The sequence below is a fragment of the Mya arenaria genome, chromosome 6, assembly GCF_026914265.1.
Source record: "Mya arenaria isolate MELC-2E11 chromosome 6, ASM2691426v1".
NCBI classification, from domain to species: Eukaryota; Metazoa; Mollusca; class Bivalvia; order Myida; family Myidae; genus Mya; species Mya arenaria.
Genome location: NC_069127.1, coordinates 60,181,802 through 60,253,890, shown reverse-complemented (window position 1 = coordinate 60,253,890; position 72,089 = coordinate 60,181,802). Strand labels below are relative to the sequence as shown.

Here is a 72,089-nt window from a genome sequence, read left to right as displayed (position 1 = left end):
ATATATAATTTGATAATTTAATATAATTTAATTCATATATATATATATAACAGATCGCTTCTGCTATGATATGGGTACAAGGACAACCAAGTCGATACCGGATTAAAGTTGTTTTCTACAATATATAATAATACACACATCAATAACAGAGGTAATATTAAGACATATCTAAATATCATGAATTTCCTGATATCATCATAATTCATGACAGCAAGCCTAGCGGCCAAATGTTTTTTGCGCCAAACACTATAACGGGTAACATACAATGACTTTGTACAAACATTGCATACACAACGGAATAACAACGAGAACAGATGATCACAATGACATACAATCAATGCAAATACAGAACATCATCCGACATGAAAAAATACAACATTTACACATTAAACTCACCAATATGTGGTATTGAAAACTCCAGTCTGACTTTCACACTCCTCAGATCGTTAGTAAACCAATATAGCTGTAAAAGGTAATTTAAAAGAATGGTAAGTGTACAGAATAAGAAACGTGAGAAGAAACAGATTCTCGGAACTATACTGCTTTTCGAATAGCACCCTATCTCGGAAATACATTTATAAAAGCAGAACTAATATATGCAATGGCACAAATAATCACAGCGAGAACACATACATATATATATGACTAAATACCAAGATTACATACGTTAAAAACTTCCCAAAACTTAGATTAACTATTTCAAATGCATAACTCAAGAAATCATGCCATGTCTGCAAATCTTCGTGGAAATAACTGCGCAGAATATACAAGATCCAATCAGAACCAAGATAACATTAATCCTTGACCAATCAAATTGCTAGATTTTAAACATGCCAAGCCGGTTATTATAAAAAAGGTGTTCCAAATACGTTGCTTGTCAAAACGGCAGAAGACAGTCTGGTCATGTAATAAACGGTCTGGTCGCATATATGTATAACCTGAATTATATAAAGCGATACATTACATCAAATCAAGAATCAACGACAGCAAAATATCAGTTTGTTTTGACATAGCTTTACAAGTATAAGTGATAGAACATACATATTGTTAATATTAAAAACACATTTACCAAATTCAGTATCCAATAGTGCACGATAGGTGGAATGCCGAAGCAATAATAACTTCCTTTTTGGTAATTCACTTGTATTCAAAATGTCGTATAATCTTGAGAAAAGATTTCAATCAAAACTTGAATGTGACATTCTTCAGAAGCAAGCTACAGCTTCTTTCACATAGATAGATAAACCTAACGCTTCGGTTAACATTAACGTTCTATGGTAAACATAATATCCTGTCACCTTACACGGGATCTGACATTTATATAATCTACAAGTTAAAGTATAAACACTACATTTGGTTATTTATTTTACATGTTCATAATCAGCAAGCAATATCCATTGAAATGATATCAATATTATATACGGTCACCATACGTCTGCAATTTACAGTATAGCTAATGTAGCTGACTGAGAACTAACTTGTTTGTTTTCTTACATCGTGCTCGTATGATGCAATACCCTGGATACGCATCCAACACCAACGAACGATCGCTCAAATGAATCTCATTCTTGCCACCATGACAGTTGTGCTAATTTATAATAAATCAATGCTTGTCATTTTTGAACATGTTGTTCAGCCAGAACTTTTAGGTTACAATAATAACACAAAACCTGCCACTGTCAATACTTTGTTAAGGATAAATTCTTTCTATTTTCTGATTTACATGTATTGATTGGATTTAGCACCTCAACTACCGGTATCAAGCCATTATCAAAAAAAGTGTATATATTCATTTAGGAATAAAACTTGCGACGTCACAAGTGTAGTTTCTTGGAAGCCGTTGTGTACCAGGGCACCAAGTAAGAAGTGCAGTTTCTTAGAAGCTGTTCTATACCAAGGCACCATTTTAGAAGTGAAGTTTCTTAAAAGCCGTTGTATACCAGGACACCAGGTAAGAAGTGCAGTTTCTTAGAAGCTGTTCTATACCTGGACACCAAGTAAGAGTGCAGTTTCTTAAAAGCCGTTGTATACTAAGTTAGAAGTGCAGTTTCTTAGAAGCTGTTCTATACCAGGACACCAAGTAAGAAGTGCAGTTTCTTAAAAGCCGTTGTATACCAGGGCACCATGTAAGAAGTGCAGTTTCTTAGAAGCTGTTCTATACCAGGACACCAAGTAAGAAGTGCAGTTTCTTAAAAGCCGTTGTATACCAAGGCACCAAGGTAGAAGTTTAGTTTCTTAGAAGCTGTTGTTTTCCAGGGCACCAAGTAAGAAGTGCAGTTTCTTAGAAGCTGTTCTATACCAGGACACCAAGTAAGAAGTGCAGTTTCTTAAAAGCCGTTGTATACCAGGGCACCATGTAAGAAGTGCAGTTTCATAGAAGCTGTTCTATACCAGGACACCAAGTAAGAAGTGCAGTTTCTTAAAAGCCGTTGTATACCAAGGCACCAAGTTAGAAGTGCTGTTTCTTAGAAGCCGTTGTGTACCAGGGCACCCTGTAAGAAGTGCAGTTCCTTAGAAGCTGTTCTTTTCCAAGACACCATTTTAGAAGTGACGTTTCTTAAAAGCCGTTGTATACCAGGGCACCAAGGTAAAAGTGTAGTATCTTTGAAGCCGTTGTGTACTAGGGCAGAAAATTAAAAGTGCGGTTTCTTGGAACCGTTGTATACCAGGGCACCAAGTCAGAATTACAGTTTCATAAAAGTCGTTGAATACCAGGGCACCAAATTTAATATCACCAGGGCCTTTTCCGTGACCGGCCGCAATAAATCGTACAACACCAACCGAACCTACGCAGTACATTAATAAAATTAGGAAACGAATATCAATAATAATCATTCAATATCACGAGTCAATATTAAATATAAACGTGCGTTTTAAATTGTTGTACTTCATTATTTCAAGTGATATTGTCTTAAATACATCATTGTAGTATTGATCACTTGCGTACTTGCTCTCACTCGCATTCTTCTAGGAACCAGCTTAAGCCTCGTGTATAACAGCGTATGGTTTATAATATCCGTGAGTCAATCATGGCTTTCATCGATTAAGGGGACAAATTTTCCTTAATATTTTCGTTGAAGAAAAAAATATTTCGTTGACTATTTCGGAACATTAGTAATATTCTAAATATATTCAATTGCTCTTTCAAAAATAGTTTGAGGAAAATCTTAAATGTCATATAAAACTGCATACTTAATTAACTTCACCGAATGAAAATACAGTAATCTAAGTGGAGTTTTACATTAAACATAATACGCACATCCTGATGTAAATCCTGTGACAAATTAGATGTAATGATAAATCTCACCATGATAGATACTGACTGTTGAAAGCCAGTTAGAACATGCCAGGTGAGCCCCAACCCATTAAATCCCAAACATTTCTCAAATGGATTCTGTCATTGATACTGCTTACCCAAACGCCTTATACTTTTTACCACGATCGGATATGAATTTATACAAGCCTTAACGTATTTAGGATGGAAATAATAGAAGAAGATAATATGCCAGTACGTAGTATATGTAATTGACCGTTTTATAAGTTTGATTTGAAGACGGTCAGAAACGATGAGTTGGTCCTTGTTTAGTTAAATTGCGTAGAACAGCGTAAAGGACATCAATTAAACCTTCTTCAAAGTATATAGTGTCCGAAAGGAGTATGATTGTTAATCGCCTATCGGGGCATAGTGCACCCTGGTTAGAGCTACCCTTGTTTCTTTAACGTGTGTCAGTTCGTATCACTGTCATATTTAACGTCCCTTCCGGAAGACGGTAATGGTTTAAGTGATGGGACGGGATATCGAACCTGCGACCCCTGGGTTGATAGTCAAGTGTCTTACCAGTAGAACAAGAACCACTTTACGATTTTAGCAAGTCATTCTATCCTTTACTGGCATTATTGCAATTTTAAGCTGCACTCCCACAGATTGAACGCTTTGGCAACATTTTTTTTATATTCTGTCTTAGAACGAGCCATTTTTTGAGAAAATGCATGCCAACCAGTGATACACTGCTGACAAAAACAGATCACAAGTTTTTATATTCATGTTAAATAAATGATATTTTATGCATTTTTTCTTAAAGCGTAAGTAACGAATTAGCTATAAATCATTAATTTTTAAACAAAAATTTAAAAAACTGCGATCTGATCTTTCGTCAGCAGTCTTATATGACTACTGGTTTCCAGACATTGACGCAAAAACTGGCTCATTCCAAGACAAAAAATAAAAAAAGTTGTCAAAATGGTAAGTCTTTGAGAGTGCAGGGTTAACTATATTTTGCCACTAATTATATTTATCTAAGATTTGGTGCCCTAGTATACAACGGCTTCTGCATACCGATTCAAAATTTGAAAGATTTAAGTTTCATTAAGAATAAAGCTACGAGTAAACATTTAGACTCTCAAATTACTTCAGTTGGCTTGGACTACTAGTTTACATAATATCCCATAGTTAATGGCAGTATTTGAGATCTTGTATTTTGAATAGAGCAAACCGAGGATGTTCGCGCGTTATATTTTGATCATTTGTTACCCTTAAATTTCATTAAATGCGTCTTACAATAAACGGAATGTTAATTTTGTTGCTATTTTTACAAATATAGCTGAATAAATCTTCGTGTATACTTCCTACTACCCGATATAAAAAACTGTCGAAATAAATTATAACTTTCTATTAGAGTATATTTCAGCATTCAATCAATGGTCTGAAAACGCTTACAAGAGCTTGGTTTGATACATGTTTACTCACCGAACGAGACGTGATACAGGTCACCAGAAAAACGTTTAATCGTAATATTCCTTTTATTATATAGCTGCCTATTTCATAATTTCATAATTCCTTTTTATTTTTCGTTTTCAAGTTTATTTAACTTTACTGCCATCTGTCATATGCGCGTATGAATTCGAATGTGTTAAGTAGTTTTGTGTAAAGTTCGGAATAGCAAACAACTAGTTCACTGAAGCATGTGTGGAGTAGCTGTATAGATAGATTGGAAGTGTTCTCTTCTTCGTGCTTATTCTCATGGTTCTTTGAAGAACATGAAAACTATGTTCCTGAATATAAACATGCTTCTGGAGTGTGAGTAAAGTTAGTTAATTTAATGTATTTAAAAGTTGACAGGATTAACCGGCTGTTTTGGTCACGCTATTTTTAGAAACGCGGAAGTAGTTCCGAAATTACACACGGTACTCGCATGAAACGGAATCAGAAAACGACAGTATCATGATAAGGATTTTTCAATACGGCTTGCTTTATTTTCACTGTTGGATATGGAAATGGAATTTGATAGGCATATAATAAAGGAAATGATCAAACCAAAATGGTAGTATTCTTTAAATATTCTTAAACATTTATATGAGCTCTATGAAATTGACCCATATTTGGAAGCAAGGCGAAACAAGAAAAGGTAAGGTGTCTTATTTCTGTCATTTTGACGAGGCGTCAATCCTCGTAGTTCTTCAGATGGCCGTATTGTTGGAATCTTCGTCCTTCAGAAGCGTCCCACTTTTCCATCCAAAGCCTAACAAGTTAGCAGGGAGTTGTTTCCGGCTGCTCCGCATGCTGTTTCAGATTTAAGGGCCAGCTTTTACTATTCCGGTTAGATGGGAAATACCTGAAGGTATTTCAGAAATTTGCGAGGGCCAGACCCCGATTTTAACCCGGGTCCTCTCGCATGCAAGTCCATCGTCCTACCACTAAACCAACAATCAACCGCTTTAAACCACGTATCTTGCCATTTCAATCGTCGGGATCCAACACTGCACTGACCTTCAATAATTGTTAAGGTATCCGCCTTTGAGCTAAATACAGTGTCGGTATTTGTTTTCCGGTTCAAGAAGATGACATGGGCGTCCGCGGTCGAATATGTTTGATACACTAAGGAATACGACGAACAAGACAGCTAGTTCTCTGATATCTCTATTAACCTTAATGTTAGAGTTTGACTGGTGACCTTATATAATTTTGGTATCATTTAAAAGGAATTGGCTTGCTGATATCTAATATGCAAAATGAAAAATTGCATTATACCAAAAGTTATTACTGTTTATAACATAACTTACGGCGCAGGAGTGATATAACTCCATGCAATATTTTTCATATATAACTAGTGTAATGACTATGCATATTAGGTGTGATTTTTTTTCCAAAAGCACTGCCAAGATAGCGTCCTATGGGAAAGTCTTCGGCCATAGCAAATGGCTGTCTAATGTCCGTGCATCTATGTTGAACAGTTCTGTAACAGAGCATCCGTCTTGCATGTTAGTGTGTATTTGTGGGTGTCATTGTACGAGTAGCGTCAGTTTCGTTGCGTTGCTTTGTTTCTTTCTTTTTCGGAACATATTTTGTCACACTGTTGCTTCCTTATGATGGACTTTGAATACTTTCTACATCATCTATATTCACTGAATTTAGTAGTTGAACTAAATAATTTCACGTTCCTTGTACCCTGTACAGTTACTGATAATTGTTTATATTAGTGTCATCTACGCTGAATATATATACTTTCATTATTCTAGGATTCGTTTCATGTAATAAGGTGATGTTTCTTACTTATTATTTACAGTTTATACTATCTTGCTTCAGATCCATTCGACCTTCTGACCACTATTGCAAACGTTCGTTTGTACGACTGAGGTTAAGACAATTCTTAACAACTACATTGTATGCAAGGAAAGAAGTAATAAAGTAAGCTCTAGCTGTCTCCTTAACTTACGATGATACATGTTTATAATTTGTATGAAATAACTTCAAATAAGTTGTGTTTAAACGAACCACATTGTGTAAATTGAACTCGTATCACAGTTGGAACCAAGACCAGTGGCTTTTCGTTTGAATAGACATGCTCTCTATTCGGAATAGAAAAAAGGTGTACCATAAGACAGTGTGCCATTTGCGAATTGGCGGACTTAACCTCTTTATGTCACAAGCTAGTTAACGACTGTAGTCATTGCTCCGTTTTAGTTTGGCTAGCCAATGGAACGCACACTTTTACAAACGAACAACTACTTAAGGAATGTTATCCAACCCAACTGTTCAGTGACGGATGCATAGTCTAGTAGTAACACAATTGACTGCAAATCCAGGGGTCGCAGGTTCGACCCCCAGCCGCAACACTGAAACTACTTATCGGCTTCCGGGAGAGACGTTTTATTGGGGTCTCGTGTGACAGTGCTATACACTGGAGCACATTAAAGAAACCAGGGTTGCAATCTGTCTGTGCACCTAAAATGACTAAAAATCTTATCGGAACACTCGCCGAATGAGCCTTGCCCGAGTGTGAGTATAAATAAGCTTATACACGACCTATTGTTTGCCAGTGTGATACGTTACCGACCTCGGTAGATAAGTGAGGACGACGACGTGTTTCATTCCAGTTTTATATATGCATTTCATTTCTCCACAAGTGTTACAGATGGACCGTGATCCTGACCATAAAGCCTGGATGTCTCTTCGCCTGTCCCGAGTACTGAACGATATTGGCATAAACCGCCGAGTGGTGAGGAAAAGGCGGGAAACGTTCCTGCTCAGAGAGGCGATAGGCACTTTAAACGACAAAATAACGGGTGTAAACATAACGCACTTACATTTCGACAGCCAGTCAGAGGGATCTATAACTCTAGGGATGAATTCAGATGTTGATAGTCTTTTATGCTTGGATGACAACAACATCATTTCTGACTGGACAGACTGGAGGGCTGGGATTAAAAACTTCATGATGGTGAAGGAGGAGACCAATCCACCACAACACTACTGGCTACACTGGATCAGGTCAGACTCTCCAGAACCTGTCAGATATAACTGAGAGGGGAAGTGCGTACCACATGTTGATGGACGAGTGTTTATAAGCAATAAAAAGTGGCAAAATGCAGCTAAACAGAAATTTGGAAAGGACTTTGTATGTAGTGGTCCTTCAATAAGTATTTCAGAAGAATTTGACTTTGTTCCAGCTTACAGATGTAAAGTTCTCCCTCCGGAAGTTGACCAGTGGTTTCACCGTCCCAGGCGTGAACATTGGCCTACACCGGAAATGCTGCAGGCTGCATGGGAATGCTCTTGTTTTCTTGTTTCTGATGGACATTTCGAGAGCCAGAATGAAAGTATTGAATGACGATTATCATCGAGTCAAATAGAAAGGATTCTTGTTTTTAGTTTTACAACAGTGCAGTTAAAATGCTACATTGTCTTAAAAATGATCAAGAAATAAGGGCAAAAGTTTCAAAGCCCTACCAGCGACATGTTTGAAAAACGATCAGCATTATTTAGGACTATTAATATTGTTTTAGCAGGCGACTTAATACCACTGGTTAGTCGGACGTTCTTAAGAATGGCAAATAATGAGTTAAATCCTGTAATGTTTCTTCGATTATTTACTGTTTTATCTATTATACATGAGGATGATTACATAGTACATATATTAACTCATTATGAGCGACGGGCAATTTCATTGTTTAAGCCACTCATTTACTCCTTCTTAGCATCAGTTACTTCGTCATTTTACATACAACACACACAATTCATAAAAGAAATATTTCAACTATATGAGCGTTCTCCTGACACTGACGTGACGTCCAGCAGACTGAAACTGGCCTCCATGTTATACTGTCGGGGGGATCTTCGAAGGGCGGCGGATGTGCTGAATGACGTTGAACGTAGATATGACGATAATGTGCATGCTGTATGTGGGTGTGGGAGAGTGTGGCCAGATGTTGAGAGGCCAGCGTTATTAAAGGATAGTACAGTTAACGATTGGAGCTACGATGATGCTATAAGCAAAGTTGCTCTCTGCGTAAGATTTACCCGTCTAGAGGCTTTCTGTGTACCCTCTATTATTGTTTTTGAAATGCACAGGGCAATGAACGACGACGTTCAGCACAATAAAAGGGAATGAAGGTACATGGATGGACATGGCCGTTGTAGACTCTATGTTCTATGCATTACGGAACTTAAATAATAGTTTTAGTACCTCGGAGGAAATGATAAACCTGTACCACTTTGAGACTGCTCTCAACCTGCTGGGCCACTGCTGGGAGATGGAGGGGAACCCGGAAAGAGCGCTCAGAGCTTACAGGTTTTCAATTAGACTCAAACCGAGAAACAACGCCGCAAACTGGCATATTAGAAGACTGACAGGCAATATTTAGAAAATGTGATGAGTTGATATTTGCACACTTATGCAAGTTATTTCAAGTATTTGACCAGTTAACAATACCGTTTTGCTTATTGGTGTATGCTCTATGTATATTAACTGTCAGTTTAACAAATACATGTGCGATGAATAAAAATAAAGGGAACGGCTAGTTGTTGTTATTATAACACTGGAAACAAAGTACCATGCAATCATGAAACATATCATCAGTATTGTATTAGCCATCTCGATTTGACCGACTTGTTCATACTTGTATATGTAGTATGTAATTCAACAGGCAAATTCAAATACGATAAAGAGAACAGCAACTGTTTGAAACAATTACACGTAGAAAACGAAGTAAATACATGTAGGAAAACTATGATAAAAAAGATCATAAATTTACTAATGGCCAATTTGACGGCCATATATTGCTCTGTGTACTGCTGGATCTTTTTACGTCGTATATAATTGCTATGTCGCACGGCACTCTAAGTGGTATTGGTGGGAATCCAGTCTATATATTCCAATAGGACTTATAGTTTTTGGATAAACACTATTCTACGAAGTACATATCGAAATTTTCCATTTAATGTGTAAATATAGATATAAATAAGTTCCAGAAAGACAAATAAGTTGTACAGAAAATAAGAATTGAATGTTGCTATGCCTGATTCTCAAATAAAATGTTAAAACAAATCTGATATTAGTCAATTTGATTGTATAATTACAATGCTAGAATCACCAATATGCAGGGTCCCACAAAAATGATTCCAGAAACGGACAGGTTTTTTGTCTAAGCATAGCTTAAAGCTGCACTCTCACAGATTGAACGGTTTGACAATTTATTTTATTTTTTGTCTTGGAACGTGCGAATTAATGCAAAAATGTTTTATGTTCAAAAATTGATGTTTTATGCATTTTTTCTTAAACCGTTAGTAACGGTTTTAGACATAACACATTAATTTTATGAAATATGGACATCTGCGATCTGATCTTTTGTCATCAGTCTTTTATCATTGGTTAACAGATATTTACGCTGAAATGCTCATTCGAAGACAAAAATAAAAAAGTTAAAAAAATGGTAAATCTGTGACAGTGCAGCTTTAATGTCCACAGACGGGAATATTTAAAAATAGATTCCCAAAAACGGGCAGGTTTTGTTCTATTTATACTTCAATTTCATGAGCGAGCAGAGGTTTAGTTCTCTTGAAAATGTACAATTGCCTATGTTTTGTCATAAGAGTTTAATTCGAAAATAAAGATATAATTATTGCTCTTCGTTTCTGCTATTATTCTTGAGTACATTATAAAGGATCAATTTCATGTTTTACATCGAAACATAAGCTGCGCATGAAACGTCAATAGTCTACATATTTCCCTGTTGACCGCTTTTGACAGTATAGCTTAAAAGATATGTGTGCAGTTTAAAAGTGCATGCATTTTTAAATTGAGTTTAGTAAAGAGAACAGGTCTAAATTTTGCAAAGTGAACGAAAATGAACGGAGTAGTGTGTAAGCTCACACTTTTGGGAATGTATTAATCATATCAATTATTAAATAAATGTTCGGAATAAATAGATTTCCTTCAAGAAAGAAAAATTGTGGTTATGTTCTCAACAGAAACGGTTCCACGATTAAACAATAGAAGGGCCCTATTCGGGGCACATGGGGATGGAGGGGCGTCCCCCCCACTCCCTGAAACCGCAGTGATCTGATTTAATATTCATCTTTCTCAATTTATAACATTACAAAAACCACTGCAAGTAGGACATCTGAGGATGTTGTTGTGAAAAGTTTCTCTCTAGTTTTTCACTTTTTTCATAGGAACAAAATGGACTAATATGACAAGTTTAATACTAAAATGTTACTTGTGAAACAGAGTGTGTGATATGGATATTTCTTCTTAGAGAAATGTTATAAGTGAGGAGTTATTAGCAAATATACGAATTTCCTTTGTCATTTCCATACCTAAATAATTTCATACTCCATACCTGAGCAATTATCAACGCCAGGAGAAATACATTTACGGTGCATTATATTGGATTAATGATCGGCGATCAAGAATTATTACCGTTACTTTGGACATAACTCCTATAATTAATTAAACACAGGGAATACATCATGAGTGGAAAAGGTCAAGTTCAAAAACAGTAACTCAAACAGACCGTGAAAGGGAAAGTAAACGCAAAACCTCCAAACAAAAGGTCATTTTCAGTGGTCAGTAATGAGATTGTGGGAGACATTTCTGCAATAAATATCCACCTCGATGAGATTACTAGTGATATCTCAAAGCTACGAGCTGGTGTTAAGAAGAAAGATGATATTCAACAATTAGTTTCGGGTACAGTTACCACCATAATGAAAACTTTGAAAGTAAAAATGCAAAAATAAATAGCAGAAAAAGTGAAGGAAGAGAGTAAAGAATTGCACGACCTGATCAACACCATAAAATATGACAACAGGCAGCTGGAAGATAAACTTTCAAAAATTTCTCAAAGTTACCAAAAACAAACAACTGATCTTCAGCAAACAGTTTTGGCCAATGAAAATAGAACGAACGATGACCTTGTCAAATTATAATGAACAATATTCGAGTAAAACCAAACCAAAATCAAAATTATGGATGTTTACGAGGAGCGGGAAGAGACCGAGAGGCGCGATTGACGGAGAAGGTGGATGTTATCTTGAAGGCCCAGGGGGTGGAGCTCGGCAAAGCCGAAATACTCGAGGCCTGCTCTCATTAAAACTATCAAAAATAACGTTAAATCGCGCATTATGAGAAAGCAAAAACAGATGAAGACGGCTGGAGACAGAGTGACGGACGATGTGACGTGACTTAACACAGGACTGATTAACAGTCAGACTGAATGAACACAAACAGATAGAGAGTGCATGGATTTTTAATGGGTCAGTATTTGCACAAACGCAAAGGCAAGAACGAATTAAGTTTGACCTTTATGATAATGTAGCACAGGTCATCAGTGAGTATCGATAAAAGCGGGTAAAGAAGTGATTTATAAGTTGCTTTTCAAATATTGCTTTAAGAGCGTGATACAGCGGTTCATTTATGTTTATATTTCCGCACTCCTTGTAATGGTTCAAATTGCATATAACTATCTTAAAACAACTAATCCTTTAAGGACAATAAGTTCACTTTTTTACATACCTTGTAACGTTTTTATTTTATTTTGCACATCTGTCTTAAACCATTTAATCTCTAGGAAAAACACTCGCGCGTTTGGACTGCCCAGACAGCTGTTTTATCCTAACATATACCATATAAGATATTGAACATTTAAAATTTATTATGACAGATGTATGTCGGTAAAATGAAAACGTAACCACAATTATTTAAAACAAATCTACCAAAAGTAATTGTTACAAATATATATTTTTGGCTTGGTATAAAGTGCATAGCTTTCGGTAGCTGTTGTATCAAGTGATTTATATATGTATCTGTATATAAATCTGCTATTGTAGTCCATATAACGGGATCTTAGCCTTTAAAGTTTAAAGCTTTTTCTGGATTTCCATATGCTAATGCCTGCTAATTGTGTTTTTTTTCTTCTTGCTTACAAATTTATTGCCTTTTTTTTAAATTTACATATTTCAGTAGTACAGAATGACATTTTAGGGTGTTGCTATCTTATTTTTTTGTCTTTTGCTGAGACATTCATCTGAATTCGGAATGTGTATGAGAACGTTTACCTGAAGGCGTGTTAAGGTTTATTATTGCATACAATGTGAGTTTTCGGTCCGTTATCGTGGTGTGTTAAAACGCAAAAACCCGGGCGTTATCGGTAGAAGCGTGCATTATTCAGTAAATTCACGTGCCGTTAATGACCGGCTTTTTATTTTACATAAGCGCTATCAGGGCTCGCATCATAACATAGGCCGCTAAGCGACCTGGTTTCTGACCACAAAAAAGTTCAGCATATATAGTTGTTTACAAATATAAACAAATGCAATAAACCGCATTTAACTTACATATTTTCTTCCGAGATGTCTTTTCCTGGCAAGCTGATGTGTGTTTACTTGATATGTACTCCTCCGAATTTGAGTTAATTCTGTTGATTTTATTCAGAACAAACGACTTATATGGACATGATTCCGTTACGTCGTATGCAATGAACAAAGAAATTTCAAATATTTTTTCTCTGATGTTGAAGATGCTGTACATTTTATCAAGAACATGTTAACATTTTTTAGGTTTAAATTAGTAGGAATATATCGGAAATTAATCGATTTTCCAATAGGTAGTGTGTGTAAATAATCCAAGTAATCCAGTCAATTTAAAAAAAACACACTTTCCAAACGAATAACCACTGCAAAAAAGGCGTCGAAACAAAAATGCAACTGCCGAGTTATGTTGCGGCCCTAATCGAGCTTAATTTAAATCTTTTTCAATGACATCACTCGTGACGTCACAGAAGTACCTGTCATGGAGGTTTTTTGAATTAACTGTTTTTGCATTTTCTTGACATTTAACAGCTTTGTTTAAACACAAACGTTTCTCATGGTGTGTATGTTATGCAAAGGCCCTTAAATGGTTTACAACCCTCGTGCTACGCCCTTGGGGTGTTAACCATTTTGTGAGCCTTTGCAGATGGTAACGATCTCAAAAAGGTGTATTAAATCTATAATAATACAAGTATAACGATGTTAAAAATCGCCGTAGTAAATCGTTGTTTTTTCTATTCAAACTTTCTGTCCTTTCTAAATTTGTCAACTGCACGTCTCTATTGTTATGCATTTGAATAATTATATATTTAAGTAAAACGGTCAAGAAAAGAACTTTAAACTTGACAACAATATAATATCATATCTAGACCATACAGAAACACAAAACCTGGTAACTATTGTTTTCCTTTTTCTTCATTAGATAGCTGGGGCGTATCCAATGTTATAGATTGAAGATTATTATATTCCCAGGCATTAATCATTTGTTTATTTTTTTCTGTGTAGATTGTGTTTAAACATTTTTTAAAGTCTTAGTAAATTAAAAGTTTCTCATTAAAATAATTCCCGACTATTTTTATTTTTATTTTTTTTATTTAAGTATATTATTTAAAATAAAATAAAATCTAGTCATGATGGAAAAGTACTCCACCCATTCAGAACAGAAATCCTTTTTTGTCAGCCAGCTACTTAAATAATCAATTTCATGCTCTGGCTTATTTCTATAGAGATCAAAATTTGTCTTTATTACTGTACATGTAAATAATGAGGGTTTTGGGAGTTATGATTTTCTTCCCAACATATCCAAATAATTATTGACTAATGAATGAAAATAAATCCACTTGCCGAGCCCTATGGTCCTGTTGTTTATATCGGTGTCAGTGAATTTATTTTCAGCACTATACACAGTTCATTGCGTTTGAACAGCGCGTGGTTTCAAGAGCCCGCACTGCTATCCCTATATCCACGACTGTGCAAACCCAGATCGATGCCGATGTGCTGAGCGTCTCAGATCCTCTTCACTGACGCGGATGTTATATTTACACTAGCATACATGCTTAACTGCTTGTGTACGCAATGGCTTTTGTTTTGTGTACTTAAAAAAAAATCTCAGCTTAAAAATAATTAAAAGTTAATGCGTTTAATTTATCAAATTTCAGTGAATGTAGGTAGTAAGAAAATACGGGTCCTGCGACAGAACAGGTATTTTACTATCCTCAATCATGGCCATTTTCCTACTTCCAACCTCAGTCATGGTCATTTTCCTACTTTCAACCTCAATCATGGCCATTTTCCTACTTTGAACCTCAATCATGGTCATTTTTCTACTTTGAACCTAAAGTATGGTCATTTTCCTTCTTTTAACCTCAATCATGGTAATTTTCCTACTTTTATCCTGAATCATGGTAATTTTCCTACTTTCAACCTCAGCCACGGTCATTGTCCTACTTTCAACCTCAGTCATGGCCATTTTCCTACTTTCAACCTTAGTCATGGTTATTGTCCTACTTTGAACCTCAGTTATGATCATTTTCCTACTTTAAACCTCAGTCATGGCCATTTTCCTACTTTGAACCTCAGTCAAGGTCATTTTCCTACTTTAAACCTCAGTCATGGCCATTTTCCTCTTTTAAAGCCTCAGTCATTGTCATTTTCAACCTAAGTCATGGTCATTTTCCTACCTTCAACCTAAGTCATGGTCATTTTCCTCTTTTAAAGCCTCAGTCATTGTCATTTTCAACCTCAGTCATGGCCATTTTCCTCTTTTAAAGCCTCAGTCATTGTCATTTTCAACCTCAGTCATGGCCATTTTCCTACTTTGAACCTCAGTCAAGGTCATTTTCCTACTTTAAACCTCAGTCATGGCCATTTTCCTCTTTTAAAGCCTCAGTCATTGTCATTTTCAACCTAAGTCATGGCCATTTTCCTCTTTTAAAGCCTCAGTCATTGTCATTTTCAACCTCAGTCATGGCCATTTTCCTCTTTTAAAGCCTCAGTCATTGTCATTTTCAACCTCAGTCATGGTCATTTTCCTCTTTTAAAGCCTCAGTCATTGTCATTTTCAACCTCAGTCATGGCCATTTTCCTCTTTTAAAGCCTCAGTCATTGTCATTTTCAACCTCAGTCATGGCCATTTTCCTACTTTGAACCTCAGTCAAGGTCATTTTCCTACTTTAAACCTCAGTCATGGCCATTTTCCTCTTTTAAAGCCTCAGTCATTGTCATTTTCAACCTAAGTCATGGCCATTTTCCTCTTTTAAAGCCTCAGTCATTGTCATTTTCAACCTAAGTCATGGCCATTTTCCTCTTTTAAAGCCTCAGTCATTGTCATTTTCAACCTCAGTCATGGCCATTTTCCTCTTTTAAAGCCTCAGTCATTGTCATTTTCAACCTCAGTCATGGCCATTTTCCTCTTTTAAAGCCTCAGTCATTGTCATTTTCAACCTCAGTCATGGCCATTTTCCTCTTTTAAAGCCTCAGTCATTGTCATTTTCAACCTCAGTCATGGCCATTTTCCTCTTTTAAAGCCTCAGTCATTGTCATTTTCAACCTCAGTCATGGCCATTTTCTCTTTTAAAGCCTCAGTCATTGTCATTTTCCTACTTTCAACAACAATCATGGTCATATTCCTACTTTGTACAAAAATCATAGTCATTATTCTACTTTCAGCAACAATCATGGTCATTTCCCTACTTTGAACCTCAGTCATGGTCATTTTCCTACTTTCAATCTCAGTCATTGTCATTTTTCTTATTTTCAACCTCAGTCATAGTCATTTTCCTACTTTCAATATCAGTCATGGTCATTTTTCTTACTTTGAACCTCAGTCATGGTCATTTTTTTTTTACTTTCAACCTAAGTCATGGTCATTTTCCTACTTTCAATACCAGTCATGGTCATTTTTGTTACTTTGAACCTCAGTCATGGTCATTTTTTTACTTTCAACCTCAGTCATAGTCATTTTTCTTACTTTCAACCTCAGTCATGGTCATTTTCCTACTTTCAACCCCAGTCATGGTCATTTTCCTACTTTTAACCTCAGTAATGGTCATTTTCCTATTTTCAACTGCAGCCATGATCATTTTCCTACTTTCAATCTCAATCATATTCATTTTTCTTACTTTCAATATCAGTCAAGTTCATTTTTTTAACTTTAAACCTCAGTCATGGTCATTATCCTACTTTCAACGTCAGTCATGGTCATTTGTCTACTTACAATCTCAGTCATGGCCATTTTCTTACTTTGAACCTCAGTCATGGTCATTTTTCTTATTTTCAACCTCAGTCATGGTCATTTTTCTTCCTTTAAACCTCAGTCATGGTCATTTTCCTACTTTTAACCTCAATCATGGTCATTGTCTTACTTTCAACCTCAGTCATGGCCATTTTCCTACTTTAAACCTCAGTCATGGTCATTTTCCTAGTTTTAACATCAGTCATGGCCATCTTCCTACTTTAAAGCCTAAGTCATGGTCATTTTCCTACTTTCAACCTCATTCATTGTCACTTTCTTACTTTCAACAACAATCATGGCCATTGTCCCACTTTGTACCTCAGCCACGGTCATTTTCCTAGTTTTAACATCAGCCACGGTCATTGTCCTACTTTCAACCTCAGTCATGGCCATTTTCCTACTTTCAACCTTAGTCATGGTTATTGTCCTACATTCAACCTCAGTCAAGGTCATTTTCCTACTTTGAACCTCAGTCAGTGTCATTTTCTTACTAACAACCTCTGTCATGGCCATTTTCCTACTTTGAACCGCAGTCATGGCCATTGTCCTACTTTGAACCTCAGTCATGGTCACTGTCCTACTTGAAACCTCAGTCATGGTCATTTTCATACTTTGAACCTCAGTCAGTGTCATTTTCTTACTTACAACCTCAGTCATGGCCATTTTCCTACTTTGAACAGCAGTCATGGCCATTGTCCTACTTTCAACCTCAGTCATGGTCATTTTCCTACTTTCAACCTCAGTCATGGCCGTTTTCATACCATCCTCAGTCATGGCCATTTTCCTACCTACAACCTAAGTCATGGCCATTTTCCTACTTTGTACCTCAGTCATGGTCATTTTCCTACTTCCAACTTTAGTCATGGTCATTTAATTGCTTTCAAATTCTATCATGGTTCATGTTGAAAATTAAATAAAGGAAAACAAAGGAAAAATAAAAAAACGAAAATAAAAAAAACAAAATCACCATAGGGTCTTCGCTACAGTCCTTAGTCCCTCCCTAGACTCCGTACGTAATTTACCACCATTTTTTCTTTATTCAGGAATGTTCGGATAAGAGAGAGGCTTGTGCACGTAAAATGGTTTAAACTCTTAGAAAATTTACATTTACAAACAAGTACTTCAATGATTAGAGATCCTCGCAAGGTAGTCAACATTTTAATAACGATAGGATCTTCTTTGTGTGTGTTTTGATATTTCAACCCCCTATTCATTACAAAGCAAAGGTTTCGTCTAACAGAACGACTCCGATGGGTATTCATATTGTAGTTCCAACTTATTGTTATCGTTTTGTCTATTGTTTAACTATCCAAAGAGATCTAGAAGAACTTCTTTATTAAGCAATGTACATTCAAATCTTAATCTATATCTTTTGTTTTGACTAGACATTGACATCAAAAAATTGCATTATTGGTTAAGTTTATCACTGAGGGTGTATTTATGGATTTGGAATTGGTAAATATGTATTTCTTATATTTATATAAATATTTGCTTAATCGATCAATATGTTTTGAATGTTTAAAAAGTGTATCGATTATTAACAGATCTTGTAGTAGTAGGTAGTAATATACTAGCCTTTCAGAAATAAAACAGAATTGAACATTCTTATTTAATAACTAGTTCAACCGAGCGTCAATGTTCTAAAGAATACGACTAACACTACAATGTTATAGCAATACATATAGAATAATATTTTGTCTGTATGTTTTAAAGTAACTCACTCGAAAACCCAGTGAAGTTTTGTCATTTGCTCGAACATTGAGTCGAAGTATCGTGTTATTAATGCAATAGCAATGGAGTTTTTTGTGGCAGGATCTGTCGCCTGATATACTCTTTGTCAGATTCACTCACGCTTATTTCAGATGGTTAACTTAATTCCTTATAAAGGAATCAGTCAGAACACCGCACCCGAGTGCAAACGCCCGATCGTCATTAGACAATGACTATATATATGTGTTAAAACAACTTTGATACATTTTAGTCGATATTAAAAACCCGGAAATCATTTTTTCCTCTGATTACTAACCTGAGAACGGAGTATGACCTGAATCACTTTTAACATTCTCAACAATTTTTTATACATTGAGTCTTTTGCTAAATTATTCTTAAGTAGTAGTTATGTAACTACACCAAATAATTGTGATGTAGACTTTGTTATATCTGGCCATCTTTGAACATATTATATGGCACTTGTGTTTGTCTAAGGCAATTTGTTTTGCTTAATATATTAATAAAACCGATTCTAAAATGATATTACGATATTTTCTCTTTTCTTTTCAGACTGATATACCTATAAAAATGTGAAATTTTAAAATGCGTGTAACAGTACATAGACTATGCCCTGCTGAACTTTTTCAAGAATAACGAATTTACTTGTATTACTTTATTCATTTAAAGGAAAGTATTATCGGTTTAATACTAGTTCGTTCTGACAGTGCTATAGTTGTTTTGAGGAAATACTGTTTTGCCTATTTTGGAACCATCTGGGTTCTAGTCCCTTTAATGGTGCATAATTGCGTTATATTTACAGAAAAATGTAGGCTACATAAGCTTGAGTATAAAGCCATATTAAGTAGTCAACATTTAATGAACGATAGGATCTTCTTTATGTATGTTTTGATATTTTAACCACCTATTAATAACAAAGGAAAGGTTTCGTCTTACAGAACAACTTTGAAAGATTATTTTATTTTGTCGTTTCAACTGATTCGCATCAATATTTCGTTTATTCGTTTTTTTACAATTGATTAACTACCTAAAGAAATTTGAAAGATCTTTTCTATTGAGCAATTTTCATTCAAATATAAATCCGTATCTTTTGTAAAGACTTACGAATCAATTTTCAAGACATTGACATCTAAACATTGCATTATTCCTTCAGTGTACCACAGAGCGTGTATTTATGGATAACGAAATGGGTAATTATGCTTTACTTCTTATATGTATATATAAATATTTGCGTTTTCTATCAATATGTGTTAAACAATTAAAAAATATATCGAATATCATTAGATCTTGTAGTTGTTGTTAGTAATATACAAGCCTTTCAGAAATAAAACAGAATCGAACATTCTTTTTTTGATTACCAGTTAAACCGCAAGTCAATGTTCTAAAAAATACGACTAACACTATATAACAATATTTATATCATAATATTGTGTCTGTATATTATAATGAAACTAACTTAAAAACCTACCGACTAAGTGCTATTTGCTCGAACATTAAGTCGAAGTATCGTGTTATTATTGCAACAGCAATGAAATTTTTTGTGGAAGGATCAGTTGTCTGATATACTCTTTGTCAGATTCACTCACGCTAATTTCAGATGGTTACCTTAATTCCTTATAAAGGAATCAGTCAGAACACCGCAGCCGAGTGCAAACGCCCAATCGTCATTAGACAATGACAATATATATGTTAAAACAACTTTGATACATTTTAGTCGATATTAAAAACCTGGAAATCATTTTTTCCTCTGATAACTAACCTGAGAACGGATTATGACCTGAATCACTTTTAACATTCTCAACAATTTTTTATCCATTGAGTCTTTTACTAAATTATTCGTAAGTTAGGTAGTTATGTAACTACAGCAAATAATTGTGATGTAGACTGTGTTATTTCTGGCCATCTTTGAACATATTATATTGTTTGACTAAGGCAATTTGTTTTGCTTAATATATCAATAAAACCGATTCTAAAATGATATTACGATATTTGCTCTTCTCTTTTCAGATTGATATACCTATCAAAATGTGAAATTTCAAAATGCGTGTAACAGTACATGGACTATGCCCTGCTCAACTAATTCAAGAATAACGACTGCACAGCAACCAAGGTACGCGCAATATTTCTATGACGTGCGTGAATATACATACTTCAATATTATTACCCAAGCTAGAATTATTAACCGCATTCTTGGAATATTCTAACATGGTAATTTTTAAATGTTCACATGTAGTTAAAAAACGAAACGTGCGAGGTCTTGCTCACGATTTTTACGTGCATGTATTTTGATTTTCTAACGACAGAGATATATAATAGCATGAAACATGCAAATGGCCATATTATAGCTATCTGTATTGTTCTAGATCGATATAATACCGAACATATTTATTTTACAAATATTAATAATATCTGTCATGTGTTCCCGTTCCGGATAGAAAAATCCGACCCGAGGGCACCTGCGTTGCCTGGTAACTAGGCTTGCCGATTTACCGGCTACGCAGCGTACCCTTTGTCAATGTTGGATACGCCTATGTTTCCTTATTTTCCATGTTCAACCTGCTGGTTGTTAAAGTTGTTTACTTCCAAATACTACATGTTCAACATGCTAAATGTAGGACCATGGTATTTAGGGTATAGTTGTTTACTTCGAGTTGTTTACTTCCAAATACTACATGTTCAACATGCTAACAGTAGGACCATTGTATTTGGGGTATAGTTGTTTACGTCCCAACATTAAATGTTCCATCTGTTCGGTGTAGGATACTCATGTTTTAAGTACAGTTGTTTACGTTCCAATATTACATGTTCCATCTGTTCGCTTTAGTACTGTCGCATTTGGGGTATAGTTGTTAAATGCCCAATATTACATGTTAACGTTATATTTTGCAGTAGTCACTTCCATAAGGGTAATTCAATCTTGCATTTATAAATTATTAAATACAATATAGATGCCCTACAATCAGGAACATTTTATTTTGGTACAGAAAACAACTATACCCAACACACGATGATAAAAAAACACTAGCAGGGTGAACATGTCGTATTGGTTAATTAGGTTTCTAAGGGTGAATATACTCATTAAAAAGGTTTTTCTTTTATCGATGTTTTTTATGAACAGAATGGTGATAAATACGAAGACAGAATGCAGAATACTTAGCATAAACAATCTTATTTAATAAAATAAATGATACGTCAGGTAGTTCAATACCTGAATCCCTGCTTCACATTATGAGGTAGTGTAAGCTATCTGCATTTCACTTATAGTAACTACTATAGATATAAATAAAATCATTAACATTTAATAATAGAACTATAATAGTGTCTCATTTATTCCATTAAAGGTAACCATTACTAACGTTTTAAGAAGAATGCATAAAATATCAATTTCTGAACTTAAACATAAAAATCTGTGATCTGTTTTTTGTCAGCAGTCTTAAATAACTCGTTTCCATAGATTTTCGCAAAACTAGGCTCGTTCCAAGACAATTTTTTTTTAAAAATGTCAAAACGTTCCTAATGTGTGAGTGCAGCTTTAAAATGAAATCAAAAGACGTGCAAAAGTGTTTACAAACGTTACGTCATTTTTGATATGACATTGTCTAAATTGTGTCCAAGCCTTTTGCGCTCTATTGTTCGATTCGGAAGTGAGACCGGGCTAAATTTCAAAACAGTGAAAATTTTCAAATTCTTGTTTCAGTATTTGCAACAGGGTAAATTCATTTTTATATCACTGATAAATCTTTTAAGTTTACCGAAAAGCAATTAAGAAATTATCTCTCTTACAAAAATAAATAGCAACATGTATAACTATTTATCATTTAATATAACAAATATTGATTGAAACTCCTACTAAAACAGATCATCTTGAAAAAGACAAAATACGAACAAATGTGTTTTGGTTTGCAAGTAACCATCTTCATGTAAGAACAGCTATTTTGGAAAGGTTAGATCCCTCTTACAAAGATAAATAAATCTGACTGATGCATAATGATAACAAAAATATCATTGACATTCATTCGTGCTAGTGTTCATAATTCAATGTGATGTCGTAACGCAAAGTATTGCAGTACTTCAGTGGTAACGTAGTATACGATAATCTCTAACAAGCAAACAGTTCTAAACACTACAGATACAATAATGTACCTGCCCTTTAAATATTAATGTCTTTGTAAGACGAAGTAAGTAAATAACACGTCGTGTCAGGTTCGATTGTTTTACTCAAATATCATAAATTCAAAACAACGGAAGTGACGTCAACGTAAAATCATAACACCGCGACGTCACGTTACGTAAGTTCGCGCGTAATACTATACAAATACCATTCATGACACTCCGGGGCGGCGAATGATATTAGTCTGTTACACTGTCGGTGTCACACAGCACTTCTAGCGGTCTTTTAACTTTTACGTCTCAGCTCGTTCGCAAGTTTGTCGCTGATGATAGGAACAACAAGTCGCCATATAATTTTTGAGACTTGCCTAAGGACCCGAGGCGTCAAATGTATGTTTTCATTTTATCACTGAAAGTCTGTATGCTGTGCGGAGTATTCTTCGGGCCTGCATATACGTGCTGATGATCTCATGCGTCTGACCAAAACGTTCTTTCAGTAGATCGACGGCCTTAGCGTAGTTTCCATGTGTATGGGAAACCAGCAATATTTGGAGCAGCGCTTCCATATAACAATGATCGCAGATAGCTGATTTGTTTAACATCATACAGGATGTGGTTCGAATGCACTGATGACTCGTAGCAGTTCAAGAAAGTTTGCCATTCGGTTATGTCACCAGTAAAATTTGGCGGCGAAAGGTGAGGCAATTTGTGATAAAGCTGTGGCATCACTTCCGATGGCGCTGACGGTTCGTTCACCCGTATCGCCTCTGTATTGCGATTATTGTTTCCGTCACTCTTGGAAAAGTCTGTGTTTTCGGATGCATGCAGTGTCTGTCTAACGAGTCTCAGCATTTTCAATTCTATGTCGATAGAATATTCCTCACTGTCAACAAGCTCCGTCTCAAAGTCAGCAATGGATGCATGACTTACGATTTTCTTACTTAAGGTATTGACGGTTTCCGCCTTCTCCGCTAGAATTTCCAGCAGCTTGATGCGCTCGAAATTAGGTAAATCCTCCTCGAACTTCAAAAGTAGTTTTTCGACAACATTCCTTTGTCCATCTCGCATTGCCGTTAGCTTTGTTAGTTGCATGTTGGCTTTGTCTTGGCACCAAAATGTCTTTGTAAGACTGAGGTAAGTAAATAACACGTCGTTTCAGGCTCGATTCTTTTACTCAACGATCATATATACCAAACAACGGAAGTGACGTAGACGTAGAGTCATAACGCCGCGACGTCACGTTACGTAAGTTTGCGCGTAATACTACACAATAAAATTCATGACAATTTATATAAAAACTACACTTGAAAAAGCCAAAACAAGAACAGTTCTGGGTTTACTTTATATGAATTGAATAAATTACATCACTTTAATGACAAAGGCGACGATACAACAATTTACCCAACCATAACAAAGTTGCAATGGTCAAATATGATTCGATTTATATCAGCGTTCATTTTTTATTTGATCGAAATCGATATTAATAAAGCAATTCGTTAGTTAAATCATATAAGCGAGCGGCATGCGTCATGCAACGTTATAATATGATACCATTTTATAATACTAAACATCCAGATGGTAGGACCGAAACGTTCTAAGTTTAAACATAATAACATAGTGTTACTGCACTACAATACACATACAAATGACGTACGATTTAAGTATGCACAAATAAGCGCAGTGTTCTTTTATGAATATATTTCGACCAAAACAAACTAAGTATCAAAATGGTAGGCGTCGGGTACAAGTATACAATGCTAAAAAATAAAAATCATTCTGGTCAACAACGGGAATCTTAAAACACCCTGACTCAATTAAACCTAATGTATTGGCTAAATGTTTATGTACATGTGTATAGGATATTTAGTTAATAAATGATAATGCATGTGTGGCAGTAACAACACAAACCATCATACATACGATTACATATGAAGCAAATAAACAAGTGGCTTGCAAACAAATGAAGTAATGCAATATTCCTGATTGAAAAATGTAGCTGACAATTATCGCATAACAAGAATGACTGGAAGCGTAAGTATACACATCATCACAATATAATGAGTAATATTTGTCTTATTGAATAAGAAAAATATACATGAAATGAGATCAGTACTGAATCATGAGTGGAGTAATTATTTGCGAGCATTTAAATACACAAGATACACATGATAATATTGTAGCAGAAAGCACATGCAATGAGTGAAACTAGTTGCAATATGTCAATAATCTGTGGTAAATTGTTAAATTTAAGCTGACCTAAGAAGTTTATTTCATGGGTTATGAGAGTCGAAATCCATAAAACACTGAATAGTGAATATTTTCAGTTTGTAGAAATAATTTAATTGAAGTAAAGTATCATTTATTTACGTAAAGAAGTGCACATGGTTTTGGAAAATCCTATTTATTTCATCTAGTCTTGTGCTGTAAATTACTCAAATGTTTGCCTGAAAGCACTTTTAACTGTTGATGAATCTCGGGAATAAGTGCACAATCAGTTGTGAGTTATTTGTATTTATATTGATAAACGACACAGTGGTAACAATGGCAACTAGAGTATCTGTTCCTCATTGGACACTAGCATGGCAACAAAAATGAAAGAATATGAACAAAGTATGCAACATAAATACTGAGTAAAATATCGCAAATAAATATCGTTGTAGGCGTAGATTACAACAATACGCTACAATAGAATAAATAATTACTCAGGTATTAATAATCTATAAAATTTCTCAGTTAAAAACATGCTTGTCTTTGAAGTTTCAAACCCGTTTCGTAATGTTTGAGAAATGAGGAAATGGTACAGACAATAACTAAACTGTTCAGAACCTATTTCCAAGCACATAACACGAAGAATGTTGGTGTCATGCCAAGCTGTTCAGTTTTATTTTGACAAAAATATGACGTCAGAACTATTTCGTTTATAATGAAAGTGAACACTTCCTTCTGCTGTCAGTTCATCAACATTTGTTAATCGTTCTATGTAGATCGTCAGCATTGTGTCATCAGTCTACATAAACTCCACCTAGACATCCTTCTAGCCGACGTTAAAATCCTCAATGCTGTCTTGGTCTCGTTTGCAAGGAGAGCTTAGACTTTCTGCAAAGGTTCAAACGCACTATAAATAAATTTTAACCTTGAAATACTTCAATAGGCATATTAAGTAATTAGTGTTAACAATGAAATAGAAATACATGTTTGAGTTAAAAAAAATTGAATGGTGTTTTATCTGGCAATGTGTGTTCATAATTTTGAGTGAAAAAGTATTTTGATTTGTTGACAAGTTAATTAATTATCAACTATACCTACATGTTTATGAATTGTAAGTTAAATGGAAATAATTGAATAGTTTTTGAAACAGCAAGGATGCTTGGTGTTAATATTATGACCTTGCAGTGACAAACTGATGGATATAGCAGATACAATACCGTAACTCTGACAATGTTGAGGGGTAAGGTGTTAAGGTCCATTTATAGATTGCTAAGCTTAAATTACCAGTATATTGGTCCTTGTACTTGATTTTGATGATTTGTAGGTGTTGGCAACATCATTAGTATTGTACAACATAATAGTAATTTCGGCCTATTATCACTCTGCTTCGCATGAAGCGTTAGTGTGATTTTTGCTTGTGGACTCAATGGTTATCACCTAAAGGTCAGATCCTCATTGCTACATTTACAATAGGGGATGAGCTTCCTCCTACAGTATACGACTGGAATGAAAAGCAAAATAATCTTTCTAATTTACCGTACAGAATTACAATAAACAATTGGCAAGCGCTATAACAATGTAAAGTGATACTCTTATGAATGTAATGTACTCTCCTTGAAAGGGATAAAGGAACTAAGTAATCTGATATGGACAAGTTGGTATTTAGATGTCATTTACTTTAATTTATTCACATATAGAGGTGTTTTTAAAGGTTAATGCAAATGACAAATGTATGAAATATGAAGGAATCCATACATGGATGATTATTTTCCAGCAAATGGCATCATTGTTTTCTGTTGTGACTGAAAAGCCACCTTGAGGAGGGAAGGGGCAGCTGCAAATGAAGGGTGAACAATGGTCTGCATAAGGTGCATGTGCTGTTCAGGCACACCAAAAAGTCATCTGTTACAATGAGTTTGAATTATTTAGGAGAATGAGGAATTAGTCTTCCAAATAATGTATCTAGGTGGTAGAGAGCAAACTACTTTTACCTTTGCCAATATGGTAGTCTGGAAATGCACATGGCTCTTAAGAGCAAGCACCTGATGCTACACCTTGATTCAATTCGTTACAAGTGATGTTTTTATCCGGTCATTGAATACTCGAAACCAATTTATTAGTTCATGTTTTTTTTTCTCATCTGTATTGCTTCAAACTGATACGTGCTCTAATGAGGCTTATTTTTTAAATTGTGTAATCATTTATAAATGTTATTTAAAATTTGAGGTTATGGCCATAAAAACTAGTAGACTTAGGTTCCAGTGACCTCGGGTTCCAGTGAACTCGTGTTCAAGATATTTGATGGAGACATAGTCACAGAATTCAAAAAACAACAACAACACAAATACGTTTATACCCCAGGTATTAAACATCATTTTAATAAAATTCGTTCATCTGGTGAATTCCGACACAATTGGAGAAGTAGTATAATACTTAGTAAAACCTATTGATTAGTCTAGCGCGAAAACGACCGCGGTATATCTTGATTGGATATTATAAATAAATTATTTTCAATATTATTACAGAGATACTTGCAATTGCAATACTATATATTGGTTTCAAACCAGCTTCAGGACAGGTTATTCTGTAGTTTATAATGTGTTTACTGTACTATGCCAAAACCAAAATCATTTGACTAAATTAGGTGGTATATTCTACGTGGGTACATTCAGCTATTATATTCCTTAGTTAATTATAAAACTTTTCTACTAATAGAATAAACAAAATAAAGGGTAAACTTATTTATGCTGTTTACTCTAATCTCGAGGTCATGCACAATTAGATCATTTAACTAATGACGTATGCGACTGGTGACGATATTAGAACTCTTGTCTATAATACGAACGCGTTCAATTGCAATATGGGGACAAGGCAATGAGATCCCTTTTTTGATAACCTTCAAGACAATTGTAACCAGGACGATTTCATTTCAGAAAGAATTAATGATGTCATTTGTTTATCCTACGGGGAAGGTGTTGGGAGTTGTGCAGATACTGTTTAAAGTCTTCACAGACATTTTTAATCGTCAATTCAAAGTTTTCAAAATACTATGATATGCAGATAATATTTAAAAAAACGTCTGAAATCATGGTTCTAAGAAATGGAGGACCGCAATGTTTCTTGTTTGTGATTTTATGTTTTATGTCTTTGGCGTTTACCCAGTGCCATTAAACCGGGTTTATGATTAAACTTTTTCTGAGCATGTTTCTGCAGCTTTTTGCATAAATATTTAAAAAAAAATAAGATAATGTGTTCATGTTGGTGCTTCTATATTGCTGTTGTGTAGATTTATTTGCATACTTAAGTTTTGTATTGAGTATGCAAACATAAGCAATTAATCAATAGAAACAAAATATACAATTTACAGTAGAAGGAAGCATACATTTCCAAACATTGGTAATAACGTATAATCTATAACTTGTTTCCCTGGCGTTTTTTCAGGATGGCATTTATGTGTTATGTATTGAATGTTTATGTATACAACTAACATCTATTTCTTTCAGTTGCATATTTTGCGATGTCGGACATGTTTACTATTAGCGATGCCGACCGTTACAACAATATATTACAAATGTGGGTACGATGTTGTGTTAAGGTCACGAAAAGGCTTCTGCCAATGTTTGTGTCTTCACTTGGCTACACATGTGTGGATCAATTCCTTTCGACAGAAAAAGTTCAGATATTAAAGATGCCATCTGCTTCTCAGCAAAAAAACAGAGACATATTATATCCGCCATTTGGGACACAAACACAAATCGAGGAATGGGACATGTCCTTACTTAGTTGTGTTTTTACTCAAGTTCAAAGGAAGCTCTTATGCTATGAAATCGCAGATCCCATTGATCCAGTTCTTATGCAATATTAACTCGAAGTGCTCGCAACAACAGTTGGTCAACAATACGAAGACAAACTTTACCCTAGGTCCGGAAAACCAACAGAGGTGAACACGTGGAATATGTCCTTATGCTCTTGTCTTTTCTCGGTGTTGTGTCCAAAACCACACACATTAGATGTTAGATTGGCAGAGTCCTTGAATGTTTTGAGAGAGATGAGGAACACTCTTTGTCATTCAGAAAGGCTAGAGATGGAACAGGTAGTTTACGAAGAACACATGTCTGTTTTAATAGAATTCATTTCCTCTGGGCTGACATATATTGGAGATGTTGCTTTTGAAACTGAAATAAAGGAAGGTATGGATGACATTGAACATGGAAAAATGAGAAGTTATGTTGCGATTGATCATAAGCATCTTCAAGAGTCTTATGAAAGTGACAGAGAAATAAGTCAAAGGTTGGACGGCTTAGAAAAGGTAATGAACTGTTTGCAGTAAGAATAAAATAATTGTAAAATATCAATAAAATACTTTTAACTATCGAATCCAGGAATGGGTGCATACGCTTAAATCGTTCGGAATGCAATAGTTTATACTAAATTTAGCCAGATCGTTTATGGGGGAGGTCGCCCAAGCTCACACATCACATTAAGAACATATTAGTTCAGCTCCGGTGGGAGGAGGTGCACGGTTATAAGTTCTAGGTGTGCTCCTCTAACATCAAGGCCTTGATCAACCCCTGCTTCCAATTAATGTATGAGAAATATTCAATGTTTTTGGCGAGTGATAAAGGTGAATAGGTTTTATAATCTTCCTTATATAATGTCACACAGAACCGTTTCATGTTCGACCCTTGATTTAAAGGTTGTGAAATTGTTGTCCACATTTTAGATATTCAATTTAGGGAAGCAAAAATACATAAAAACATATTTAAAGATCGAAATGTAACAATATATACCTTATTTGCATTTAGATTTTTCCCTTTTAATTTCAGCTGTGCAACAACTCACGTTACAGCTACAGAACGATCAAGGTACACAGTTAACTGATATATAAAAGCAAACTTTATATATAAATTGATATTTCCTGAATAACGTACTTTATGAAAAACCTATTTTGAGATAATAACATGAAAAGAAACGTGAAAAAATGGGTACTTTGGGTTGTGGATGAAATATTGATAAATTAATTCATTTATTTAAGGCGAGATGACGCTTTCGTTGTTTTTAAGAAAACTGAAAGATGACCCCAAAAATATCCTCTATTCATCTTTTGTGGACGTGTTTACGCAGCTTGTAGAAAAAAATGCACCTGAAATTGTTGGAGAAATACATCCGGACATGAAAGATTTTATTATCCATGCCATTTTTGAGACTTGGAGGATTTTTGACAATCCTTGTGGTATGTATGCTCGTGAGGATTTTCAAAATACTACTCATGTTTTCGTAATGATCACTTTTATTATTTTGTTGTAAAAAGCGTTTTTAAATGAAATATCAACTGCTATTTTATTCTTTATCAAAAGTAATGAGACAAGTTTGTTAGACAACATTGTTATTACGTCAACATAAAAGTATCCAGTGAACTGACGTAAACAACAACGACTAAATTGTAGTTTTTTTTAAGAACGAGAACATTGTGTTGTAACTATTTTATAATCTGGCCCCAATTTCTCGAAACTTCTTAAGTCCCTTATAACAGGATTAAGCTAAACTCACTATTTTTGTTGTTCTATAATATGCGTTATATTTACTTCTTTAAGAGTTTTTATAAATTATATAAGGATTATCTGTATGCTAATTAGAAGAAACCATTTTTCATTTATCAAAATCCATTATTGGTATGTATTTTGGCTAATTGAAATAAGCGACTTAAGCCTGTTAAGCTTAAGAAGTTTCGAGAAATTGGGGCCAGATGTCCAATTAATTATGTCATGATGGTACAGCTCTGGCTACATTAGTTACACTGCCTGTTTGAGTTGACATGCTGGCCTTATTAAATACTGTGATATATTATTAGCGGGAGGAATAATTGAAGTTTCAAGACATCGCAGCATAATGTACAACGGTAAATTTCAATATTTCTTAATAAGACATATCAAAAAGAAGTAATACATTCTCATTATCGTTAGTCAGACATAAACATAAACAAGCCTCACATTAAAGTTTGATTACTCAAACGTCAGTCGTGCGGAACTTACGGCCCTTCGCATTATCAAGTTAAAAAACATTTGAGTTTTTTTCTACTCAAATTCGGTAAGAATTTCTTTCGAATGGGCAATTTTAAATCGTACAGTATAGTGCACGGAGTACGAATTACAACTAGTGGCCTTACCTAACAGCTTCTTGTGCAAATTCACAGTAACTTTGAGCATTAATACATTGCATTTTCATATTGTGAACAGCACAGGAGTTTGTTTCTCTTTGATCAATTGTTGCAAATTTATCTCCCTTTTTTGAAAAATTGACACATTTTGTCCAAAGCTCTTTTTGCTTGAGATGTCATCTTTAGCCTTAAACTTTTTCCATATACGTAACATCTAAACCATGGGAAGACACCAGTATTTAAATGCGGCTCAAATAGATTCCAATTATTTTACGCCTGCTGAATAGGTTAGGGAAAGAGTTAATATAATAATAATTGTTTTCGATTGATGGGCAATAACTTTAAAATGAACAATGCAGCATGACTGTCTTTTCAAACTTGAACCGGAGGGCATGACCGCAACAAAAGTGTTAAAATTTTGCTCAGATTGCATGCATATTGCTTAAAGAGTAAACAATGTGAACTTTTGAAACTTTTTCTATATAAAGGTCAATAACTCAAAAGTTAAAACTCCGATCCGGCTTGGTCAGGATGTTTTTCCCATGAACAATGTTTTGTAAATATTGAAATAGAACAGCTTTCGGCTTAGTGAAGTTGGTTTCTGCCCAGACATTGTCAAATCGTTCATCGTAAACCTTATCGGCCCTTAGTCATTGGCAGTAAGGTTGATAAAACGTAAGTCTAGGCTATAGAAGAACTATGTCCATGTTTTACAATTTCAAGGGCCATAAGTCGATATTGGTCGAAATAACTACAGATTATATAATCAATTTAAATCTACTTGTTTATTTGATTTTGTAGAGGGAAGGCATATTACAGGAGCCAAACGAGAGTGCCTGATGATACAACTCAACTTTGACAATGCCGTTTGGATGTGGAAGTTCATCAAATACTACATATCAGGGACTCTTGACTCTTTATTGGAACCAATCCAAACACTTTTAAGGACCTAAAAAGAATTTGAAAAGTTGGAAATGACAGTCGTCCTTCCGGATGTGTTTGCTGTTTTAAATCAATCAGGTACCTGTAGTATTTTGTAGCTTTAAGTGAACAATTGACTAATCTTCGTCCGTCGCAAGTCTGTTGCCGCTTGCTTTAACGACATGTGGCAAATTTCGATGAAACTTCGTATGAATAATCCTTAAGTCATCATTACTATCGCAATTGCTAATACAACGTTATTACATGCAGAACTTTGCATACAATTTTATAAAACTGGTTAACTCTTTGGTTTGATCAAAGTTAACCAAAAAGTAGGAAGCAAATACTTTTTTGCCTACAGTCCTTCGGACAACTTTCAGTCTAAAGTACATTTGGATATAAAACTGCGATCGCTCGAGGACGCCGGGGACGACGATGTTTCGATAGACCCGAATTTCAATGTTCAAGTCTGTTAAGAAATATCTTTCAGTGTATTTTAAGTTCGAAGTCGTGAAACCGACTGTTTACTAAGACACCGATTATGTGGTACGTTGTGGAAATCGCTCATAGGTTAAAAGGCTGTCGTAAACTAAATGTAAAATGAAAAATAAATAACATTAAATGAATAAATATAAAAGTTTATTTTAACAAAAAAAACATTTTCGTAAGAAGCTACATTTAAATATGACAGTACATATTATGGCATAAGTCAGATTAAAGTTTCGCAAAATCAAGGATTGTTGACGCATCTTGTCGGTTTTGCGAAGCTGTTCAATAGTAATGTGACGTAATGAGATCTAGCCATCGCCCCAGTAATGGGTCCTTCACTAGATTGCTCAGGTGTTTAAAAATTTGTAAGTTCTTATTTGCCATATTTCAAAACAAAGTAACAAGAAGGAATTATGTTCAGAGATTCCGATGTTGGATCGACATGGTAGTGTTTTATTCATATTTTTATTACTCATTTACATTTCTCAAATGGAAAAATGTTCGGGACCAAGCTCCGATCGCATGGACCGCCGGTTCTCGAACGACCATTTGTTTGAACGACCGCAGTTTTACTGTATATGAAAACAAGACATTTTGTCTTACAAACTTTCTTTTTGCACAAAATATATAAACGATGGAAACTTAAATTTGTATGCAAACCTAGTGTGTGAAACATAAGGTATATTCAGTGAGAATTCTATAAAATAACACCACTCAGAGTTGAAACAAATTTTCTTGACCAATTTTATTGTCGATTTAACTTTTCAGCCGACACATGGCACTTTTTGTTATTTTAATATTTATCTCCAATATGATTAATACATTGAAAGAAATGTATATAGTACACGTAATGCCAACTTAGGCCTTTTCGCTTCCTCGGACGGTAATCTGAATAAAAGCGGATATTTAATAGTTTAACTTAAATGATTTCAATTAAAGAAATAATGTAAATGTACGGAACAATGTTCATTTCTGGGGCATTAACGCGATCTTGAATGCCCTAGCCCAAACTGGCAAGCGCGCTTCATCGGAATTGGCAGTTTAACCTTAAGGCATTTCAGATCGTATAAAAGACAAAGAAAAGGGGTTGTAAGCTTATTTATACTCGCACTCGGGCCTTGCCCATTCGGCAAGTGCTCCGTTAAGATTGTTAGTCATTTTAGGGTTTTTTTTGGAGCATAGCGCACAGACAGAATGTAACTCTGGTAAGAGCTACCCTGGTTCTTTAACGTGCATTAGTGTATAGCACTTTCACACACCCTATTTAACGTCCCTCTCGGAAGACGATTAGTATTTGTTTTAGTGATGCGACGGGAAATCGATCCTGTGATCCCTGGAATGATAGTCAAGTGCGTTACCACTAGACCACGGATCCGCCACTGGCAAAGAAATTAATTTCCATAGCGCTTTATCGGATTTGCCAGTTTGACCTTAGATATTTTGGTTCAGTATATATCCACAGCTTGTATATTCGCTTGTCCTTTTAACGACTGATTGTTCAAATTTGTTCGGTTCATTGCATCTTCAAGCCACAGAGCCACAGAGCTTATCACCGAACAGCAATTCATCTTATACACCACAATGGCTAGAGTTAAGATATGTTTCATATAGCATTATCTTGTTGTCCTTAACCGAGTTTGCTTTAATTATGACTCAAAACTGACCCCGGTCATAGAGAGGCTTACGCCGCGGGTGACATTCTGCTCTCGGGATTACAATATCAATGTTACACATGCTGCCATGTGATATTTATATAGTATTTGTTCAAATAGGGAAACTTTTAGATCAAACTGGCCGGCTACAACTATTAATTGTTAGGTGTCTGCTGATGAGACAAATGATAATTTTCGTATTATTTACAAAGACATATAACAACAAAAAGTACGAATTTCTAAAATATTTTAAACACACATCAACACTTTTATGCATTGTTCGGTCATTTGTCTTGGAAAGATGCCTTTGCTGCAACATTTAAAAGTCAATGAATTTATTTCGTATAATAATAGCATTGCCTAACACTAATTATTTTTTAAACTCAAGTATGAAGAAAGTCGACTTATCATTTAATATCCATGTTTAATTTAGAATACAGCATACCGTAGGTAGATGTAAATAGAGAAAACATGATTATTTCAGTGCAAGATCGTTATATATTTTACCGAGTGAGCAACATTAGCAATTTTGCTTGTACGATTTAAAATTATTGCAATCGTACAATGAAACAAACAAATTTTCTATTTATTATATGCCTAAAAAAGGATTTGAATTAAAAACGCACAAAATGGTATGCGAACTTAACGTCATTTGGAAAACGACGTCGTTAAATTTGTGATGCAGCCCTATGCTCGCTGACATCTGATTTTAGAGCGGGGAGCGGGCTTAAACAGTGAAAAATATCAAATGTTATAATTCCATTATAATTGTTATTTCACTCCCAGATAGATCACCAAACCCGGTTCCAGAGAAGTAAAGCAAAACAACAGGTTCTTACTAGAGTTCTTTTGAAGCGCTATGCGTAGTTATAAACGCCTTAATGTTAAAAGTAAAGTAACATTTCAGTGTTATTTTGATTCTTAAAAAAACTTTAACCTGGCATATAAATAAATATTTATAAAGAATTATTGCCAATTGAGCCAATGCAAGTACTTTGATATTCACTGGCAGAAAGTCATATTGACCAAGGTGCAAAACAAGAATATCCGATCATGTTTATTGGTTAACTTATCAACATTTTTTATCATATGACAAATTATTTCAATTATGCGACCTTTTAAAACAGCCAAGTTGATTCCGGAAATGTAAAAAGATTGGTTTCCATTTTAATTCCAAAAAATCAAGATGGTGATGAATTAAACTAAAAACCAAACCGGCAAAACTTTCAATTGATTGGTTCCCGTTTTATTCACAAACAAATAGGTATATGAAGAGAAAACAAAGAACCAACAGGAAAAGACAAACATTGAATTTATTGATAGAATGAGGTTTAATGTTCAGTTAAAGATTATAAGAAATCCCATATGAATATGATATTTTTCGACGGCGATGGCTTTGGCATTCATTTGGATAACGTTCACAGGTTGTAACCAAGAAGATAATATGCCTTATTTTTAAACGAATAAACCTCCTCACCAATGCATATTACCTGGTTCTGTTTACAATGGCAAACAAGAGAAAAACAATCAGACAGAAAACTTGACGTTTTGGGAAAACTGTTTTCAAAGATCAACTTTGACCCGTTCATGAAAAGTACCCCCTTTTGACTGATTTCACATATCGAGATATAAAGACTCAATCGCACTTAAGTTAATGATACTGGATAATTGTAAATTAAGGTATCTGAATAAGGCTTCAATAAAAAAAGTTACAGTAGGTTCAGTCATTCAAGAATAACTTTGTAAATTGTCAAGCAATATGGATAAAATAATATGCAATTAAACTCATTACATTTTGCATACATATATGTATAGCTGATTTAAAACGTATTTCTAAAATTGCCAATATTTAAATGAAAAGGCGTAACGACACATTTTTGGCATTTTGTAGACATTTCAGCTGTACATTTTTTAACAAGACAGCAGAACATATTGTTTTTCTTACAAACATATCATATCACCAGACTGTTAAAAGTGAAATCATTAATATTTTGATACATATAATAAAAATGTCGTTATATTGTGTCCAAGGCGTTAACAAATATTTATTTCTCCAAAACCGGTTACTTCTAGTAAAACAATTTGGACCATGTATGCAGTTTGATATTAATTCCAGTATTTACCTCGCATGTCATCAACATTGACCTGATTACCTACATTCTTGTTTATGAGCATTGATACTTATGTGAGCGTTGTAGGGCCATGTTGGCCCTTTTGTTTCCAGAGGCACACAAAGTGGATTATTAACATTGTCAGTCGGAACGATTGTATCCTCACGATGCGGTCTAATTGGAATAATAATATCAGCATAACTTAGTATTTTATATTTTCAGGTGAACCTAAAGAGATTGACTCTAGCATTACAATGTGCGTATTGGAATTGTTGAGCCAAAAGTTGATTCCATCAGAAGACAAACAACAGGACGATAGTGTTCGCAAGAGTCTTCCATTGAAGTTGACGAATATTCAGCATGTTGTAGAAAATGCAGAGTAGGTCCATTTTGTTGTGTTCCGCTAATTTTTTGTATATATATTATGTCATGGGACAATATTTATATGAGTCTTCCGGCCGGTTTTCAATGCGAATGTTATCCGCGTCCTCCGTCAAAATACGTAAACAAAAACACAAGATATATCTCTGGGTCTTTTCAATGTGTCTGCATCAAGATTCGAATCGTACACCCTGGGTTTCGCGCAGTGTGCGAAACTTCGCTGCCCCGACCAAAAAGGAACTGCGCTTGGCTTGAAAAACATTTTTACAAAGCCAAAACATTTATTTAACGAGCAACTAGCATGCTTGAAAAGCATTTTTGTTCAACTTGAATGGTTTACACAATGGAAATAATGCAACTTAATGAATAAATAGAAATAAAGAACTACTTGTATTGGGAGTAAGGACTAGTTAAATACCAGATACTATTTCTACTTAGACTACGATTGCTCCTATCTTTTGAGGGCACATGGAATACCGTTAAAGTTTTAGATACGGATTTGTTATACAAATGCGGCTTACAAACGCATACGGTATGCATATGGAAAACAGTCGGGTGTATGCGTAATGAGAGACTATTTCAAAGGGACATGTTTTGTCCTCATTTCCCACGTCTTTTGGTAAGATTTTATTAACATAACCCTTAGATCAGAAATATTTCACATATGGTATCAAATTAATTAAATCAAAACTGAGTACTGTCCATGGAAAATCAAGTTGGTGTAAAATGTGAAATGTATTACTACGCCATCAATGATGTCATATATGTGTTTAAATTTATTCGTTTTAATCGCCTAAAAAGTATGACCCGGAAAGTTTGAAGATTGCATAAAATATAATATAAAATAATAATCAGTGGAACACATGACATTTTAATGAACATAGGAATATTTTATGCGCCTACTGTGCGTGCGTTTTACAGCAAACTCCATTCAGCTGTTACCTCCAAGGGACCAAACATGTCTCACGCGGAAAAATAAAATAAAAAAAGCACGAAATATGACTGAAATAAAAAGAAAATTTGTTGATTTCAATGCAATACCGTTAACAATGCACCTGAGGTAACAGAGAAATTATATTGTTATTGCCACAAAGGAAAGAAAATACGATGTTCCACTGAAATCACCAAATACTCTCAATGGAATTTCACTATAATGAGTTCATTGAAAAACTAAGTACTTACACCAAATTTGGAATATTTTTCTGAACCCTTTTACATATCATCAGATATTACTTGCAAATGATTTTAAAACGTTTGTGCAGCGTCCTTTAACCAGCGTTTTTGTCCTTTTTTCTCTATAAGGAGTCTACCAAAAAATATGGTCACTCACATTTTCGATTGTACTGTCTATGGTGTACATGTAACTTTACTTTCAAAATGGCATTATTGTGATGAAGTAAACGTTTTCTTAAGACCAATACAGAACATAGTTTATCTGTTTTCAGTATTCGAACCCGGAAAATGGAATTTGATGAATCTGTAAAGACTTTACCTGAAAGGAAAGAGCTATTATCTGTAGTGGATTTTCCTTCGCCTTCTGCGGAATTATATTTGGATGTATCTGGACAAAATATTTCGAAGGCTGTGTCGTTGCAACTTCGTGAACAATTTTTTGAGCAATATACTATTGACGAAGCTGTAAAAAAGGTTAAAACTGGGATACAGCAAGAAACGCCCACTGAGGAATATACTGTTGACGAACCAGGGGAGAAGCTTAAGGCCATATTGGATAAAGATGAAAAGCACATCGAAACGTTTACGATTGACGAATCTGGACAACATGTTAAAGCTGTGAAGCCTAGAGAGTCGATGGAGATGTATTCGACCAGTGCGTCTGAATCGAAGAAAAAACAACTCAGCTATTATTGTGAGCCATGTTTACAAGATAAAGGTAAAGTTCAACACGTGGTTAAATGCAAAGACTGCGATGAGATGCTTTGCTCTGATTGTGCCCGAGTTCATAGAAATTCGAAGATGTCTAGAGATCACATTATGATAGGTAAGATATATCATATTCGATATTTCGCGATTGTTAGCGAAGATTGATACCCTTACAATTAGTTTGAGTGGTTTAAAGTACACCAATAACATATAATGGTCCAGCATGCTTGAATAAATGAAATTTCTTCATACGCAAACAAAAAATCTGAAGGTTATGTCCAAGGTCACCGTACCTACCAATCCTTGATAAACATACCTAGTGTTTTATATATAGTATGTATGCACTGTGCTGCTGGTGGAGTTTTGTGGTGTTCTTCCATGTTTCTTGTTTGTGATTATATGTTATATGTCTTTGGCGTTAATCCAGTGCCATTAAACCGGGTTTATGTTTAAACATTTTGCTACTGAGCTTGTTTCTGTAGCTTTTCGCATAAATAATGTTACTAGAGATCAATCTTCCCAAATCACTCTTAAAATCATTAAAATCATAAAGCGCTGTTGGGAAACGCCTGTAATTTTCGTCGTTGTAAAAATCATTAAAATCCCCGTTATCTATGTTTTGGGTGATCCTGTTGATTGAAATCGTAAGATCCGATGAGTGTTCATTTAATATTGCAAGCACTCCAATACAGCTCATAAATAGTTCAGAGTTTGAAACTGACGGTGATATATAGTATAACATCCGTTCAAAGTCCTGAGATGTACCAAAAACTAACGAAAAATATAACCAAAAAAGTGATCAGTTTTTGGCAACTGTACTTGCTGGCACCGAAAACAATTCTTGATGTTGCGGGCAGGGCCGTTTCGGTTATTGGTTTTGTCTTGTAGTTCCAAGACATTGCTGTAGCCTGTAATGGTATTGATATCAGCTTGCTTTTCATAAATATGAATTTCTGCGAAAACCAATAAGTCTTACGAGGTGCAGATTAAATCTTTTTTCAATATCTTGCACTTATCTTGCACTAAGAAGCATACATTTTAACGTCTTGCATGTAAGTTGTTGGAATTTGATATCAAGTTCACTATCTTTCCACGAGTGTCATTTACAAGATCCCCTTGAGCATCTACATTTCTGACAATCATCACTCTGGAATTTGCATAAACCCTAGTGCAATTATTAAAAATAGAGTTGTTTTGTAGAGGTGCTGGTTTTCTTTTTATTCTATTAAGCGTCTCATTCCATAAAGTTCTTGCTACTGTGCTAATCTAGATGAGCATTTGCTGCAAATACAATCAATTTAACGCATGTCTATTGTAGTGTGGATCTGTATAGTCGATGGCCCTGTCTTGCAGTATTGTGATGTCTAAAGGTGTATTGCGCCTTTCTTATTCGATTAAAGAGTGCAGCGAAATCTGAGCAATCGTTTTGTCGCACGATCCTCTCTTGTTTAAAGATGTTGAACGAACTTTGCTTTGAAGATCCAGGCGACGCATAATGCTAGCAGGGAGCTCATACTTTTCAATAGGGCGCAACTGAGAGAGATTCACAAAAGCGAAAACTGTGACACTATCAAATGGGCCAGCTGATTGCAAATCATCTGTTGAAATCTTCGATCTACGTAGTTGAACACTAATTAAAGGAATTTCAACTTTGAAGTCTAATCTGAAGTAAAATAATTGAACTTAAAGCGATTGCAGTAAGATTCTTGAATTATTTAACTGGCGAAAATAGCGCCTTGGCCCTTTATCTGTTGATCTTAAAATCGATACCGGTCTACAATAGGGATTTATAGGTCCCACCAAGTTTGAGAACCGTAGGTTCAAGCATTTTCGATATTGATCGTACTGAGTACAAAATCACTGTCGTCATAATTATGTCAGTACGTAACAAGTAGTTATTAATCAGACAACGTTTGGTTTATCGACAGACTGACCGACATTCAAAGGGGTTAGGGTTGGACATATCAAAATATAAAATATATTGTGAAAATGCGTCGCCCAACCTTTGGATTGAATGAAATAGTACTTTTACCAGAAATGTTTTTGCCACATACATATTCTATTGTAACCTCGTTCCTGAAACACATAGGTGTAGCTTTACCGCCATATTCACGGTATTCGTCCAATCAAGCTTCCTCTGATTTTTGGCCATTTCAAAAGGGTCTGCCGTTTGCAAGTATCTGTTCAGGGTGCCAAACTCTGACTAAGCCAAAGCTTTCCATAAGTGGAATAAAATCCTAAACGTGTATAAATACGAAGAGGAGTATTTCAAGGGAATGTGTTAGAGATGATCACGATAATCATTTTGTTATATTTCACGAATGTTTGTAAAAGGACTCTCAATTTGACATGTAAGCTCATTTGGTATCGTGCATAAGTACTAAACAGAAGGTCGTTGGTTCAAGGCCCAAACCTGACGCATTTCTCCATGACATTGTTACTGTCATAACATGCGACATAGTATATCGTGCGCACGAGATGACGCTTTCGTTGTTTTTAAGAAAACTGAAAGATGACCCCAAAAATATCCTCTATTCATCTTTTGTGGACGTGTTTACGCAGCTTGTAGAAAAAAATGCACCTGAAATTGTTGGAGAAATACATCCGGACATGAAAGATTTTATTATCCATGCCATTTTTGAGACTTGGAGGATTTTTGACAATCCTTGTGGTATGTATGCTCGTGAGGATTTTCAAAATACTACTCATGTTTTCGTAATGATCACTTTTATTATTTTGTTGTAAAAAGCGTTTTTAAATGAAATATCAACTGCTATTTTATTCTTTATCAAAAGTAATGAGACAAGTTTGTTAGACAACATTGTTATTACGTCAACATAAAAGTATCCAGTGAACTGACGTAAACAACAACGACTAAATTGTAGTTTTTTTTAAGAACGAGAACATTGTGTTGTAACTATTTTATAATCTGGCCCCAATTTCTCGAAACTTCTTAAGTCCCTTATAACAGGATTAAGCTAAACTCACTATTTTTGTTGTTCTATAATATGCGTTATATTTACTTCTTTAAGAGTTTTTATAAATTATATAAGGATTATCTGTATGCTAATTAGAAGAAACCATTTTTCATTTATCAAAATCCATTATTGGTATGTATTTTGGCTAATTGAAATAAGCGACTTAAGCCTGTTAAGCTTAAGAAGTTTCGAGAAATTGGGGCCAGATGTCCAATTAATTATGTCATGATGGTACAGCTCTGGCTACATTAGTTACACTGCCTGTTTGAGTTGACATGCTGGCCTTATTAAATACTGTGATATATTATTAGCGGGAGGAATAATTGAAGTTTCAAGACATCGCAGCATAATGTACAACGGTAAATTTCAATATTTCTTAATAAGACATATCAAAAAGAAGTAATACATTCTCATTATCGTTAGTCAGACATAAACATAAACAAGCCTCACATTAAAGTTTGATTACTCAAACGTCAGTCGTGCGGAACTTACGGCCCTTCGCATTATCAAGTTAAAAAACATTTGAGTTTTTTTCTACTCAAATTCGGTAAGAATTTCTTTCGAATGGGCAATTTTAAATCGTACAGTATAGTGCACGGAGTACGAATTACAACTAGTGGCCTTACCTAACAGCTTCTTGTGCAAATTCACAGTAACTTTGAGCATTAATACATTGCATTTTCATATTGTGAACAGCACAGGAGTTTGTTTCTCTTTGATCAATTGTTGCAAATTTATCTCCCTTTTTTGAAAAATTGACACATTTTGTCCAAAGCTCTTTTTGCTTGAGATGTCATCTTTAGCCTTAAACTTTTTCCATATACGTAACATCTAAACCATGGGAAGACACCAGTATTTAAATGCGGCTCAAATAGATTCCAATTATTTTACGCCTGCTGAATAGGTTAGGGAAAGAGTTAATATAATAATAATTGTTTTCGATTGATGGGCAATAACTTTAAAATGAACAATGCAGCATGACTGTCTTTTCAAACTTGAACCGGAGGGCATGACCGCAACAAAAGTGTTAAAATTTTGCTCAGATTGCATGCATATTGCTTAAAGAGTAAACAATGTGAACTTTTGAAACTTTTTCTATATAAAGGTCAATAACTCAAAAGTTAAAACACCGATCCGGCTTGGTCAGGATGTTTTTCCCATGAACAATGTTTTGTAAATATTGAAATAGAACAGCTTTCGGCTTAGTGAAGTTGGTTTCTGCCCAGACATTGTCAAATCGTTCATCGTAAACCTTATCGGCCCTTAGTCATTGGCAGTAAGGTTGATAAAACGTAAGTCTAGGCTATAGAAGAACTATGTCCATGTTTTACAATTTCAAGGGCCATAAGTCGATATTGGTCGAAATAACTACAGATTATATAATCAATTTAAATCTACTTGTTTATTTGATTTTGTAGAGGGAAGGCATATTACAGGAGCCAAACGAGAGTGCCTGATGATACAACTCAACTTTGACAATGCCGTTTGGATGTGGAAGTTCATCAAATACTACATATCAGGGACTCTTGACTCTTTATTGGAACCAATCCAAACACTTTTAAGGACCTAAAAAGAATTTGAAAAGTTGGAAATGACAGTCGTCCTTCCGGATGTGTTTGCTGTTTTAAATCAATCAGGTACCTGTAGTATTTTGTAGCTTTAAGTGAACAATTGACTAATCTTCGTCCGTCGCAAGTCTGTTGCCGCTTGCTTTAACGACATGTGGCAAATTTCGATGAAACTTCGTATGAATAATCCTTAAGTCATCATTACTATCGCAATTGCTAATACAACGTTATTACATGCAGAACTTTGCATACAATTTTATAAAACTGGTTAACTCTTTGGTTTGATCAAAGTTAACCAAAAAGTAGGAAGCAAATACTTTTTTGCCTACAGTCCTTCGGACAACTTTCAGTCTAAAGTACATTTGGATATAAAACTGCGATCGCTCGAGGACGCCGGGGACGACGATGTTTCGATAGACCCGAATTTCAATGTTCAAGTCTGTTAAGAAATATCTTTCAGTGTATTTTAAGTTCGAAGTCGTGAAACCGACTGTTTACTAAGACACCGATTATGTGGTACGTTGTGGAAATCGCTCATAGGTTAAAAGGCTGTCGTAAACTAAATGTAAAATGAAAAATAAATAACATTAAATGAATAAATATAAAAGTTTATTTTAACAAAAAAAACATTTTCGTAAGAAGCTACATTTAAATATGACAGTACATATTATGGCATAAGTCAGATTAAAGTTTCGCAAAATCAAGGATTGTTGACGCATCTTGTCGGTTTTGCGAAGCTGTTCAATAGTAATGTGACGTAATGAGATCTAGCCATCGCCCCAGTAATGGGTCCTTCACTAGATTGCTCAGGTGTTTAAAAATTTGTAAGTTCTTATTTGCCATATTTCAAAACAAAGTAACAAGAAGGAATTATGTTCAGAGATTCCGATGTTGGATCGACATGGTAGTGTTTTATTCATATTTTTATTACTCATTTACATTTCTCAAATGGAAAAATGTTCGGGACCAAGCTCCGATCGCATGGACCGCCGGTTCTCGAACGACCATTTGTTTGAACGACCGCAGTTTTACTGTATATGAAAACAAGACATTTTGTCTTACAAACTTTCTTTTTGCACAAAATATATAAACGATGGAAACTTAAATTTGTATGCAAACCTAGTGTGTGAAACATAAGGTATATTCAGTGAGAATTCTATAAAATAACACCACTCAGAGTTGAAACAAATTTTCTTGACCAATTTTATTGTCGATTTAACTTTTCAGCCGACACATGGCACTTTTTGTTATTTTAATATTTATCTCCAATATGATTAATACATTGAAAGAAATGTATATAGTACACGTAATGCCAACTTAGGCCTTTTCGCTTCCTCGGACGGTAATCTGAATAAAAGCGGATATTTAATAGTTTAACTTAAATGATTTCAATTAAAGAAATAATGTAAATGTACGGAACAATGTTCATTTCTGGGGCATTAACGCGATCTTGAATGCCCTAGCCCAAACTGGCAAGCGCGCTTCATCGGAATTGGCAGTTTAACCTTAAGGCATTTCAGATCGTATAAAAGACAAAGAAAAGGGGTTGTAAGCTTATTTATACTCGCACTCGGGCCTTGCCCATTCGGCAAGTGCTCCGTTAAGATTGTTAGTCATTTTAGGGTTTTTTTGGAGCATAGCGCACAGACAGAATGTAACTCTGGTAAGAGCTACCCTGGTTCTTTAACGTGCATTAGTGTATAGCACTTTCACACACCCTATTTAACGTCCCTCTCGGAAGACGATTAGTATTTGTTTTAGTGATGCGACGGGAAATCGATCCTGTGATCCCTGGAATGATAGTCAAGTGCGTTACCACTAGACCACGGATCCGCCACTGGCAAAGAAATTAATTTCCATAGCGCTTTATCGGATTTGCCAGTTTGACCTTAGATATTTTGGTTCAGTATATATCCACAGCTTGTATATTCGCTTGTCCTTTTAACGACTGATTGTTCAAATTTGTTCGGTTCATTGCATCTTCAAGCCACAGAGCCACAGAGCTTATCACCGAACAGCAATTCATCTTATACACCACAATGGCTAGAGTTAAGATATGTTTCATATAGCATTATCTTGTTGTCCTTAACCGAGTTTGCTTTAATTATGACTCAAAACTGACCCCGGTCATAGAGAGGCTTACGCCGCGGGTGACATTCTGCTCTCGGGATTACAATATCAATGTTACACATGCTGCCATGTGATATTTATATAGTATTTGTTCAAATAGGGAAACTTTTAGATCAAACTGGCCGGCTACAACTATTAATTGTTAGGTGTCTGCTGATGAGACAAATGATAATTTTCGTATTATTTACAAAGACATATAACAACAAAAAGTACGAATTTCTAAAATATTTTAAACACACATCAACACTTTTATGCATTGTTCGGTCATTTGTCTTGGAAAGATGCCTTTGCTGCAACATTTAAAAGTCAATGAATTTATTTCGTATAATAATAGCATTGCCTAACACTAATTATTTTTTAAACTCAAGTATGAAGAAAGTCGACTTATCATTTAATATCCATGTTTAATTTAGAATACAGCATACCGTAGGTAGATGTAAATAGAGAAAACATGATTATTTCAGTGCAAGATCGTTATATATTTTACCGAGTGAGCAACATTAGCAATTTTGCTTGTACGATTTAAAATTATTGCAATCGTACAATGAAACAAACAAATTTTCTATTTATTATATGCCTAAAAAAGGATTTGAATTAAAAACGCACAAAATGGTATGCGAACTTAACGTCATTTGGAAAACGACGTCGTTAAATTTGTGATGCAGCCCTATGCTCGCTGACATCTGATTTTAGAGCGGGGAGCGGGCTTAAACAGTGAAAAATATCAAATGTTATAATTCCATTATAATTGTTATTTCACTCCCAGATAGATCACCAAACCCGGTTCCAGAGAAGTAAAGCAAAACAACAGGTTCTTACTAGAGTTCTTTTGAAGCGCTATGCGTAGTTATAAACGCCTTAATGTTAAAAGTAAAGTAACATTTCAGTGTTATTTTGATTCTTAAAAAAACTTTAACCTGGCATATAAATAAATATTTATAAAGAATTATTGCCAATTGAGCCAATGCAAGTACTTTGATATTCACTGGCAGAAAGTCATATTGACCAAGGTGCAAAACAAGAATATCCGATCATGTTTATTGGTTAACTTATCAACATTTTTTATCATATGACAAATTATTTCAATTATGCGACCTTTTAAAACAGCCAAGTTGATTCCGGAAATGTAAAAAGATTGGTTTCCATTTTAATTCCAAAAAATCAAGATGGTGATGAATTAAACTAAAAACCAAACCGGCAAAACTTTCAATTGATTGGTTCCCGTTTTATTCACAAACAAATAGGTATATGAAGAGAAAACAAAGAACCAACAGGAAAAGACAAACATTGAATTTATTGATAGAATGAGGTTTAATGTTCAGTTAAAGATTATAAGAAATCCCATATGAATATGATATTTTTCGACGGCGATGGCTTTGGCATTCATTTGGATAACGTTCACAGGTTGTAACCAAGAAGATAATATGCCTTATTTTTAAACGAATAAACCTCCTCACCAATGCATATTACCTGGTTCTGTTTACAATGGCAAACAAGAGAAAAACAATCAGACAGAAAACTTGACGTTTTGGGAAAACTGTTTTCAAAGATCAACTTTGACCCGTTCATGAAAAGTACCCCCTTTTGACTGATTTCACATATCGAGATATAAAGACTCAATCGCACTTAAGTTAATGATACTGGATAATTGTAAATTAAGGTATCTGAATAAGGCTTCAATAAAAAAAGTTACAGTAGGTTCAGTCATTCAAGAATAACTTTGTAAATTGTCAAGCAATATGGATAAAATAATATGCAATTAAACTCATTACATTTTGCATACATATATGTATAGCTGATTTAAAACGTATTTCTAAAATTGCCAATATTTAAATGAAAAGGCGTAACGACACATTTTTGGCATTTTGTAGACATTTCAGCTGTACATTTTTTAACAAGACAGCAGAACATATTGTTTTTCTTACAAACATATCATATCACCAGACTGTTAAAAGTGAAATCATTAATATTTTGATACATATAATAAAAATGTCGTTATATTGTGTCCAAGGCGTTAACAAATATTTATTTCTCCAAAACCGGTTACTTCTAGTAAAACAATTTGGACCATGTATGCAGTTTGATATTAATTCCAGTATTTACCTCGCATGTCATCAACATTGACCTGATTACCTACATTCTTGTTTATGAGCATTGATACTTATGTGAGCGTTGTAGGGCCATGTTGGCCCTTTTGTTTCCAGAGGCACACAAAGTGGATTATTAACATTGTCAGTCGGAACGATTGTATCCTCACGATGCGGTCTAATTGGAATAATAATATCAGCATAACTTAGTATTTTATATTTTCAGGTGAACCTAAAGAGATTGACTCTAGCATTACAATGTGCGTATTGGAATTGTTGAGCCAAAAGTTGATTCCATCAGAAGACAAACAACAGGACGATAGTGTTCGCAAGAGTCTTCCATTGAAGTTGACGAATATTCAGCATGTTGTAGAAAATGCAGAGTAGGTCCATTTTGTTGTGTTCCGCTAATTTTTTGTATATATATTATGTCATGGGACAATATTTATATGAGTCTTCCGGCCGGTTTTCAATGCGAATGTTATCCGCGTCCTCCGTCAAAATACGTAAACAAAAACACAAGATATATCTCTGGGTCTTTTCAATGTGTCTGCATCAAGATTCGAATCGTACACCCTGGGTTTCGCGCAGTGTGCGAAACTTCGCTGCCCCGACCAAAAAGGAACTGCGCTTGGCTTGAAAAACATTTTTACAAAGCCAAAACATTTATTTAACGAGCAACTAGCATGCTTGAAAAGCATTTTTGTTCAACTTGAATGGTTTACACAATGGAAATAATGCAACTTAATGAATAAATAGAAATAAAGAACTACTTGTATTGGGAGTAAGGACTAGTTAAATACCAGATACTATTTCTACTTAGACTACGATTGCTCCTATCTTTTGAGGGCACATGGAATACCGTTAAAGTTTTAGATACGGATTTGTTATACAAATGCGGCTTACAAACGCATACGGTATGCATATGGAAAACAGTCGGGTGTATGCGTAATGAGAGACTATTTCAAAGGGACATGTTTTGTCCTCATTTCCCACGTCTTTTGGTAAGATTTTATTAACATAACCCTTAGATCAGAAATATTTCACATATGGTATCAAATTAATTAAATCAAAACTGAGTACTGTCCATGGAAAATCAAGTTGGTGTAAAATGTGAAATGTATTACTACGCCATCAATGATGTCATATATGTGTTTAAATTTATTCGTTTTAATCGCCTAAAAAGTATGACCCGGAAAGTTTGAAGATTGCATAAAATATAATATAAAATAATAATCAGTGGAACACATGACATTTTAATGAACATAGGAATATTTTATGCGCCTACTGTGCGTGCGTTTTACAGCAAACTCCATTCAGCTGTTACCTCCAAGGGACCAAACATGTCTCACGCGGAAAAATAAAATAAAAAAAGCACGAAATATGACTGAAATAAAAAGAAAATTTGTTGATTTCAATGCAATACCGTTAACAATGCACCTGAGGTAACAGAGAAATTATATTGTTATTGCCACAAAGGAAAGAAAATACGATGTTCCACTGAAATCACCAAATACTCTCAATGGAATTTCACTATAATGAGTTCATTGAAAAACTAAGTACTTACACCAAATTTGGAATATTTTTCTGAACCCTTTTACATATCATCAGATATTACTTGCAAATGATTTTAAAACGTTTGTGCAGCGTCCTTTAACCAGCGTTTTTGTCCTTTTTTCTCTATAAGGAGTCTACCAAAAAATATGGTCACTCACATTTTCGATTGTACTGTCTATGGTGTACATGTAACTTTACTTTCAAAATGGCATTATTGTGATGAAGTAAACGTTTTCTTAAGACCAATACAGAACATAGTTTATCTGTTTTCAGTATTCGAACCCGGAAAATGGAATTTGATGAATCTGTAAAGACTTTACCTGAAAGGAAAGAGCTATTATCTGTAGTGGATTTTCCTTCGCCTTCTGCGGAATTATATTTGGATGTATCTGGACAAAATATTTCGAAGGCTGTGTCGTTGCAACTTCGTGAACAATTTTTTGAGCAATATACTATTGACGAAGCTGTAAAAAAGGTTAAAACTGGGATACAGCAAGAAACGCCCACTGAGGAATATACTGTTGACGAACCAGGGGAGAAGCTTAAGGCCATATTGGATAAAGATGAAAAGCACATCGAAACGTTTACGATTGACGAATCTGGACAACATGTTAAAGCTGTGAAGCCTAGAGAGTCGATGGAGATGTATTCGACCAGTGCGTCTGAATCGAAGAAAAAACAACTCAGCTATTATTGTGAGCCATGTTTACAAGATAAAGGTAAAGTTCAACACGTGGTTAAATGCAAAGACTGCGATGAGATGCTTTGCTCTGATTGTGCCCGAGTTCATAGAAATTCGAAGATGTCTAGAGATCACATTATGATAGGTAAGATATATCATATTCGATATTTCGCGATTGTTAGCGAAGATTGATACCCTTACAATTAGTTTGAGTGGTTTAAAGTACACCAATAACATATAATGGTCCAGCATGCTTGAATAAATGAAATTTCTTCATACGCAAACAAAAAATCTGAAGGTTATGTCCAAGGTCACCGTACCTACCAATCCTTGATAAACATACCTAGTGTTTTATATATAGTATGTATGCACTGTGCTGCTTGTGGAGTTTTGTCCTGTTCTTCCATGTTTCTTGTTTGTTTGATTTTATGCTATATGTCTTTGGCGTTAATTCAGTGCCATGAAACCAGGTTTTGTCTAAATATTTTGCTACTGAGTTTGTTTCTGTAGCTTTTCGCATAAATAATGTTACTAGAGATCAATCTTCCCAAATCACTCTTAAAATCATTAAAATCATAAAGCGCTGTTGGGAAACGCCTGTAATTTTCGTCGTTGTAAAAATCATTAAAATCCCCGTTATCTATGTTTTGGGTGATCCTGTTGATTGAAATCGTAAGATCCGATGAGTGTTCATTTAATATTGCAAGCACTCCAATACAGCTCATAAATAGTTCAGAGTTTGAAACTGACGGTGATATATAGTATAACATCCGTTCAAAGTCCTGAGATGTACCAAAAACTAACGAAAAATATAACCAAAAAAGTGATCAGTTTTTGGCAACTGTACTTGCTGGCACCGAAAACAATTCTTGATGTTGCGGGCAGGGCCGTTTCGGTTATTGGTTTTGTCTTGTAGTTCCAAGACATTGCTGTAGCCTGTAATGGTATTGATATCAGCTTGCTTTTCATAAATATGAATTTCTGCGAAAACCAATAAGTCTTACGAGGTGCAGATTAAATCTTTTTTCAATATCTTGCACTTATCTTGCACTAAGAAGCATACATTTTAACGTCTTGCATGTAAGTTGTTGGAATTTGATATCAAGTTCACTATCTTTCCACGAGTGTCATTTACAAGATCCCCTTGAGCATCTACATTTCTGACAATCATCACTCTGGAATTTGCATAAACCCTAGTGCAATTATTAAAAATAGAGTTGTTTTGTAGAGGTGCTGGTTTTCTTTTTATTCTATTAAGCGTCTCATTCCATAAAGTTCTTGCTACTGTGCTAATCTAGATGAGCATTTGCTGCAAATACAATCAATTTAACGCATGTCTATTGTAGTGTGGATCTGTATAGTCGATGGCCCTGTCTTGCAGTATTGTGATGTCTAAAGGTGTATTGCGCCTTTCTTATTCGATTAAAGAGTGCAGCGAAATCTGAGCAATCGTTTTGTCGCACGATCCTCTCTTGTTTAAAGATGTTGAACGAACTTTGCTTTGAAGATCCAGGCGACGCATAATGCTAGCAGGGAGCTCATACTTTTCAATAGGGCGCAACTGAGAGAGATTCACAAAAGCGAAAACTGTGACACTATCAAATGGGCCAGCTGATTGCAAATCATCTGTTGAAATCTTCGATCTACGTAGTTGAACACTAATTAAAGGAATTTCAACTTTGAAGTCTAATCTGAAGTAAAATAATTGAACTTAAAGCGATTGCAGTAAGATTCTTGAATTATTTAACTGGCGAAAATAGCGCCTTGGCCCTTTATCTGTTGATCTTAAAATCGATACCGGTCTACAATAGGGATTTATAGGTCCCACCAAGTTTGAGAACCGTAGGTTCAAGCATTTTCGATATTGATCGTACTGAGTACAAAATCACTGTCGTCATAATTATGTCAGTACGTAACAAGTAGTTATTAATCAGACAACGTTTGGTTTATCGACAGACTGACCGACATTCAAAGGGGTTAGGGTTGGACATATCAAAATATAAAATATATTGTGAAAATGCGTCGCCCAACCTTTGGATTGAATGAAATAGTACTTTTACCAGAAATGTTTTTGCCACATACATATTCTATTGTAACCTCGTTCCTGAAACACATAGGTGTAGCTTTACCGCCATATTCACGGTATTCGTCCAATCAAGCTTCCTCTGATTTTTGGCCATTTCAAAAGGGTCTGCCGTTTGCAAGTATCTGTTCAGGGTGCCAAACTCTGACTAAGCCAAAGCTTTCCATAAGTGGAATAAAATCCTAAACGTGTATAAATACGAAGAGGAGTATTTCAAGGGAATGTGTTAGAGATGATCACGATAATCATTTTGTTATATTTCACGAATGTTTGTAAAAGGACTCTCAATTTGACATGTAAGCTCATTTGGTATCGTGCATAAGTACTAAACAGAAGGTCGTTGGTTCAAGGCCCAAACCTGACGCATTTCTCCATGACATTGTTACTGTCATAACATGCGACATAGTATATCGTGCGCACGACCTAGTAACTCATGCGCACGACTTAGTTTGTCCTGCGCACGACTTAGTATCTTATCCGCACGAGATTAATAAAAACATACACATGTCACCTCTGTGCCACCGTAAGAATGACATCAACTATAGATAGTTTATGTTCTTAATAATAGTTCAATGTATGTGAAATGCACTTAATCAACAAAGTCAAGTCTGTCCAATCGATAACTTGCCTTAATTCAAAAATCAAACAATCCAAACCTGCCATAAAATTCAAGTTTATTTCACATTGAATATCATTCAAGAAATAATTGTATTATTTGTTTTAATAGTCAAAACATGGTGAAATACAATCAAGTAAGTTTTATGCTACATTTTTTAAGCACGCTGGTAGATGCCTTACGACTTTAATTTATAGTGTTTTTATTGTGTTTTTTCCACACTTAAATATATATTCTGAAATTTAAACAGTTAATATACTTTTCTTTATCTAGCACTACATATCTCGAACATTTAAGGGGGCATCTACTTTCAATCTTTAAAAAGATATATGTATTATTATGTATAGTGCATTTGACTTTATTGACCAAAACAAGACGAAAACCTTAAACGTGAAATATTAGCCATTAAAAATTGGTTTTTTTATTAATAGCTACTTGGCCACAAATTACCTAGTAAAAAGGACAAAAACAATTTTTTTGTACACTTATCAAATATTTTTTTACCTCTGATTTTTTTATACACTTGGATTTGGAAGTAATTGATCTTTTCTTTAATAGAGCAACAACCCGATGATCTAATCAGCATGAAGTTCACACCAGCCACAACCATCAATGTCAAGTCTCCATCTGACGCCTCTCCCGTCTGCCTGACAGACATGATCCTGTTTCATGGAGACAGGCTGATACTGGTTGATCCTGACAATAAAAAAGTGAAAATGGTTGACCTGAGGACTAACAACCTCATGTGCCAGGTCAGTATGCTAAGTGGACCACGGAGTATTTGTCTTCTCCCCGGGGACAGGGTGGCTGTATGTTCAGTAAATGGAAGTATTCAGTTCCTGAATGCACTGGGACAATTGTTCCTTGAAGAAAGCATCAAGGTGGGTACTGGAAGTCAATATATTTGTTACCATAATGAAAGGTTAATAGTAGCTTACTTAAGTGGAAAAGTTGTTATAATGGACATGAGTGGAAAAGTCAAGAAAGACAGTAATGACAGTGGGAAGTCGATCTTTAGCATTTCATTATGTCTGACAGTGGTCAGTGAAGCCCCGGACGCAGTGATATTTGTGTCCGAATCTGAGAAGAACACCATCACCAAGCTGGACATGGACCTTAACATCCTACAGACATTCCAGGATCCTGCACTGAGAGGACCAGCAGGCATGACTGCAGTGGGAAGCAAGCTGCTTATCTGTGGTTCTGAAAGTAACAACATCATGTGCCTACACCTGCCGAATAGTCAGATGATCCAGCTGCTTGGGGAGAAGGATGATTTACAGTATCCATTGGGTGTCTGCTTCAGTGAGCAGCAAAACAGGCTATATGTCAAAAGTGGTTGTAAAAGTGTACGTGTGTATAGGCCATCAAGGATAGTTTAAATAAGAAAGGGAGTGTGTTGAAGAGTGTGTCATGCAAAAAAAAATCCAGGTCACATGACCTACTCGGGTATATTACATTGTATATGCTAGTGTTTTACAGATATAATAAGTTTAATAGTAAAGTATTTCCTTTCAAATCATTATAATTCAAGAAACAACTGTTTATAAATATTTATTTTAATCAACCCTTTGTGGTTGTATAGGTAAACAGAACACATTTTAATTGAAGGGCTGAAAAAGATTTGTTGTGGGTAGTTGAAATGACTGAAAATATAACCTAAAACTACAGAGTTATTTCGCATTAATATGTCATTAAAACCTGAGTACAATATTGTACTCTAATGACCAATTGTTTTTTGTTTTTTTCGATATGCCCACCACAAATCGTTCATATAAGCTTTTGTAAAAATATGTTGGTCTCATTCAGTATTTCAACAATTGTAAAGACAAACGCTTCTTCACGTTAATTCTCGTTGATGGTAATTTTGTCAATGAGTGAAAAATAGTAATCATTATGGAATAGACAAAATAATTAGTCTAATATCGTGATTTCGTATTACTTCTTTAAAGTGTTAATATGACTGTAAATACATGTTTGTTAAAGTAAGTGGGTAAATACACGTCTAGTACAAGGATGATTTATAAGCGGATTTAAACGATGAATACACTAATATTTTCAATGTTTATTTTGTAACAAGACAGTATATTTTTGGGAGAAACTAGTCTTTAATAATCGAAATTACTTAAACTCAATTTGAAATGATCTTCTTTAAAATATTACCAAAGTTCAAACCAATAATCTTCAACATCTCCTGCATAAAATAAAATTTTAAATTATGCCAATCTGCATTCCAAAATGAATACATTTGAACATTAAGATGTTTACATTTGAAGATTACTTATAGAATGATATATGGTTGACCATGGCTTTTGGTTGATAATTACCCCAGTGGAAGGAATAATTGCCCGAGGGCTTTAGCCATGGTCAACCATGTATTATCCTGTATAATACATATGTTTTGTCATTTGTCAATAATTTCAAATAGATTTAAAAACATGATTTTGTGGAATAATGAAGGATATGTCATATGATTAGCATGTAGTCTGAAAGTCTTAAAAATGAGATATAACAAAATGGTTTGAATGGCATTAGCTGCGAAAAAAACGAGTGAGTGGAAATCAAAATAGCAAACCTTTTCGTACGTGTTTTCAGAATAAGCCTGCATTTTTTCCATTCTTCAAATATTTCCTGTTTTACATCGGCTGATTGTGGTGTTCATTTCAATAGGTCAGCACAGCTAGGATCGATCAAGCCTAGGAGCAGTTTCATAAAAATCTCGGCTTGAATGACCCTAGCCATTTCGCTGGAATAATTAACATTTCTCAGCGAATAAAGTAAAACAAAACGTTTTAACAAAACATTTCCTTGTCTCACTGCTGTATGAATATTACCGAATGTAAACATCTGGTACGGTTTCGGGTAGTACTCGTTACTGAAACATGGAAGGTGGTATTATTGGTAAAACTAATTTCACTATTATTGCATAGTTCCATTTTAATCCCTTTACAACTTTTAATGTTTAAATGTTTGCCTACCAAGTATACGGCGGCCATTTTTATGTTCGTGAAAATGACGTCAGTGTTCACGTTCTCGTCTTCGTCAGGCAATTATGCCATAATCGCCTTGACGTGCCGTGATAATCTCACGGGCGGAAACGATAATCATTATTGCGGGAACGAATTTCTGTAGTAAAATGTTACTATTTATAGTAACATGTGTATTATGATCATGTAATGATCATGTAAAAAGATACACACAAAGAGAAATCGTTGTGTGTTTTTGTATAAGTATATGTATGTTGATTGTTTTATTCGTTTTACATCTCTGGTGATGGAAAAGCCTTAATTTGTGTGATAAAGATTACAGCTTGGTGTTTTCTACATAAGAATATAAAAAAGCGCCAAGAATGAACATTTATGAAATGTCAACGTTTCTGCCAGTGAAACATGCCACTGCGTGTGTTGTATGGTTTGATTGATTTAGTCAGAAATGATATTGACTACATGTACCTTTATCTCTAATTCTGGTTAGTTTATTACATTTATTAAACCCCTAGTGGCGAACATTTTTATTTCCAAATATCATCAGAGAGTGGTGTACACCGGCCAATACTTGATAAACTAATTCACCCACAAATCATAATATTATTATTTCTCAAATAACAGTAGCTAATTTTGAATGTGTTGTATTCAGTTTGAATGATTTGGTCACTTATATTTGCTAAGTTGAATTAAATGTAAATGTTTTGGTATGAATAATTTAGTTAACAATATTAGCATAGTTAATAAAGTTTGAATGATTAAGTCACACATATTTTCTATATTATATTTAGCTAGAATGCTTTTGGTACTTATATTTGCTATGTTCTATTACAGTGTTTACTTATACTTTCTGTGTTGTATTTTGAATGATTTTGGCTGCTAAGTTGAATTAAGCCTGAATGATTTGGTCAAAAATATTTGCAATGTTATATTTAGTTTGAATAATGTTATATAAAATTTGAATGATTTCGTCAAAGATATTTGCAATGTTAAATGAAGTTTGAATGATTTGGGCCACAAAGTACGCAATCCTAGATAAAGTGACACACATAATTTGCTATATAATATATCGTTTGAATGATTTACTCACTGATATTTGCAATGCTATATTTAGCTGGAATGATTTAGTCACTGATATTTGCTATATTATTCTTAGATTGACTGATTTGGTCATCCATGTTATGATTTTGTCACTCATATTTGTTATTCTGCTGCTGTTTTTTTCCCTGATGAAAATGTTGATGGCAATCTTTGTACTATGGAGATGAAATAGTGAAGAATTATTGTATCTGTATACTTTTTCAAATCATTTATAGTTGGAAATTACTTTAGTAAACATAGTTTAAATTCAGTTTCTAATTTTATTGTTTGTCCAAAGCATATCAAGATATCTAAGGGTTATCTACATGACTGTATTAGAATTTTCAACAGTCTTGTATACATCCCCAAACGAGGTTTTATCATCAAATCCATTGTGATTAAACACTAAGTGTGACCTTGACCTTTGAGGTAGGGACACGGGTCTTGCACGCGACACGTCGTCTTGGTATGTGGAACACATGTGGCAAGTTATTTTAAAATCTGTCCATACAAGAGAAAGTTACAGCCCAGACACGACAACCTATACTCTATGTCCTTGTATGCAGCACTCCATTGTGAATAAACACGAAGTGTGACCTTGACCTTTGAGGTAGGGACACGGGTCTTGCACGCGACACGTCGTCTTGGTATGTGGAACACATTTGGCAAGTTATTTTAAAATCTGTCCATACAACGGAAAGTTACAGCCCGGACACGACAACCTATACTCTATGTCCTTATATGCAGCACTGCATTGCGATTAAACACTAAGTGTGACCTTGACCTTTGAGGTAGGGACACGGGTCTTGCACGCGACACGTTGTCTTGGTATGTTGAACACATGTGGCAAGTTATTTTAAAATCTGTCCATACAAGGGAAAGTTACAGCCCGGACACGACAACCTATACTCTATGTCCTTATATGCAGCACTCCATTGTGAATAAACACTAAGTGTGACCTTGACCTTTGAGGTAGGGACACGGGTCTTGCATTCGACACGTCGTCGTATGTGGAACACATGTGGCAAGTTATTTTAAAATCTGTCCATACAAGAGAAAGTTAAAGCCCAGACACGACAACCTATACTCTATGTCCTTATATGCAGCACTCCATTGTGAATAAACACTAAGTGTGACCTTGACCTTTGAGGTAGGGACACGAGTCTTGCACGCGACACGTCGTCTTGATATGTTGAACACATTTGGCAAGTTATTTTAAAATCTGTCCATACAACGGAAAGTTACAGCCCGGACACGACAACCTATACTCTATGTCCTTATATCCAGCACTGCATTGCGATTAAACACTAAGTGTGACCTTGACCTTTGAGGTAGGGACACGGGTCTTGCACGCGACACGTTGTCTTGGTATGTTGAACACATGTGGCAAGTTATTTTAAAATCTGTCCATACAAGGGAAAGTTACAGCCCGGACACGACAACCTATACTCTATGTCCTTATATGCAGCACTCCATTGTGAATAAACACTAAGTGTGACCTTGACCTTTGAGGTAGGGACACGGGTCTTGCATTCGACACGTCGTCGTATGTGGAACACATGTGGCAAGTTATTTTAAAATCTGTCCATACAAGAGAAAGTTACAGCCCAGACACGACAACCTATACTCTATGTCCTTATATGCAGCACTCCATTGTGAATAAACACTAAGTGTGACCTTGACCTTTGAGGTAGGGACACGAGTCTTGCACGCGACACGTCGTCTTGATATGTTGAACACATGTGGCAAGTAATTTTAAAATCTGTCCATACAAGGGAAAGTTACAACGCCGGACGGACGGACGGACGGACGGACGGTGCGATTTTAATATCCCCACCTTCGGGTGCATAAAAAACATAGAGACTTGTCTTTTGAAACCTTTTAAAACAAATATGATTGCATTTGAGCTGTGTGGTCTAAACAATGGTCAATCTCAAGATAAATACAATTATGAAAAACAAGTATCCAAGTTGTCCAAGAATTTGTCAAGGAGACCAGTATGACCATAGTTTATGAAGACAGTGCCAAAATGGTCTCTAGAGTACAACAGGGCTTTTTTAACCTTACAACTTAGTTTTTCAATAAAAGATGATCCAGTGCACACAAAGGTACTTCATTTCAACACACACAATTCATCAATAACTGGAAGCATACTTCATCCATCGATATAACAGACAGCCAGAGTGTGGCAAAGCTATTGAATTATAAAAAAATATCTTATTTTTCTCTCAACACTTTTAATGGGAAACAAGATAAGTCTGCATTCATAAGCAACATTCAAACATCAATTAAACTTCAGGCAGCCCTTCAAGTCAAGTCAATATTTGTTTATTGTCGGATTCCATATAATCAAATATTTACTTGACTTGAGGGGCCCCAAAACATTATGTCTCCCTCTGCTTTGAAATGCGGACAGATAATTCAACCCAATAGGGATTAGGGAAGTGCATTGTTCAAAAACATAAGTTTTTCAAACTGCAACCTTCTGGCTTCAGTCTATATCATATACCTGTATTAAAGAGAGTTGGGTGGAAGTCATGGGCCATAATCTGTTCACTGACCACATGGCTGGTATGGTGTATGTCCATATGGATCTTCACAAGCATTTCTGGAAGGAGAACCCTCAGCAGATAGTCCAGGTACTGAAATAGAAATCAACAATAATTTCATTCCACTATGGACTATTATTTAACCCTCCTGGTGTTTGGGCGTAAAATATATTTTAAAGTAAAAGACAATATAATTTTCATAATTATATCAAGAAAGTAGTACCTCATCCAGTGGTTTTAAAATCAAAGGTTACCACTTCCCCTGCATTTGAAACTCAAAGGGCATTTGTCATAAAGTAGAGGATAAATAACCCACTTATCTTTGATATTTGTAGAAGTGGCTGACAAACCTTGTTATCCTGTTTACAGAAGATGTTTTCAAGGGCCTGCATGACTGTGTCCACTTGCTCGTCTGTGTAAGAACAAATACGCGAGTTTAAGTCCAGCTCTCCTGAAACAAAACAAAACACAGGATACCTTTTTACAATGTTGTTTACAGTTGCAATTTTAAATCTTTTTTTTTAATATCAGTTCATACGAAACAATAAAAAAATAAAAATACAGCAGGATAATAATGTGCATACTTTTTGTGTGTTGTTTGGTTTCTTTTTGAACTTGTATTTAGAAGGGAAAATTCAAGAATGTATTTATAGCATTATAGAATTAAATGGTTTCAGCTTTCTCAGCTCCTGGTAATAGAAATGGGAAATATGAATTTCATTTCTCCCGCTCCTTGCTTCAAGTTGTCTCGGTCGAAATCTAACAAACAAATTATTTGATGTCCCCTTAATTAAATCATCATCATCCATAAAAGTACAGTGCATATATTCCTAAAATTGTTCAAATGCCTTACTTTTGCTTCTTCCTCCCTGCTTGAATGCAATATGTCTCTCGCAGAGAATGTATCCTCCAAATATTTTCTGCTGATGCCTCTCACTCTTATCAACCATGTACTGCAGCTGCTCCTGGGTCAAATCTTGAACATTGCTGCAAAAAAGGCATGGCAAATGTACAAAAATAGAAAAACATGTCCTGCAAACAATTGCTTTAGAACTACAAAGTATGCTTGGTACATACCATTGTTTAATATACCGTAAAAGAAAAGTTTAGCACAAGTTACATATAGCTGCTGTCAAATAAAGTGTTTCACAATTCCATAGTATAGTGTCTGTTGTAGCCCTTTCTATTGTGGAAGCAGGCACAAATGTTTTTATAGTATATAGTAGTACATGAAAGAAACTTACATTAATGATTATACATAATATGTGTATTGAACACATCTTTAATCAATAAAATGAAATGACAAAACAAGATTCCTTGAAAGCAAGGTGAATAATCTGGTCTTTGTGCAGGTATTTCACTCAAACAGTTGTGGGTTCGATGCCCATCAGGGATACATGTACATCTTTCTGACAATCTTTTAAAACAGACACATTCTGGTTTTACCGGTGAAGGAAACTAGACCTCAACAGTCTTAACATTGAGCTGCCATTAATTAGTATAAACAGTCTCTTATATCCTTTACCTTATACATTTAATCTCCGTCTTGAATTCCATTTCTCTCTCCATGGTCATTTCACTCTGAGCAGAATCAACTTCATCATTCTCTTCAGATATTGTCTGGTTTTCATCTCCTTTGTTCATTATGAAATAACAACCTATGTTTCAACAAAGAATATAAGCTAATATTTTTAACAAGAGGGCCACGATGGTCCAAACTTTGGACCATCCTAAAACTTAAAATCCTAAAAATTTTAGTTACATACAAACATTCTGAGGTACAATATTAAACACATAAAAAGTGAGCAACACACAAATCTTTACAAGCTTTTAGCATACTTTGTGAGGTTATCAAACCACAGAATAGCTGATAGCTAAACATAGTACATGATCATTTCCTTATCAGTTAAACAAGTATCAAAGTTGTCAAAAATTCAATGTAAACATATTGTTCAAGCTTTATTCAGAAAGGTTCAAAATGGTCAGGTGAGTATGATAACGCTTTTGCTTATGTGATCTTCGTATTCAGTAATTTGACAAAAGATGATCTAGTTTACACACAAGTTCTTCATTTCAACACACATATATCGATTCCTTTCAAGTGTTTTTTGGCCCATTATGAGGCCGAAATTGAATATGTCGACAGGTTTGACGAATAAAAGATTTGAAAACAAGTTGAACACGTGAATAATGTTATTTTTTCCCCTTTTTTTGCCAAAACGACGCTATATTCACCAAATGGCCCCGCCACGTATCCATTGAAAGTGGAATAAACCACCAACTTGAAGCATACTTCATCCAAATACATGTCTTTACAAGCATTATGTCTACTTTATGAGGTACCTCGTCACAGAAAAATAGTCTTTAAGTAATTAACATCAACAGATTGTGGTCATCAGCAAGAAATAACTATGCAAAGAAAGTTGGTTTTTGTATTCAATTTACCTTGAGGCGGCCATTCAGCATGTTCAGAGACAACTGTGGATGAGGCAACTGTGGATGTGGCACTGTTCCCTACAGCATCTGAAACACACAGCTGAGTTGAATGTATACTGTTACAAACTCATTAAAGCTAAAAGGTTCACACAAATATACTGGTATTCAGGTACAAAAATAACACCTGCAATTATTAACAAACTAGATGCTTACATCACCAAATTACGAACATACAAGATCTAGATGTATAAATCAACATGTGTTTTGTCATTCCGAGAAACAATGTCCCCCAAAGCGACACCCAATAAATGATTAAATAACCCATACTGAATAAATCTGTTAATTGAGAACGAGCATAAGTTTTACTGAATTAAGCTTAACAAACTTTCTGAGGTTTGACTTCAACACACACACACAATTCATTACAAACCTTTAGCATACATCATGATTACTTTAAAGTCGATGCTTGTCTAGATGCAACAAAAACATGTATGTACCTGTTTCAGATCATAAACTCAATTAATGTAAGGATGGCTCAGAGTTATAGTGTCCGCCTCGCAGCCAAGATGTGCTAGGTTTGATCCCCAGTCAGGAAAATGTTCTAGTTTCCTCTCATATTTACACTCAATACTGGTGAGTTTGACCAAGGAAACCGACTGGAGTGTGTTTAAAATAAGCTGTTAGCTAACTTAGCTTTTACACAATCAGGCTTAAATCAATTAGTATGAACTAATTAGCACTTTAGTTTACCATGATAAGCATGTTCCAAGACTTTTGCTGATTCACCGAGGGCATCTTCAGATGTTTCTGTGACCTCTGTAGTATCTGCAGCTGTATGACCATCTTTAACAGCATCTGAAATGTATCATAATTCTATACCGAGCCCACATCTGCCATGTCACAATGCCTTGAGATATTTAAGTATTTGTCTTATGTTCACAAACATAGGTTTCAGGAGATGTAAGATCATTTTACAATTTTAATAAGTTACATACAAGCATTCAGAGCTACAATTTTGACAAACAGTAACACACCATTAAAGCTTTTGGCATACTCTGTGAGGTAATAAAACATAGAAACATGTCTTTTGAAAACTTTCAAATGAAGTACGATTGAATTACATCTGTATGGTTTAAACATCTGCCAATCTGATGATCAATTCAATTATGTTAAGCAAGTATAAGAGTTGTCCAAGAATTTGTAAAGGGAAGCAATCTCACCATGTTTAAAGAAAGGTAAAAAAAAAATGGTTAGACAGTATAAAAAGGCTATTTCTTATGTGACCTAACAATTAAGTTTTCCGACACAAGATGACCCAATTCACACAGAGGTTCTTCATTTCAACACACATATTTCAGCAATATTTTTTACGAATACTTCGTCCAAATATATGTTAAAGAGTACAATAAGCCTGATTTTAATAGATGACAAGATATCTAACATTTGTAAGCAACACACATACATTCCATGTTCATCTTGTTCACCGTCTCCGTGGCCTAGTGGTTAAGCGTTCGCCTACGGAGCGGGAGGTCATGGGTTCGATCCCTGGCCGCGTCATACCAAAAGACGTTAAAAATTAGTACAAGTAGCTCCCTTGCCTGGCGCTCGGCATTTAAAGGGTAGTGCTTGGAAAAGTGGTTTACTCAGTACTGGTTTAACCCAGGAAAGTTGTACCCCGTGTATCGATGCTTTACACCGAGCACGTAAAAGAACCAAGGGGTCTCTTCGAAAAAGAGCTAGGGTATCGCACCCGGACTTCCTTGTATCCCACCACTGTCTCTTCAGCGTGCTGTCCCTTCAGCAAAAACAAAGGACCCCGTTGGAAATAAGTGCTTGCACTTTCACGGGTTATCCTTGACCGCAAGGTCTAAAGAAATACATACATACATACATACATCTTTACAAGCATTACTGTATGTCTACTTTATAAGGTACCTTATCACAGAAAAATGGTCTAAGTAATTAACATCAAAAGATTGTTTTCACCAGCGAGAAATAACTATGCAAAGAAAGTTGGTTTTTGTATTCAGTTTACCATGAGGCGGCCCTTCAGCATGTTCAGAGACAACTGTGGATGAGGCAACTGTTCCACTGTTCCCTACAGCATCCACAGTGATTTGGTGGGAATGAGCTGAATTTTGACCTTTACAAAATTTAGTGACATTTAACCTAAAATAACCTAAAATATATATATATTTCTTCAGATTCATCAAAGGGGTCACTCCTACCAACTATCTAGCATAAATAACTATGAATTACTGCACTTTTACAAAGTCAGAAAATCTCGAATTGTCTAAATAGAGTAAAGAGAAACAACTTCAATTTCATCGAAATGTGACACCTAAGAAAAACATGCCTACAAAAGCACCCAAACGAAAAGTTGCAACAAAAACATGCAGCCAACATGCAGATAAACCTTCAATCGTTCAATTGCAAACACTATTCTCACCTGAACATGCATCTAGTTGGAGAAATTTTATCAAGTTTCTGAAAAATTCCCAAAAAAATCTCAACACAAACTTGTGGTACACAAAAACCAGTCTATTTTATATTGTATTTAATAATAAATCAACCTTACTAATATTTCATCAATTACCTTTCATTAATAAACGAATACAAAAGCCTTTACTTGTGAAATAATATGTGAATTAAAAAAAATAGCATACTTGTTGTGACTACATTACACTATTACTTCTTCCCCAAATTCGGCTATGAAGAAGAGAAGTAATAGTGTAATGTAAAAAAAAACCTACTTTCACTTTCAATTTAATGTTTGGAAAAAGTTACAAATGATGGTAACTAATGAATGAAAGCCTCACTTTCAATTCCTAAGTTTAAATGGAGGGATTTATAAAATATTAACAACAAATACTTGCTCAATGACAAATCACGGCCAAACGCCAACAGGCGATGGTCGCGCATATGGTTAGGTACTCTCAAGCAAGATCCAATAAGGTATGGGGTTGTACATTCCAGGTTTCCTAATGGCAAGTGACATAACTGACATGTTCACAGGTTTTGATATTGGGTTCATCTCCAAGTGTTGGCTTCATCACACCTGTCATGATCCACTTTTGGTCATGGTGGAACACTTAAATGTTGAACCCATCAATTTAAACTGGTATGCCAGAGATGTGTTAATTGAGTATGTTGTGGGCGTCAATGATTGTATGTTTGGGTAGGTGTTGTGCATTTATTTAATATTTTCCTTTATTATTATTTTAAACAGACCCAGGAGGAACTAATGAAGAACCAGCCAGACAGCCCCCCCCCCACCAAGCTGCCAACCAGGCCAATCTGTACTTTGTGTATGCCAACATGCTGTAATTTGTAAGTACTTCAAGATTATATAATGGAAATGGAAAATTGTATCCAAACTGAAGTATAAAGTGAGAAAGTTTGGTCATATAAGCCCATTGAGACTGTTTGTTCCATTCCTTAATGAATTTCTTTCATGTACGCGTTGTCTGTCCATCATTTCTGATGTGGCTTTGATAATAATATTATTTTGAATGAAACTGCTGACTTGTATTAGTCTTTGGTCTGTATTGTGCATCTATTCACACATTTTGTTTGCTCTTTTAAGCAAACATTACATTAATTACAAATTCTATAAGCAATCAAACAAAACTTACTGCACATAGGATACAGACTGATGTTTTATTTAGTGTGCATATGATTTTAAGCTTATGGACAAGAAAACATCTACTTCAACAATCACACCAACACAATGAGATCCCAATTTTAGAGAAATCATAATGCCACCTTTCATTAATTCATTAATTCATTATATCAATCATTCATATATATTTATTAATTCATTCATATATTCAGTTTATTCATTGAACAACTTGACATTTCTCATGGCAAAAGAAATAAAAAGTGAGCCGCTTTCATAAAGAATAGAGTCTTTTCCCTTCATGCATTAAAAACACAACCTTAAAACATTATAAATGTTTTAAAAACCCTAATTTATTGCTTATTTCAATAGCCAGCTTGGTTGCTGTAGCCACAGAGGAATTTTCAAGGACAAGAACCAGTGCTGGTCAAAATGTGGTCTCGTGTGGGCTTCTATACCGGCTCTCTGCAAGGATTTTCAAGAAAGGAATACCGTCTCCAAGTAAGAAGAAATTCTAAGCATGTCTGGTTTGAATGCTTGCAAAATGCATCTGGGTACTCAATAAGATGAGATTTACCTTTGAGTTGTTAAAAAAAAGATTGCAAAATGTCCAAAAGACTATATATTTTATAAAAATTGTCCTGAAAATCTTTGAATTCATGAACTTTTCTGCATATTTATCACATTTATGACTATATTAAAGGTTGTGTATGCCTCAAATGAGTGTTTACAGACCTTTTTCAAACTTTAACAGAAGTGGCAGATAGTTTTATTTGTGTAAAACATTGCTTTTGTGTCTTGCTTGCAGATCATGGTGTGCCAATAAGCTCCAGTTAGCTGCGGCCTTTCCCCAGGCGGTAGTCCTGCAAGATGCAGCTCTGAATCCAATATTTCAGAAGAATGAAGATGTTAGTCAACTCTGTAGTACTTGTTTGTGTGTAAATGATTCCAATGAGTGAGATGTATAGCAAATCAGGTGTAAATAAGCAACTTATATACAATGGTGAAGTGCTGTAATCTGAATTTAATGCCAAATCTAACCTTCAAAACAGATTCCTAAAGTATGTTGTTGTTTTTTTAAATGGGCATAATAATGTTATCTCTGCATTTTCTACATCATGTAGCCACCTCATTCATGAAAACACTAGCAGTTGTCATGAATCTTTCAGTTTTGGTGTTTTTTTGCCATTTCCTTTGTTGCGCCATTTGTTCTGGAAGCCAACAATTTGGCATATAGTGGTGTTTAGACTGTCTATAAACACATGATCACTAAATTTCTTTTGTTAAACTGAACAGTTCTGTTACCTTTGTATATAACTGGACCAGAAAAGCAAAATTTTGACAAGTTGAAACATTTCAGTTTGGCTCTATGTCATTTTTTAAATAAAATGCTAAGCCGATAAAGTGGAAAAACCTTATTTTACTTATAAAAAAATCTTAAAAGAGTAGGCAGGCCATTGTTGTGGTGCTGTTCTATAGAGACCATTGAAAGCTACAAGGAAAAATTTACTTGATCAAATTATTCCAATGCATAAGGAAATAATGGCTCTTCAAAGGTTTGCGGCTTACCATGTGAGGAAAATGGCTGTTTCTGCTTTTTATGAAAATACCACAGATGCTAATACTTGTGTCATTCATTTAGTGTTTGATATATCATTGCCAAACGTTCAGTATGTGTTGTATATAGCCTGAAGCTGAACTATAGGAGTTTTTATAGGCTCATGACCACAGTTATCTGCCCCCCGTTGACCAAGATTCGGATGTGAAAACAGAAAAAAGAGTGCTTGTGTTCAAGTATCAATATTTTATATAGAGAACTTGACTGAATTTGAAACTCTATTGCAGAAATTGATAGTTTTCAGTGTAAATATTGGACAAATCATAGCTTGTGGAAGTCTTAAAATTAGTTGTTTGTAGCCGCTTGACTCCTTGGCGGAAGGGTTATGTATTTGAACTCAATTTTGACAGTCGGGTCAATGGTCAACATGGTGTTTTCTTGTGATCATATTTTGTGTTTTGAATTTTTCTAGAGATGACATGTCCTTGTTTTTCAATTGAGGTATGTATAAAGTCAAAAGCCAGGTTAGTGTCTGTATGAAACATATAGTAAAAATAACTATGGTCTCACGCCTGATCAATCTAAAATTCGGTTATTTTCAATTCTAATGAAAGATATTGCATTTTACAATATAATGAAGATGTACTTACACTCTTTCTCATCTCGTTTAATAACGGTTTTTCAATTTGTCTAGATTTACGTTTATAAATTGACCAAGGGCGTATGTATTATAATGTTATTTATATATATGTATTTATAGTAATTTAAATGACGATTTCATTTATCACAATTTTACGAGAGCCATGTTATATACCCAATAAAAACCTTAATAGTCATGATCACTTACATACTTACGTTATGTTAAAATGACAAAGATATAAAATGTATAATTTCAATTTTATAAAATGAAATTGTATATTTAACAGTTATTTATACTGGTTTTTAGAAAGATCAATGGTTTTAGACTGTTTTAAAACTTAACTGAAAGGTTATTAGGATTTAAATTAAATATTCATAGCTTTTTCCTATATTTAGATTTTTTGAAAATTCATCTGAGACTTCACGGAAAGAAAAATATGCACGAAAAACAATAAGACTTTACTGCTTTGTCACGGCTTTCATGGAATACTAGTTTTAGAAAATGCGGTTACTGTGCTAAGTCATTATGTGATTACATGACATAATGGAATGGTTAAGTGTAATACAATATTCAAAAACTGCATATCATTAAATATCATATAACAAACCGCAAAATGAAAAGGGAAAACGCAACTTTCCCTTTTCAGCATGGTAACATTTTTATTCAACAAAAACCCTTTGTAATGTTCTCAAAGCATTTCTGTAGGATTAGAAATATTTTTGGGAATATTACCAAACACATCATAGTATGGTATTGAAGAGTTATAGTGTGGTTTTCAACATTTCTGGTAATATTCCCAAAAGTATCCATAGTATGCCAGGTTTTCTGGGAATATTACCAATTTGATCTTGAAAATTTGGTAACATTACCAAAACATTTTGAAAATATTTCCAAACACTTTGTAGTATAGTATTGAAAGTTGTGGTGGGGGTTTCAACATTTGTGGGAACATTCCCAAAATAATCGATACTATGCCTAGAGATTTTCTAAAATATTCTTCAACTATGAAAAGTCACAAATATTTGGTAATATTCCCAAAAAATGATGAACATTTTCTGCTAGGCTTCTGAATTTAATGTCCAGGTTTTCTGGGAATATTACCAATTTGATCTTGAAAATTTGGTAACATTACCAAAACATTTTGAAAATAATCCTAACACTTTGTAGTATAGTATTGAAAGTTGTGGTGGGGGTTTCAACATTTTTGGGAACATTCCCAAAATAATCCATACTATGCCGAGAGATTTTCTAAAATATTCTTCAACTATGAAAAGTCACAAATATTTGGTAATATTCCCCAAAAAAATGATAAACATTTTCTGCTAGGCTTCTGAATTTAATATCCAGGTTTTCTGGGAATGTTACCAATTTGATCTTGAAAATTTGGTAACATTACCAAAACATTTTGAAAATATTTCCAAACACTTTGTAATAAAGCATTGAAGAGTTATGGTGGGGGTTTCAACATTTGCGGGAACATTCCCAAAATAATCCATACTATGCCGAGAGATTTTCTAAAATATTCTTCAACTATGAAAAGTCACAAATATTTGGTAATATTCCCAAAATAAGTGATAAACATTTTCTGCTAGGTTTCTGAACATAATGTCCAGGTTTTCTGGGAATATTACCAATTTGATCTTGAAAACTTGGTAACATTAACAAAACATTTTGAAAATATTTTCCAACACTTTGTGATATAGTATTGAAAAGTTATGGTGTATTTTTAACATTTCTGGTAATATTCCCAAAAGTATCCATAGTATGTTGAGAGGTTTTCTAAAAATTAATAAAAACTAGGGGTTGTCACAAATATTTGGTATTTTTTCTGAATTATGAACATTTTCGGCTAACATTCTAAAATTCGTCTTGGAAATAACGTCCAGGTTTTCTGGGAATATTACCAAAGTTAATCTTGAAATTTCTGGTAACATTACCAAAACCTTTCGGGAATATTACCAAATATTTCATAGTATAGTATTTAAAGTTGTAGTGGGCGTTTTAACATTTTTGGGAACATTCCCAAAACTATCGATATTATGCCGAGAGATTTTAAAAATATTCTTCAACTATGAAAAGTCATAAATATTTGGTAATATTCCCAAAATAAATGATGAACATTTTCTTCTAGGATTCTGAATAAAATGTCCAGGTTTTCTGGGAATATTACCAATTTGATCGTGATATTTGGTAACATTACCAAAATTATTTGAGAATATTACCAGATGAACTGAAACAGACTAATTCAACAAAAAGCCTTTGAAAACTCCACAAATAGTTTTTGTAGGACCAAACAGTTCATAGTGCAGTATTGAAAACTGGGGATTTTGAACATTTTTGAGAACATTCCCAAAATAATCCATATTATGCCGAGAGATTTTCTATATCATTCTTAAACTAGGAATAGTCACACATATTTGGTAATATTCCCAAAATGAATTACGAACATTTTCCGTTATCGTTCTCAAATTCACCCTGAATACAATTATATTATCTTGAAATATTTGGTAACATTACCAAAACTTTTTTGGGCATATCAAAAGATGAAATGAAATAAAATAATCCAAAAGAAAAAGCTCCACGTGGGCTGCTGTAGGACATGAAACATTCTGGGAATATTACCAAAATCTTCATTGCATAGTATTAAAATTAACAGCAGGTTTTTCAGCATGTTTGTAATATTCCCAGAATAATCTATAGTATGACTAAAATTGTTCTAAACATTTCTAAAACATGCAATATTCGCAAATGTTTGATAATATTTCCAATAAAAATATAAACATTTTATAATAAGATATGTTTGTCAAACATTAATCCCCACCACCCCCCGAGCGCCATGTTGTCAGGATTATTTGAACAATCGAAATATGCATGGACTTAAATTACAGCTGATTGGTCATGGCCATTGGATGACTTTAAGGCAGTTTAAAGATTATGACCATTCAAAGTGTGAGGATAGTAGACATAGTGTTCAATCGTGTTCAGATGATAACAGATATTTGCAGATAAAATGTGTCCTCTTAGAAGGGAATAAGTAAATACGACAACATTTTATTTGCGAATATGAGATATGACCATGACGTTTGACTCTTATAAGTGTTGATTGATAGAACGACATAGATTACATATTCCTGGTTGTTTAAACCTACTAGAATGTTATTTCAGTATAACAGGTATATCTCTTGCAATTTTACAATTTGACAATTATTATTTTAAATACAAGTGTGGACTTTCGCATATTATGATTTAAAAAAAAACACAGAAAAGAACAGAACAGACGTTTATAAGTCATATACATCAGAACATTTTCTAAACACATACACTTAGGTTTTTGATATCAAATGCTTGTACGTGGTTAGTGCTATGGTTAAAGACACAAATATGTTGACGTAAAGGCAGCAGTATCAGAGGATGAACTAAATTGATAATAATAATAATTATTATTATTATTAGGAATAACATTACGAATACATACTGATTCTTTAACATAATCGCAGAGCTTAACCAGCTCACATTTATTGACAGAGTTAAATATATTTCTGGGAATATTACCAACTAAATCTTGAAAGGTTTGGTAACATAACCAAAACAATTCGGGGTTTCTTCAAACTTTTCCAACATCCAGTCAACTCTACAGTTGAAATCCTTTGTCTATACTTTTTCTCTAGCCCTAATGATCTGGCTCTGGGATACATTGCTATGAAAACATCATCTCCTACATGGCTGTAGACGTTGCACTTCCCCTGTTTTCTTAAGCTTTAATAACCTCCGAACTGGTCTGCCTTTTCCTGTTTTACTTGTCTGAAAAATAATTATAATTGATAAAACATTATCTTTGAACTTTTTTTACAAGCAATTAAAATTTAACACGGTGCATAAATATGAACTGGTCTGCCTTTTCCTGTTTTACTTGTCTTAAAAATAATTATGATTGATAACATATCTATGAACAGTTTTTTTAAGCAATTAAAATTTAACACGGTGCATAAATATGATCTATTTGTTTATTGTTCTTTATTATTTAAAAAATAATACATGACTTTATGGGGTAACTTAATTGTAAAAAGTACCGTCTTCTGCAGCAAATTTTCCCATTTTTGCAGGCAGTTAAATACATACATGTATGGGTTTCTTTGGTGTTGATGTATGAAGTGGCTGTGTGGGTTCCTCTGGACTAACAACAGCCAATGGTTCATCGGACTCCTGAATTAAACCGTCATGTTAGTATTGTATCATGATTTTTTTCCAGTTTTACTTCTTTATGTGCAAAATTAAATATAATGTCAAGAGTTTGTGCCTTCCAAACTTATCATTCTAATAAAGGTTACACAGGGTCACTGCTTATCAACATTTCTGTGATAATGATCTGAAGCAACATATAAGCCACAGTCTTATAAATACTCCTGACTGCCCAGCTGGTATTCAATTCCAATGCACATGTTTCAAACGAGCTGTACATCTTATTTTTAACTTTTTTTGTCGTTCATTAAATTTCATTTGATTCAGTTAACTTGAACTTTTAAGTTGAAGAATTAATTTTGTTGTATACCATTATACTTACATAAACAGTTTAGAATGATCTCTATTTGTGGGATATTATATATTTTTAATAATAAGAGCTATCACTAAATGTCATGAATATCTCCACACGCCCAAGTCAACTCATTTTAAATACGACCTCGTATGACAAAATTGAAGACCGAACACAAGCTATCGCCAGTTAGGCTGATAAAGAAATGATACGAAAAAAAGGACTTAGAGGTCCCTTTATCAATTTCAAGAACTGTAATGAAAACATTGTGATTTCAGTTTTAACTTTTAATTTATCAATTAGTGTAGGCAATTCTCTATGTATGCAAATATTTACCCCATTCTCAAGATCATTTTGATACATGCAATAACTCACCACAAGCTTAACACTGCAGTATCAGTCAAAACAAAGATCATCCTTGAATACACACATTCAACAGCCCAGCAGGACGGCCCACTAAGTGGTAATTAATTGACTGGTACAATTTCATGGTGATTTCCTGGACTGATTAGCCTTTTTCTCAAAATGAGGAG

At 34.7% G+C, this 72,089-nt stretch overlaps 3 protein-coding genes across 4 annotated transcripts; 2 read left to right on the top strand and 1 right to left on the bottom strand.

Moving 5' to 3' along the window:
* Positions 1–31,992: 31,992 nt before the first annotated feature.
* On the top strand, positions 31,993–40,975 carry LOC128237086 (uncharacterized). Of its 2 annotated transcripts, XM_052952293.1 has the most exons (4): positions 31,993–32,043; positions 36,419–36,575; positions 38,023–38,576; positions 40,960–40,975. In XM_052952293.1, the coding sequence occupies exons 1-4, from the start codon at positions 31,998–32,000 to the stop codon at positions 40,965–40,967; spliced, it is 765 nt and encodes a 254-aa protein (XP_052808253.1). In that variant the 5' UTR covers positions 31,993–31,997; the 3' UTR covers positions 40,968–40,975. The 2 variants fall into 2 exon arrangements, with proteins under 2 accessions (XP_052808253.1, XP_052808252.1); XM_052952292.1 differs by lacking the exon at positions 40,960–40,975 and having other exon boundaries at positions 38,023–38,656.
* A 2,047-nt stretch (positions 40,976–43,022) lies between these two features.
* On the top strand, positions 43,023–49,685 carry LOC128237188 (uncharacterized). The gene is made up of 3 exons (XM_052952494.1): positions 43,023–43,073; positions 47,448–47,604; positions 49,052–49,685. Exons 1-3 carry the CDS (start codon positions 43,028–43,030, stop codon positions 49,650–49,652), a joined length of 804 nt encoding a protein of 267 aa, XP_052808454.1. The 5' UTR covers positions 43,023–43,027; the 3' UTR covers positions 49,653–49,685.
* A 9,039-nt stretch (positions 49,686–58,724) lies between these two features.
* LOC128237955 (uncharacterized) lies at positions 58,725–62,683 on the bottom strand. The gene is made up of 7 exons (XM_052953530.1): positions 62,671–62,683; positions 61,959–62,063; positions 61,218–61,295; positions 60,298–60,430; positions 59,626–59,759; positions 59,123–59,223; positions 58,725–58,865 (listed from the first exon to the last, which is right to left on the bottom strand). The coding sequence occupies exons 1-7, from the start codon at positions 62,681–62,683 to the stop codon at positions 58,725–58,727; spliced, it is 705 nt and encodes a 234-aa protein (XP_052809490.1).
* Between the last annotated feature and the right edge of the window lie 9,406 nt (positions 62,684–72,089).

What these genes read in the sequence shown, in the direction of transcription:
- LOC128237188 (XM_052952494.1), top strand. Translation starts at nt 43,028, where the DNA reads ATGACAGTCGTCCTTCCGGATGTGTTTGCTGTTTTAAATCAATCAG. An exon ending in TGCTGTTTTAAATCAATCAG is followed by an intron (nt 43,074 to 47,447) that starts GTACCTGTAGTA and finishes TTATATTTTCAG; the next exon opens with GTGAACCTAAAGAGATTGAC. An exon ending in CATGTTGTAGAAAATGCAGA is followed by an intron (nt 47,605 to 49,051) that starts GTAGGTCCATTT and finishes ATCTGTTTTCAG; the next exon opens with TATTCGAACCCGGAAAATGG.
- LOC128237086 (XM_052952292.1), top strand. Translation starts at nt 31,998, where the DNA reads ATGACAGTCGTCCTTCCGGATGTGTTTGCTGTTTTAAATCAATCAG. An exon ending in TGCTGTTTTAAATCAATCAG is followed by an intron (nt 32,044 to 36,418) that starts GTACCTGTAGTA and finishes TTATATTTTCAG; the next exon opens with GTGAACCTAAAGAGATTGAC. An exon ending in CATGTTGTAGAAAATGCAGA is followed by an intron (nt 36,576 to 38,022) that starts GTAGGTCCATTT and finishes ATCTGTTTTCAG; the next exon opens with TATTCGAACCCGGAAAATGG.
- LOC128237955 (XM_052953530.1), bottom strand. An exon ending in CTTGGAACATGCTTATCATG is followed by an intron (nt 61,296 to 61,958) that starts GTAAACTAAAGT and finishes TGTGTGTTTCAG; the next exon opens with ATGCTGTAGGGAACAGTGCC. An exon ending in TCTGTAAACAGGATAACAAG is followed by an intron (nt 58,866 to 59,122) that starts GTTTGTCAGCCA and finishes TTTCTATTTCAG; the next exon opens with TACCTGGACTATCTGCTGAG.